Here is a 72,089-nt window from a genome sequence, read left to right as displayed (position 1 = left end):
GCTCAAAAGGTCTTCTGAATCCACCAAGACACCATTTATTGAAATTAGATTTCGAAAACAGCTCAATGTGAAATGTTAGTGGTTTTGTCACAGGCTTTGCAAAGGGACTTATTGAAGTATTTGGCAGCACAAACTATATTCAATTGACATGCAAAGGGAGTTTAATTCTAAGGTTCAGAGAGAGTTTGGAATATGATTATGATGGGAATTACTACTGCTTTAGGTGCAAGAAACTTGACTAACATTATAAATGTAAATAAAAAATACAAATTATGACATGACCTCTTTCAGGGTGTCTGGGTGAAGTTAAAGCCGGCAGGCAGGGTGCGTTTGCAGTATGGTGTCAGCTATGATAAAACTATAAGAAAATACAGTGATCTGGATTTGGCTTGGTGCCTGTTTATAGGGTCCCATCTCTCTGAATCATGTCTGCTGTCCCACAAAAACAAATTTCTTTCAGTAGCTCAGATAGCCAAAAAGGCAGAGACGATAACGGCAGAAAAAAAGAAAGCTAGGGGGGATTAAAACAGAAGAGAACATAAAGAAGGTCAATCATAAAAAGATGCAGCTCTTCCTTCACCAGCTAACACCCATCAGTTCACTTAGCACCCTGTCAGGCGACGCTCGCTCTAATAAATCAGTAGGCAGAATGAACAACCACAGCAAAGACAAACCAACGTGTTCTCAATTAGCCGCCTCCTAAGGAGCAAGAGAGAGGGAAGGAAAATAGTGATGGGTATGAAAGGGGACGTCCTGAAAAGAGAGAGGCTGAACGAGAGGATGTAGAGGTGATACTTTGCCCCAGATGATTTATGGTTAATGGTTTAATTATCTGCTTTTGAAGCTTAACAAAGACCATCTGGAACTAAATGCTCATCCCAGCTAGAGAAAAGCAAGACGGGACATCTGACAAGCTGATCTCTCTCTCTTTCTGTATCGCTGTGCAATTGTCTGCTTGGTGGATCAGTTAAAAACAGGAAGTGGGCCGGTGGCTATATTGTCTGTCGCTCTCACCCGCTGTCTTTCCTCTTTGTCTTTCACAATTCTCTTCTTTCAGCATAATCCACTATTCATCGCTCCATTCAAACCTAAATCCCACACTGCACGGGCATGGACACATAGACACGTGAATATATTAGCACAAACACATCATAGCAGGCCCCAGAAGCCATTGAGATTATGGCCGGCCCCAAGGACACACATTGCACACCTCTATGGGATTCAGCCTTGAAAGAAATTCCTCAACTCTCACATCACCATTCGGTTTGTTTGGTGTGGGGCGCAAAGGGAGTGCAATTCTTTTGTGTATGTGTGTTCTCTGTGTTTTGAATAAAAACTGAGGGCAAACATTACTTGGGCATCTATTTGTGGTCTTTAACCTATAGCAGAGATTCACAGGGGGCTGTGGGTTTGGAGGCTTTGGAATACTGATATTTTAGAGTGTTTTGAAAAACAATTTATTTCCACAAAATTATTAAGCAGCACAATTGTTTTCAACATTGATAATAATAAGAAATATCAGCATATTAGAATGTATAATACATATTCAGTGACTTCTGAAAATTCAGTTAAATATTATTTTAAATTGTAATACCATTTCACAATATTAATGTCACTGTATTTTTGATCAAATAAATGCAGCCTTGAGCATGCACTTCTTTCAAAAGCATGAAAATATATTACCAACCACAAACTTTTGAACAATAGCGTGATTTTCTTGTGATTTTTCTCATTGCTCTGCTAAATGAATAATGAGTTCATTTAGCAGAAGAATGAGGAAAATCATTTGAATGTTTTAAGACTTGAAGAAATGCTCCTTTTCATTGGTTTGCCATAACATTAAAATGACAAAACATTAATTTCTAGTTCATCTGCTGAACAAGAGTATGAAACATTGGGTGTGCACAGGAGGATTTTTCTGTTAAAACTGATTAAATATAGCAAGAATTTTTTTTTACACCATGCCATCTGATCTTGACAGAAAATTCTAGTGCTAGTCAGAGTCTACAAGAGAGAAATGGAGCGCTACCTTAATAAAAGGGATAGTTAACTCACAAATGTTAATGACGTAATCATTGTCATGAACACACACACACACACACACAGTCCTCCTGACTGCTAAACACCTGTTTGTAATAATATGTGTTCTAATATTTACATTAAGTGACAGGGGTTTGGGCTTATTGTGGATTTAATAGTTTGGATTTGGCCTGTTGTCTGGTTTATCTCATTTGTTTTTCACTGGTTCTCTTACTCTGTATTGAGACCAGCTTTGTGCATTAGAGAGATTGTGTAAAGTCAATATCCGGTCAGACAATAGAGTTCCTTAAGGGAATGAGATTTGGCCTTTATTTGAAAATAGTTGGCCACAAAAAACGTGTGAAAGTGTTTTGATTGCTGATAAAAGATTCTTTTTATTGGTTGTTTAAAACGAGCACATTGTTTTTCCTACTCTTATCAAATCAGTTAATTCCTCGAAACAGTCCCGGGTCTGTGTGGCACTATAGGTTGCTTTTTCTCTTTTTATGTTTTTCTGTGCTTTACAGAGGATTTCCTCCATTGTTTTTCATTGTGTTCAACTGAAGGTCAAACTTTTCCAAGAGACGACCAAAATACACTACTGTTCAAACATTTGGGGTCAGTAAGAGTTTTTAGCGTTTTTAAAGTAAGTCTCTTATGCTCACAAAAGCTGCATTTATTTGATTAAAAATACAGTGAAACAGCAATATTGTTAAACATGATTAAAATTTAAAATAACTGTTTTCTATTTTAATATATTTTAAAATGTAATTTATTCCTTTGATGTAAAGCTGAATGTTTAGCAGCCATTACTTAAGTCTTCAGTGTCACGTGATCCTTCATTCTAATCATTCTAATATGTTTATTTGGTGCTCAAGAAAATTTCTCAACATTTCAATGTTGAAAACATTTGTGCTGCTTAATATTTTTGTAGGAACTGGTTTTTTCAGGATTCACTGATGAATAGAAAGTTCATCAAAGAAAAGAACATAATTTATTTGAAATAGAAATAATATTAGAATTTGAAAAGGTTTTCATGAATTACTTCAAATCAAAGATGAGCTAAAAATTTATCACTTGTGTATACATGAGTGTGTGAGCATGTGTGTGGTTCAGGTATACCCTACTATCCCCACAAAGTTGGCAGTATCCAAAATCCTTGTCCTTGTGGACATTTTTTGGTTCCCATGAGGAAAACTATAAATCATACAGAAGTAAGTAAAAAAAAAAACAGAAATAGCAATTTTTGTGTGAGGGGTAGGTTTAGGTATTGGGTTAGGTAAACGGATAGAAAATACAGTTTGTACAATATAAAAATCTTTATGTCTATGTCCCCATTAAACATGGAAATCTGTGTGTGTGAAAGGAGAGAGGCCCCTCACTGGAAACTGCAGTAAAGTTCAGGTCTGCAGGGGTCACCACACCTCAGTTGAAGGTGTCATCATCGGGACAACGGGGAGAACAGAGAATAGGATGACAGATTCACAGAGATGTAACAAGAAAGCTGTGATTGGTGGTTTGGGTTTACAGAGAGCGGGTCACGATGGTCAAACTGACAGGCCATTGAGCACACACTGTCTGATAGGCAACCTGCTGTGGAAACGGTGAAACACTCAGGGAGTGAGAGCTAGTTCATTTAAAGACCGAGCAGAAAAAGAGGACTAAAGGTCGAGGAGGAGAGGAGAAAGGGATGCTTGGGGTCACTCATATGTTTGCCATGTGTGAAGAAAAACAGGAGAAATCCTCACATGAGAAGTGTTGTTTTTTGTGTGTGTTTAAAGGGAAAGTTCACCAAAGATCCAAGATGTAAATTAGTTTTTTTTCTCCATCAAAACAAATTTGGAGAAATCCAGCATTACATCACTTGCTCACCAATGGAGTGAATGGGTGCCATCAGGATGAGAGTCTGAATGAGAGCTGATAAAAACACGATAATCCACAAATAATCTACATGACTTCAGTCATCAATTAATGTCAGAGCATCAGAAGAGAAATATGCACAGATTGAGCACTGTTTACAACCAAAAACAGTCCAAAACAGTTTGGACTGGGGGGGGGAGGGGGGGTACAATGCTGTTTCATGCATTTAGAGTTGTTTGCACTGTTAAAGAGTTGGATTCTCATGCTAAGCATGGACAAAGTTTGAAAAAACAATTTGGACGTATGAAGGTGTATTTCTGTGCCAAAAATCGTGGCTCTTCATGAGTAAACAAGGGTGGAACTCCTTATATGGGCATTTCTCCTGGAAAAACGCGCCCGTGCACGTATTGACCAGAGCAAGAGCGAGATCGCGCCCGTCGTCAACGCGCTTCATCCGGCAGCACTGCACGGGACTCGCTCGGGACGAATGTCTCCAAAGTGTGTTTTTGGTTGTAAGGGAAAGATAGCTTTGTTCAGCTTCCTAAAGAACTCAGCATTATTTAAACAGTGGATGCAGTTTGTTTTTCTGGGGCAGCAACGGAGTTTCACAAGTGTGTTTGTTGACTAAGGTTTTATAAACAAGGCCCAGTCCGACGCTGTATTTGCACATTGTTTGATACTGACAGATGGAGCAGTCCCAGCTATAAAAGATCCCGGTCATGATTCAGAACTGCAGACGGTAAGTGTAACTGCATTAAACGTCTGTGTTTTGTTGGCATTTGGCGCCCAATTTCTCGTCACTCTTTAGCTCCGCCCACGGCACGCCTTCAGGAGCTCGGCTGTTTCCGGAGAGAATGGTAAAGCTGTATCTTTCTTTTATAAATATGATAAAACTAAAGACTTTTAGGAGATATGAAGGATGCAGTTATGTCCCCTTTAAACACATTGTGAGCAAGTGTTGTAATGTTCCAAATCTGTTCCAATAAAGAAACAATCTTGTCTGCGTCTTGGATGGCCTGAGGGTAAACACATTTTTGGCAAATTTTCATTTTTGATTGAACTGAAAATGAGCTATAAATCAATATGAAGTTGACCATTTACTTTATTAATACATGCACCAGTTATTATTATGAATGATTAATCAGTTGTAAGCTTTCATCAAAATGTAATAACTTGCCCCACCTCTGGAATGGCCTTTTAGTTTATCCAATCAGTTCTGCCTTATATATATATATATATTTTTTTTTTGTATATCCTGTTTTTCTCTGAATTACATCGCATTACAGAAGTAAAATGGGGTGCAAATAGCATTTCATTTCACTTCAAGTGAGAGACACTAGTTATTTGTTATAACATTTTTTCTTCTTTCGAATTCGTTTGATTGATCAACTTCTTTACTTATTTTGTTCTCTCTCCCAAACGGTAGAACAGACTGGCCCTGATTATTAAAGGGCTTATTAAAGGGGTCATATGATGCGATTTCAATTTTTGTGTTACAAGCTCTTGGTGCATAAAGACGATCTGTAAAGTTGCAAAGACTAAAGTCTCAAATCCAGAGAGATATTCTTTATAAAAGTTAAGAGTCAAACCACGCTTACCTAAAACGGCTCGTTCTAACACGCCCCCACCTCTACGTCACGATGTGGGAAGATTTGCATAACGCCGCCCAAATGTTCACGCAAAGAAAGAAGGCGTAGCTTTTATTCTCACTGTAGTATTGTTGCCACCGCCATGTCGTGAAGGCGCTGTGTGTTTCGCTGTGAAAGCGAAACTACTTTGTTTGGTCTTCCAAAAGAGGATAATATCCGCTTTGTCATTCCTAGAGCTGATCTGTGCTGGTCACTGAGGGAATACATCAACTTTGCGCTGTGGATCACCGGATCGGCTTTCACCATGGACGAAGGACATTTCACATTTCATGGATATTTCACCTCCGCTCACTCTAGCCCGCAGGCCTCCGCTCAGTGGTTAAGTTGTATTTACAACACTGTTCCAGAACAGTTCAACCCAAATATTCAGATGTGTGCAACACATTTTATGGAGGACTGTTTCCTGATCCTGGTAGAGTAGACTACAATGCTGGCTGTTCTGACTCACAGACTGTAAGTATGTTTTTTATATATAAAGAATTTGCCACTGACGATTCAAACGCGAGTTTTGAGCAGTGTAGAGTAGCGCTTGTTGTTTGTCATTTCTCCGATCACAAATGCAGACATGGTTTTATGTTTACACAGCGCTATGCAACGCATAAAAAGAGAGTATAAGTCCTTATAATCCGTAATTATGTCCCCACTGGATGCAACAAATGCCTCTTTTATAATGTGTTTTAATGTTTTTATCTCGTAGCTCCGGCCGCACAGGGCATCACAGTTTGGCAAGGGGCGTAACATTTCCGTCACACGCTTGAGGTATTCGGCCAATCACAACGCACTGGATAGCTGGCCAATCAGAGCACACCTCGCTTTTCAGACCGATGAGCTTTGTAAAAGTCGACGCGTTTCAGAAAGGCGGGGCATAGAGGAGAAACAATAATGTACAGTATGTGGAAAATAATGTTTTTTTTAACCTTAAACCGCATAAACACATTTCATTACACCAAATACACAAAATAATGTTCTTTTTAGCAACATCATATGACCCCTTTAAAACACTGATTTTTATCTGATAAATAATATTTAAAAGCTGCCAAAGTTAATGTGTTGGAACATGCATTTTATAACAATACTTTATCATCATTTTTTTTTTACTTAAAATTATTTAGTTACACATTTTCTTTATTTTTATTTAAAAAAAATTTGTTTCTTTTTTTTATTTTTATTTTATTATTTATTTTATTTAAATCACATATTTTATTATATGTTTTCAGTGAAAATGTCAGACTTGTTTCTGGTAACACATGCAGGGACTTTCCCAATCATTTAGTCCACTTAAATCCCAGCAAGCTTGTGTTCATCTGCTTTCTTTTTTGAGTACCGTTTGAATTCAAATCAACAACCGATTTGAAGAACCAAGTCCTTGCCCTACATTTTTTTTTTAAATAATCTGTTACACTTTGGTTACATCAAAGTGCTGCAGAAAAGATCTGTCACTACTTCTGTTTCATCTCAACTTTAATGTTAACATGTAACTAAGGACTGACACTGTAATAACCATTTATTTTTAATCATATTTTTTTGGAAATTAATATATTTATGTTCCTTAAAAGTAATGTCCATAAAGATGCTTTTCAAAAGAGATGAGAGTAAAAGAAAAAATAAGTAAGAGTGGTTTATCACTGAAACCTTGTGTGTGTGTGTGTTGTGAGTGTGTGTGTGTGTGTGTGTGAGAGAGACAGATGTGAAGCGGTAAAGGGGTACGGTATGATGGAATGCTCCCTAATGTGTTTATATGAAACTCTGTTCATTTTTCAGGTTGGTTTTACTCGAGTGAGTGATGTGTGTGAACGAGATTGGAGACAGGATGGCTGTGGAATGTGCTGCTCTATCATTGCAGGTACCTCTCCCAGAATGCACTTCTGTTCTTTGTGTGATGTCACGATAACATCAGTCATCCTGTCACCGTGACAATGGCTGTGCTGTTGACCCCACCCCCCAGAACCAAATAATTTTACCGAGCTAGATTGTGATTGGAGGGGTCAGACTAATGGGGCACCCCATTTAAGGAAACCACAGAGATAAACTCATGCCAGACTGAATTACAACACTTACATACACACACTCACTCTATAATTCACAGTTCAGCCTCAGCAAGGCTCCAGTGCAGTCACACAGGACGAGTAATAATTACATGGAAATGAAACCTTTCATTTAACAATGTCATTTGTCCCTTTGCCCTCTTCCGCTCTCTCTCTGTTTCCCCATCATCAAGATGAATTGAGCTGAAATGCTATTCTTTCAAGTGCATGTACCCACCATATGTTCATGTCCCACTGTGAGTGTGTGTGTGTGTGTGACTGATTGACTGTGGTGAAAGCGAGCTGCCAAGCCCCAAACCAAACCAACATAAATCTACACTTAACCACAAAGGCTCCAGCGATTACACAAAAGCTCTGTTTCAATACCTAGTGTGCTGCCTCACTGCCTACTACTCACAGACTGCTGCCTTCTAAGGCAGCATCTTAACCCTCATGAAACCTCTTAAATGACTGATTTAAAACACTCTTCAGTTTACAATTTAGTTTAAAGTCTGCCTTCAGTTTTGAGTACCATCTCAAAATCAAAACAACAACTGCTGTGTAGAACCAAGTCCTCGTACTACATTTATCTTTTTCGATAATCCGTTACACTTTGGTACATCACAGTGCAGAAGAAAAGATCTGCACTTTTATTGAAACTTTAGTTTTAGCATGTAGCTAAGCTAACAACACTGTAATAAGCAGAAATTTGTTGGGTATGTTAGACAATTTTTAATTACACAGAACTAATTTTTACTATTTTTGTAATGAATGAAGCATAATTGTTATGTTTGTCCCCTCATCCATATCTTGGCTTCGATTTTGTTTATTTATTTATTTTGCCACTAAGTATGAAAATGCATTCTAGGATTGCCTTCTCCAGGAGGGATTTATGAGATTTTGCCTTAGAATATGTGTATTTTTCTTGGTATTTTGAATAAAGTTTATTTATTCAAAAGTTTCTACATTTATTTATCAAGAGTATTTTCTCTAAATTGACATTTTGGATTCTGAATTCACCACAGAAACACAGGGGGATGCATGGATACATGGACACAAGAATTTGGCTAAAACATGTCAGGAGTGCGCCTATGATACCTTAAAATGTTGCTTCCATAGGAAGTTCAGGTTTTGAAATTGACCAAAAAAAATGTGCGGAGAAGTTGATGTGAGTTTTTGAAGAGGCTTGAATTTTATGGGTATGAGTATGTGTTGTTGCACCATAATTCAATATTGTGTTATATGAAGTGTGTGTGTGGGTGTTGACAGACATTTCACGCCACATAGGATTGTAAGGAAACAGTGAAATTACTTTCTTATTAGTGAAATTATTTTCTCTCTCTCAGTGTGCAATTATGCATGCATTATTATGATATAAAATGACCTATAATTTTATTAAAATTTTACTAAAATTACTTATAATTACCCACTCTTATCCACCAAATACACTCCTGGGTGCAGTCTGTCTCTGATTTTGTGTGTGCTCTGTTAGCTGGTCAGTGGTTTGATTGAGCGCTTTATGTCTTTGAGAACATGATACAGCCCTAGCTCTAAATAGAGCACATATACAGCATCCTGCTGCTGGTCTGGTATGTGTAAAATATAAAACAATAAGTATCCTGTTTTCCAAAACTGTTTCATATTTTGCTGAATGGATTTCTCTGTCTCTCTGACACAATCATTTTATATATTCACTGATTTGTTTGTTTATGTGAGAAATCACAAGAGAGAGAGAGAAAGGGTCATGAGCAAATAGAAAAAAACTTTTGAGAATAATAAGCACAGAAAATATTGTGGAGGTATTTGGCAGTTGTCTTCAACTGCTTTTGCCACTAAAACCACTAGTATGTGGTATATGGTACTTGTACTGATTGATTTACATGATACTCTAAGGCAGTGGTTCCCAACCACGTTCCTGGAACCCCCTCAACACTGCACATTTTGCATCTCTCTTTTGTCTGACACACCCATTTCAGGTCTTGGAGTTTCTACTAATGAAATGAAGATCTGAATCGGGTGTGTTTGATTAAGGAGACATGGAAAACATGCAGTGTCGGGGGGGGTGGTCTCATGCAGGAATGTGGTTGGGAACCCCTGCTCTAAGGTATTTCAAAATATAAAACCATGTTCTCATTTTTATATTTTCAGTTTTTTATGTTAATATTACTTAGTAATTTTATGTATTTTTTAAATATTTGTATATGGCTTTCATTTATTTTTATTTTAGGTTTACTCATTTTAGCACTTAAACTTATCTCACAGCGGCCAAAGTTTAAATCACAAGATACATGAGCTCTATAACCCAAACCACACTAATGATATGCAATCAACATATTTCTCTACTTTATACTGTTTGAATTCCCGATTTTACACTAAGATCCATCAATCCATCATGGCTAGATGAATAACATTCATATTGATGTTTTAATTTATTAATTTAATTAAGTTGTGGCATAGTTTCGTAAGTGTACTTTGTTACCAAGGAGATGACATGTATTTTGTAAGAAAACACAGAAAAATCAAGGTAAATTCAAGGTATTCCTGTAACTCAATCAGTACAAATGTATTCAAAAAGTGTTAAAATATTATGTTTAATCAGAATACATAAAATGCTCGTTATGAAATTAGCCTGAGAAAGACAAACAGCTGTTGTGTAATCTAAAACTGGAATTAGAATTCAACAATAGTGTTTCATAGATATTTCATCATGTTCCATAGAAGCGAAATAACCCAGAACTAGGGTGTCTAATTCCAGCTCTGGTTTAATCAGAGACGTTGAGATTGAATTTAGTGTGGAAAAAAATCCCCACAGAAAAAAGGATATGGGCCAAAAAGGAAAGTGTGCATGTTATTCAACTAGCCGTGAGATGAACTGTTCTTTCCTATCTTAAATAAAGCTGGGGAGCAGAGGTACAGGCCCAAGGTGAGATGAGATGTTTCTCAAACACAGAGACAGAATTATGAGGCTGTAAGATATTATGTGTTAGCACACGCAGGAGTAAGAATGTGTGTTATACATTCTTTCAGATGTGATTGCTGAAAGGAGGAATTGTGAGGATGGTTGTATGTGTGTGTGTGTGATGATGGTGTGTTTGTCGGCTTTGAGAATGGTGTGCTGAGTGAGTGAGAGTGCTCGTTTGTCATTGAGATTCGTTTAGTTACAGCCTGTCCTTCTCTCCTCATCCCTCCATCCTAAGTAATCTTGAATGAATGATGCATTTGTCATCTTCTTCATGCATCTTCTCCTCCTTTTCTCATGTAAATCCCTCCCTCCATGATGGAGGCTCCGTCTCTCCTTCAACATTCGGCTGACTGACACACGGATTGTGTGTATGTGTATGTGGAGTGTGTGAGATGTTTGAGCACATGCAGTGACTTCTGCAGGGGGTCAGTTAGGGAATTGTGCGTATGTAAGTGTACATACTCATCCGGAACTTGACCATTAACAAAAACAGAAACACAATCGCTAAGTACACACACACATAGACCTTTTTTGCATCTTCCACCCCATCTCTCTCTCTCTTTCTCTCCTACTGTGCGGTTGTGTAAACCCACACATCTGCCTGCCAAATGCTTCTGCAAAACAATTGCACATGACGTTCATGATTACAATACAAACCCAGTAACAGTACGAACACAGATTTAGATTTAGGTGAATCATTCATCATTTTTTTTTCTATTTTCAAATCATAAGCACCAAATCAGCATATTAGAATGATTTCTGAAGGATCATGTGACACTGAAGACTGGAGTAATGGCTGCTGAAAATACAGGACTGCCAGCACAGGAATAAAATATATATAATAGTAATATAATAATTGTAATATTTAAATTATAGTTTTTTTTTTACTGCATTTTTGATCAAATAAATGCAGCCTTGGTAAACATAGGAGTCTCCTATCAAAAACAAAAAACAAATCTTACCCACCTTTTTAGTATAGGCCTATAGTTGTGGAAATTATTTCTTTATTTTCGGTCAGGAGAAAAATCTTAAACCTGGCCAAACCTCACAAGAAATTCTAACAGAAACTGCAGTGAGTTTTGAGCTTCAGTCTCTAAGGGCTGAAGGGATGTCGAATCAGAACATCATGTGTGATTTCCTGTGATTTTTGCTAGTCTGACCGAGGTAAACTCTCCATAGGATCCATGTCTACCACTCTTTACGGACCAGTCCTACTTCTCTTTTTTTTCTTTCCTCTCTTTGTCTGTCATTTCAGGCTAGAGACTGAATTATTCTGGCCTGTAATAAAGGATCAGTGTCTGTGTGGGGTGTGAGAGAGCAAGACAGCGTGAAGGACGCTACAGGGTCCTGTGGGAAATTACAGTTGTGAAATATTGTGTGATATACTCATAAGAAGCCAAACCATCTTGACTGGTAAAAAAAAATTCCATAAAAAAACGGCAGCTGTGGTTGCCGGAATTTTACCGTAAAAAAATACGGTAGCAACGTCTTAGGTTTTATGGTTTTAACTTAAATTTACAGTTAATTACCATAATTTCATTAACTGATATAATGTTAATACACCAACCTATTGAAGTACTGAAATCTGTTTTGTACCTTTGTAATGCACTGATACCCACCAAATGCAGGTGGTGATGAGAAAGTCACATGATGTACCAAAGCCCATCACAAGCAGCTTTTAAATAGTAACATATATAGAAGGTGCACAGTGTCATTCACACAAACACTAAACACCATCATGGTAACACACATGAAACTGAAATAATGCAATAAACATCCATTTAACAACATTAGGTGTAACACACAACCCTAATATACAAAACTGATAAGAAAAAACTAAGAAGAAACATAGTTATTTCAACAAAAAACATCAAATTTGAAATGTAACGCAGGGAATTCTGGGAATGTCAATTTACGGTTATTCACTGTAAATTATACGGTCTTTTTCACTTCCAAAAACGGTGTACTACCATAAAATTAATGTCCAATACAGTTTTTCACTGTATATAGTAGGGGAATTTACTGTAAGAAGTACTGAGATTTTACTGTAGCATTTTTACAGTCTTTTACCGTTAAATTCACGGTCATTTTAGTCTTTGCTGTTGTGTGAATACTGTTTACTTTGTCTTACCCACTCACTCACTCATTCCTCTGTGGGAATGAGGCTGTTATCATGGTGGTGATTTGTGCTGATTATGGTTGTGGAAACAGCACGTTCAGTAGATTACCTCCCTTTGCAACAGCAGAAAATTAGTTCCAGAACATCAGACAAACCTGTGTGTGTGTTGTGAGGGCATTTGAATGTTCCCACAGCATTTTTCCTAGATTATCTTGCTTTGTGGGCTGAGAAACCACACACAAACACACAGTCCCTAGAATGAGGAAGTGATGGTTTGTGTCATCCATCATAAACTAATTCAGCCCTTCCACATAAACGCTTACTCACAGCCTACACTGCCTTTTCTTCGTGTTTTTGTCTTATTGTCCAGTAAAAATATCAAAATGTCATTAAAACAAGATCAAGAAGCAAAACTGTGTAAGGTAGTAAGATGTGTTTTCAGAGAACGTCTTTATCTGAAATTATTTTCCTTACCCCATTGTTATTTTTTTCTTGTTTAAGTGAGTTTTAAAGTCTGACAATGGGGTAAGAAAATACTTAAGTAAATATATGTTTTCAAAGATGTGTAGATATATTAGTGGAAAAGACAAAGAAATGATATATTAAGAAATATGAAAGATATGTAATATAATAATAATAATGAAAAAAAAGAATATAGAGACAAAAAGCAGACAAATGAAGACACCCATGAAGACATTCCTGAAGATTTATGTTATTTTCACAAAACTAAAAAGATCAAGTGAAGATTAATTAAGCCCGATAAGGTAAAATCCTTTTTGACAAAGCAAATCTTCCATCAGCAATAAATATAGAATATGTATAGATTATGATAGCATCCTTCATAATCAAATAAGCTAAGCAAAGATGTTTCTGTGGAGTTTAATATGACCTTATCTGCTAACTCTGCCATTAAATCAGGTTTTGCTTGCGCTCTAGGGAAGTCTTGAAGGCATGGCTTGAACGATGTCCTGAAGTTTGTGTCTTTGTAGAGCTGACAAATAGATTTGTCTTCACAAAGGAGTTGTGTTGTCACGGTACCAAAATTTCAGTATTCGGAACCAATGTCAGTGAAAATCCACGGTTCTTCAGGTACCAAAGCAAAACACAAAAACATGCCAATTAAAAAATTTGACTATACTTTCATTTAATCCGAACTGTGTACGTATTTAATTTGAAAGGGCTGTTGAAAACCTAGAGTTATTTAGCCAAGAATAACAACTAAGTTAGCTAAAAAAAAAAAAAAAAGCCCAGAACTGCTTTTCTGACTGATATGACACAAACAATGTTAACCATTTGTACATTCTCAGTTTTGATATTGTGGCGGGCCGCCACAAATAAATCAATGTATGGGAAACACTGATCTAAACATAAAAAATTAAAATGAAACTTACCTGCTTTTACTCTTTCATTTGATCTGGGTGTCTTTAAAGTGTTTTGTTAGTTTGGTGTGTTTCCTCGTTTTGATGTCGCCATGTCTCAGTGCTTTTATGAAGAGAGCGCATCTGCGCACCTTTCGGATAGCGCATCAAGAACCGGGTTGACCGGGTACTCGGTACCGTATCACCGGTACTTAAAAAAACCTGGTACCGTAACGTTTTCATTTTTTTAGTACCGAAGTACCGGGTCTTTTGACAACACTACAAAGGAGTAAGTTGTTTAAACAGATGAAAGAAAGAGGGCTGAGGCCTCATGTGCACCAACTAGTGTGTGTGTGTGTGTGTGTGTGTGTGTGTGTGAACTGTGAAAAATAAGGGTTTAATATCCTCACAGCTGTACATATGAAGAATGAACTTCATGATGAAAAGTCAAGGTACACAAACTTGAAGATTAATACAGTGTGTTAGATTAGTGTGCATTAGATTAGTGTGTAAGATTAATACTCTATGTGTGTGTGTGCGTCTGTGTGTGTGTGTGTGTGTGTGTGTGTGTGTGTGTGTCAGTCTGCCTGTCTCCTTCACTCAGTATGAGTCTGGGAATTGGTGCATGAGGAAAACTATCCGCAATGTGAAAGTTTAAAGGTCACTGGCTGCCAGGTGAACGCCAATGGTGCTATGCCAACCTCCTGATGATAACTGGTCAGCTGCCAGAAGATTACTGGAATTTTGCTGGGTCATCGTCACTAGCGTTTGTGATTGCTGGGCCATTGCCATGTAAAAGATTGTTTTGATCAATGGCTGCCGATGAAAATGCCAGATTTTGACTGGGTCCACGCCAAAAGTCAAAGTGTGAGTGAATGTGGATGGGCCATATGTGTTGTACATAGGAGGATAAATTGTTTTATTAATATATACAGTACAGCATGTTGCTCACAATGGTAAATTGTCAGCTTTTTTGTAGTGCAATTGATTAATTTGTTCAGCCTTGGCAGTGGAGTTCATTGTCTTGAGTTTTGTGTTTGAAAAATGTACAAACCATCTGCTTCAATATATCACTTTGATAGCACAGGTTTTTGTCTTTCTCTCTTCCTCATCCTTCTCTTTTGCTCACCCTTTGTCCACAGGTAACACAATTCCCCTTTAGGAGGTTATGTGGTTTTAACCTTTGACCCCATGACCCTTGTTAGTGGGTGATAGGTAAGTTGTGAAACAATTGGCTGTTTGTGGTTCTGTAGATTCCGGTGGTGATTGTCATTCAGCAACAGAACCGATATTTTGCTTGTCATCTTTTAAAGCAGCACAAGTGTGTGTTTGGTGTATATTGTGTGTTAGTAATACCACACTCTTGATTTTTTTTTTAAAAACGTCTTTAAAAAAGGTGATTGCTAACAAGTGGCTAAATGAGACTACAGAAGTTGTCAGGGACATTAAACAAGGAAAACTCAAGAAGGAAAACTGATCTACTCACTAGTCCACCTTCACAGCCTCGTTGTGTTCATAATAGTTTTCTTGCAAACTATTCTAGCTCAAACTTTCCAAACTGCAGATTTTCAATAAAGATTAATAGAGTTTTCGTAACCCTATAGTGATTGTGACATTTGTGTGACAGTAGTGTACAGGAGTTTGTTTATAGTCTAACTTTTTACTTCTGGTGTTTACGTTTAGGCTTCAGAATTCATACGTTTTTGTTCATTTTTGAAGTTTATCACAAAACGTATTTTCTGCAGACTGCAATTATCCAAAAGCCAATTAAAAATCTATTGGCTTTGCAGCCAAATTCCAGTCTGAATTGTATTGCTCTCTTTAAGTCAAACGCATTCGACAATAATCAAAGTGAATAAAATATAAAAATAAATGAAGGAGGAGGTGGTCTGGGATTCTGGTAACTGGGTTTGGCAGCTAGAGCAGTAGGTGGGGCAGATCCAACGTTTGGATCATTATCAAGGGTCTTGTGGGGCGGTTTAGAGGTTCTTTGGGGGCAAATGGGCTCCTTTAGTGGAGGTTTGGGAGTCAAACACTTATCTAAAATAAATCTCAGTGTTTTAAATAGAGGGAGGCAGAGAGAAAGGTATTTGTATGAAATAAAGCAGGATTAAGGTGAGGTCTGGCCTTCATTGGGTTCAGACAGAGTAGCAGAGCCTCATAAAACCTTTTAAGCTTACCTCTATAAGCTTTCTAACACCCTCATTTCCTCACACATAGATCGACAAACACAAGCACATACACAAACATTCTCTTCATGATCTCCAAATGTTTATTCAGTGTGCTCAAATTAAAATACCATAGCCCAGCTTTGTTCAATTGCTATGCTGTGTACATCCGTACACTGAGGCATATATCACCATTTTATGTGGCATTCCCATGAGCACACCCACAAACGCACCCAAAAATCCTCTCGTTGGATATCCGCAATGGCTTTTAGTAGCATTATAAATCAATGTGATTCATTCGTTATGTTGCTGAACTTTGTGTGTGGGGGAATTAAGTTAGTAAATGAATTGGACACACATGAAATTCACATGCGCGCATATTGATCTTGTGTTTTTATTTAGAGCGTTTTAATATCTGTGCTTTATCAAATTGTTAAAGGGATATTTAACCCCAAAAATAAAAAATATGTCATCATATACTCACCCTCATGCCATTTCAAACCTACTTTCTCCTTTGAAATACAAAACAAGATATTTTATAGAATATTGTTAACCAGACAATTTTGGTGACCACTGATTTCCAATTTCTAAAAAAAAAATCTTCTTTTCCACAGAAGAAAGAAAGTCATATTTGGAATGATGAATGATGACAATTTTTATATTGTTTGGGTGAACTATCCCTTAAATGACTATTTTGGTCTGTTTGTTACACAATGCTATCATATGACTTCAGAAGACTTTGAATATAATGCATGACTGTTATGGACCACATTTATGACACTTTTATGGCACTTTTGTGTCTGTTTCGGATACTCAAGTCCCCATTTATTGTAACTGCATGGTAAACAGTCTTCAATTTTTCTTCTTTTCTGTTCTGTGGATGGAAGTCATACGGGTTTAGAGGGTTAACATGAGGGAGATATTCTGTTAAACGGCTACTAAAACCTTTTCCAGACAAACTTTAGCTGTGTTAACAGTTAAGACCGCAGAATTGCTGATGCTGATACAGACTCCAGAGGCCCCAAAAAGCCAAAACACAGCAACCAGATCAACCACAAAACAGCACTGAAATAAAGCCGGGGAAAGATGGGGGGAAATAGAGGAAGGAAATAGGCTGGGGAGCAGGCAGAGCAAATCGTTTCATCCTTTCATTCACTAATTTCTGTTCAAACTGAGCAGCTGGCTCTGGATTCTGTTCTGTGCATGGTAATAGCAGAGGACAGGGAAAAAAGAAAAACAGAATGAAGGATGAAAAGAGGGAAAAGGTTCAGCTCTCATAAGTTTAGAAGCATGAGCACACATACAGTATATACACACAACAATTTAAAAGTTTGGAATTTTTTATTGTTGTTAATTTTTGAAAGAAACCTCTTACACTATAATATTATTTCACTTTTAAAAATATATATATTTTCAAATTCTATTTATTCCTGTGATGGCAAAGCTGAATTTTATTACTCCAGACTTCAGTGTCTCATGATCCTTTAGAAATCAGTTTAATATGTTTATTTGGTGCTCAAGAAACATTTATTATTATGATGATGATGATTATTATTATTATTATTATCAGTGTTAAAAAAACAGTTGTGCTGCTTGATATTTTTGTTGAAACTCTGATAAATTTTAATGAATAGAAAGTTCAAAAGAACAGTATTTATTTGAAGCAGAAACATTTTGTAACATTATAAATGTCTTTACTGTCACTTTTGATCTTTAATGTGTCCTTGCTATATAAAAGTATTAATTTCTCAAAAAAACAAAAATGTATTGGCCCCAAACCTTTGAACGGTAGTTTGCATAATCTTTAAATAAGTTTGTATCTATAAATACTTAATCTATAAATAAATAATTATATGTTATACAAATTAAAACAATTAATGTGATAATTTATAATTCCTTTATAAAAAAAATCACAATTATTTAAAATATATAAATATTTGAATGCAGAATATTGTTTGACCAGTCAGTATCAATTAATTCTCAGAGCTGTGTAATAGGAATAAGTATTTTATCATTTATTTGACTTAAAAATTGTTGTTCAGAGTTTAATTTTATAGATTACTGAAGCTCAGAAAGAGGAGGGTGAGAGACATTTTCTAGTTTTGACATCTAGGAATCTAGATGTGAGAGACATTTTAGTCTTGAGGACAATTAGCATATTCACAAGTATGTTCAGCTACAACTGGTGTGTGTGTGTGTGTGTGCATGTGCTAAACACAATGGGCATTGATGTGCACAAACCTAAATATTTATGCTAAACCATTTTTTTCTCTGAAATATACATTCACACACCTGCAAACATACAGACTGACAGGTCACTCAAAGCCACACAATTACCTCTAAACCCACACACACAAACGCACACTGTTGTGACAGTTATGATTTATGAGCACTGGGGTTTTGATGGTAAACAAATAAATGAAATCTGAATGCACAGGTGGTCAAAGGTCACGAGTCACGGTCAATGACAATGTCACTATGATCATCTGTGTCAGGATCATAACCCTAACATACTTGACCAATTGCTGCAAAGCATCACACCCTCTCCAGACCGCAAACTGGGGCATGTTATCAGAACTTCATGAGTAATCACATTTATACAAAACCCTTATCAGTTTCAGGTTATCCAATTTCCTCCTCAAATTCAGAGAAGATATAGACAGACCCATAACCAGCCCAAACCCAACGATGCATTCCACATAGTGGCTTGAGCGTGAATATATTCAGAACTATAATCCAGGATGCAGAATTTAGGGTGTAATTGTACTGTAGTTTTGGGTTCAGATCTGTTCATCAATCTACCTATTGGCCAGGGAAGGTTGAAGTTGTTGTGTATTTGGCCATATGCCATAACTACACACTATTCTGGAGACTTCCTCTGATAATCTATTATCAAGTCCCACACTTAGATACACATGAATACAAAGCCCCTAAGCTCTGAGATGTCATTTCCTATAAATACATGCACCATCATCTCTCAATTTCTTTTAGCAAGCTGGAAGTGAATTTGTGTATAAGTATATGCTTCCATCATTGTCGCAACTGTTATCAGTCTGAGAGAAATAGCTTGAAAAGAGGAAAGGGTGGGATGACTAGTACACTGTAATATCCTCAAAAGGAAAATAAGACTAATGAGAAAAAGAGCAAAGGAAGAGAGGAGAATGAGCTTTGTGTCAGAGGTCACAGTACAATCAAGACTTTCTATAACTGATCTCTTTCCTCTTCATGGGGTCAAAGGTCAAGCCCCAGCAGGGATTTGTGGTTACCTCACATTTCATATGTCTAGCAGGTGGTTCACACACGCTCTTTGATGAAGCAACTTGTCACTTTTCTAGTATTTTCATTTTAGTTTTCTCTCTTCTCTTTCTCTGGTCTGAAATCATCCAACCTTTAAAGGGATAGTTCACCCAAAAATGAAAATTGCTTCAGGAGGCCTTTATTAACCCCCCGGAGCCATGTCGAACACTTTTTTTTATGATGGATGGACACACTTTATTGGACTTCTATTGGACTACTGAATATCAACACCCATTCACTGCCATTATAAAGCTTGGAAGAGCTAGGACATTTTTTTATATGACTCTGATTGTATTCGTCTGAAAGAGGAAAGTCATATACACCTAGGATGGCTTGAGGGTGAGTAAATCATGGGGTAATTTTCATTTTTGGGTGAACTATCCCTTTAAGTAAGTTAAAAGATAAGAAGGTATTTGAGAGAAGCAACATTGTTCATCAGTTTATCATCACATTTATCAGTTTATCTTCATGTTTATCAAAAACATTTTGCATTAATTTTGCTTTAGCTTTAGTGATTTAAATGGTAACATATAATTGATTTACTCCATTTAACTTTATAATTGTCCAAACTGTGAAAAGCTCTGTACAAAAGGATCACTGAATAATTTATCTGCTGTCTCCCATTAGATGTCAATAAAATAATAGTTTTTTGGGGACAAAAAAGCTATACTGTGTAGAAAGTATAAATGATAAAAAAAAATTGCTTGCATACAGAATCATTATTAATGTACGCTACTAAAACATGGAGATGAGGCTAAGAAAGATTTGGAGGAGCTCAACCCATAGAAACACACACACACCATCTCAAAGTTGTTCTCTCAGCCCACCAACATACTGGCTGTCAGTTTAAATCATTGCCTGAATCCTTCTGTATATTTAGACGTGAGCTGCTGTGTTTGGACATGGAATGACTGAGTACTCTTTGCAGACTTTAACTACAAAATGTCCTAGACAATAAACTAAAAGTCTGTTAAAACAGGTTCTAGTACTCCAGACAGTTTGCGCTTGGCAAACAGTCATACTGTGTCTGAAATCTTTCCCTATATAATACACATTCTTTCTCTCTCTCCTTTTCCCTGGTCATTTCTAATCACCCGTTGCTATGACAGTAACAGCTTTGGAAGTGGTATGCTGACATCATGCACCAATGACGTCTGCATTTTTCTCCGTTTGATTGTCCTGATCAAAAGATCCTGCAGCGTCTAAACGCTCTGAGTATCAGGACCTCTTTTGACCCCCCTGGCAGAAAAACGTGTTTTGAAAAAGACTCTTTTTGAAACTACCTCCCCAATGCAACCCTTGAGTTAATTACTGAATCCTTCTGTATATTTAGACGTGAGCTGCTGTGTTTGGACATGGAATGACTGAGTACTCTTTGCAGACTTTAACTACAAAATGTCCTAGACAATAAACTAAAAGTCTGTTAAAACAGGTTCTAGTACTCCAGACAGTTTGCGCTTGGCAAACAGTCATACTGTGTCTGAAATCTTTCCCTATATAATACACATTCTTTCTCTCTCTCCTTTTCCCTGGTCATTTCTAATCACCCGTTGCTATGACAGTAACAGCTTTGGAAGTGGTATGCTGACATCATGCACCAATGACGTCTGCATTTTTCTCCATTTGATTGTCCTGATCAAAAGATCCTGCAGCGTCTAAACGCTCTGAGTGTCAGGACCTCTTTTGACCCCCCTGGCAGAAAAACGTGTTTTGAAAAAGACTCTTTTTGAAACTACCTCCCCAATGCAACCCTTGAGTTAATTCAAATCAGCAAGCCGCAACAATAGCACCAATTGGCAGATCAAGGGAGAGATGGAATGTGTCCTTAGGTTATATGTTCTGGAGTCAAAATAATCAGAATAGAGTCTTGCAAAACATCCAATCACAAACATTTATAAGCAGACCGAATGTGTGCACAGACCAACGACAAATGAAACTGTGGTTACTGCAAGAAAGGTAAAATACTTTTTATTTCATTTTTATGGTGAAAATGTCTAAAATACTAGAGAGACGTACTCAGTGTAAATATATTGAAACAATATTTATTGTAATTTCTATGTCACAATGCTTTAAACAATTAGGCACTGCATTTTACTTGAACATATTTTGAGGTACAGTGAAACAGTGATTTTATGTTTTTAGTAAATATGTTTAAATAATAACAAATCTTAAAGATTTTAATAAAAAAATGAGCTTTGTTTTCTGTGAAATGTTTAAGAAGAATAATTTCAAATCAGCTTAAAATGGATTGTCTTTGTCAGTTTGGTATACCAGTTTATCTATGTGATCCATCATCAAGACCAGTTTGAACCAGGCAATGGCCTTAAATGACCAGCATGGTCCTGCTAGAAACCATGTAAAACCAGCTACAATGCAGGGTAACATATGTGATTTCATGCTAATATCTAGGCTAACTATGTTATGGTTTATATAAGAATATGGTGATTTGAATGATCACAACCCATCCAGTCTTTCTTATGCATTTAAGTAGCTTTAAACAGCATTAAGCCAGTATGATTTATGAATGGATATAAACTATTTCCAGTATAGGCTACATAATAATTCAAAGTCAGTGTTTTGTGTTCCTCCCAGTGGTGTTCCTCTACACATGAAATCCTTTTGATTAACTTGTTTGGAAAACTGCCATTGATAGTGTATGAATTATTTAATAGCTTTCAGGATCGAGTCCTGTCAGTATTTTTAAGGTGCAGTATAATCATTTGAGTTTTGTCTCGTGCCGCCGAATGGAAAGCGCTCGCGCTGCCTTCTGTCGCTATGGTTACCTCCTCAAGCGAACGCGACTGTTCGCGGGAGTCATTTTGGTGCTTTAATTAACTTTACTTAAATGTTGTTTGGAAATGCTTTTGAAGTAGGCTATAACTTATATGTAAAAATATAAATATTTCCGAGAACCAGTCACTCGCACCCTTGATACTGATACTACGAAGCGCAATGACAGGAACTGAACGCGAGTGACAGGCGAGTACCGGGGAGCCGTTTAGCTCGCGAGGCGCTGAGAAGGCGGGCAGGGTGTTTCTCAGGACTGAGCGAACGGACTACAGGAGAGAGCGAGGGAACGACAAACATATAGACAGAGAGAGAGCGAGGGAGAGACAGAAAGACAGAGAGAGAGAGAGAGAGAGAGAGAGAGAGACGTGCGCACTTGAGCTGGAGCAGTGTGGGAAAATAGCGCACAGGGGCACAGGCGAGCGACTCGAGCTTAACCTGAGACCTGGGATCTCACCACTCGGGTCCAGCTGTGGATGTCCAACATCTTTTGCGCCTGGAGTTCGTTCAAACTTATATGAGGGGACTCAGCCCTGAGAGAAGTATTTATTCCCGTTAGTGTAAAAGTCCAGCTGTGGATGTCCAACATCTTTTGCGCCTGGAGTTCGTTCAAACTTATATGAGGGGACTCAGCCCTGAGAGAAGTATTTATTCCCGTTAGTGTAATAAAGGTTAATTGAAAGTGGTCCATTCAACATGGAATTACCGGTTCTGGTTTTAGTGGCGGTGGTCCTATCGTTCGGCACCAGCACTAAACTGAACGTGCCGCGCCTTCGACTGTCATACAAAGGTAAATTACATCACATTTATCTGAATGAGTTTAACTTTTAATGATTCTTTTTTTTTTCATTTTTAAAATGGAACACAAAAGCCAAAGATCTAATGAACAGATGTAAAAGGACCTGATTCAGCTTGATCCCGCTACTGTGAGGAGAGAACACGGTCCAGTGCTTTAAGTAGATTAATGCTTATTTATTTTCACTGTTTGAGTGTTAAGGTTAATGCTGCCATCCCTCGGTTCATCGTGTGTGTGAATTAGTCTACACCATTTACAGGTGCATGTGGTGACAAAATGCAAAGGCACCTTTATTGGTGATCAGTTAGAAAATGTTAATTGCTAACAGAAGCTGGACTCAAATATAACAGCTACAGGATAGTACAAATCGCAGACATTTACAGAACGTACATATGAACTGTTATGTACTATGGAGAAAAGTACAGGTAATATGAATAAATAGACATTTGAATTGCGCATATTATATTGCACAGTGACATTGATTAAAGGTAATAATGCACTGCACTGTTTGTTAATTTATTTTTTCACAATGTCTACTTGTATATGTAAACTCGATTTTCTTCTTCAGTATGAAGTGGTCGACAAAAGTGCAGTGAATGAAGTGTATTTTTACAGTGTATGAAGAAGAGACCAATTTTCGCATATTGCTTTCCACACATCCTGCGCTTTGCATATTGAGCAAAGCTTTGCGCAAAGTCCCTCGGTGACCTTATCAGATTGAAATCTGAGCGCCCGGTTCAACACGACAGTGTCGTTTCCGTCATTGCATGGCAGGAAGTTTCTCTGGAGATGTTGTGGCGGGTCTTTTTTTAAACTGTGGGAAAAAGCTACGTCAGGACTCCAGGCTACCGTTTCAGCTGTTATCCAAAATCCCGGGATCCTCATGCCTCGAGCTCGCCCTGGCGCGCGCTCACCTCCCCGCGGTGCGCGATAAAGTTATTGCTCTTTATCGCACCATGCCTGTTTATTACCGGATTTATAGAGTGCAAGGAGAATGTTGCAGTGGCCTGAAGGAGTTTGAGATGTTTTACTTGTTGTAATACGCTACTACTTTGATATTAAAGAAAAAGTTCATCCAAAAATGAAACAACTGTCTTCATTAACTCACCCTCATGTAGGCTAGTTCCAAGCCCGCGTCTCACGCTTGAGGTATTCGGCCAATCACAACGCACTGGATAGCTGGCCAATCACAGCACACCTCGCTTTTTCAGACCGATGAGTTTTGTAAAAATCGACATGTTTCAAAAAGGCGGGGCATATATGTACAGTATGTGGAAAATAATGTGTTTTTTTTTTACTTTAAACCGCATAAACACATTTCGTTACACCAAATACACAAAATAATGTTCTTTTTAGCAACATCATATGACCCCTTTAATGAAATGCTAAGCTGCGATTTCATTTACCGTTGTTCAGCCAATCATTTCAATAGCAATCCGTTTTTGAATTTGTGTGAGTGCGAAAAATTTCCCCACGCAGATTTCGGTCACGTGGATTCACTGCGTTGACCAACAGAAAGCTGCTTGGTTTGAAAGTGACTTGTGTGTTGCTGTAGGCAACCTGTGCTTCATACATCGCTACAATATTGACAATAGACAAGACACCTTTTTTGCTTCAAAATTTAGCTGGTATTATAGCACCTTTAGAATGACAGTTTCAATGACCATTCAGTTTAATTTTATGGAAAAAAGGATCCAATGAAAGTGAATGATGACTGAGGCTATCAGTCCTTAAAAATGGGTTAAAGGTGGAGTTGGAGGTCTTGGAAAATGCTATCTTTAGCCTGATAGCACTGAAAGCAAACGTCCCACCCTCTCTGCAATCGCCGTCCAAAGCCACGCCCCCGGAACGCAAATACGCTCGCTCACAGACCAGAATACCAGAGACAACATTACAATAGGCTACATCAGCGGTTCCCAATTCCAGCCCATGTTCCGAAATGAAGTAAACTTCTACGGATTTCCCCTGCTCAGGGAGTAGGGAGCAATGAACACTGTGTAGGGATCATACCTAACAAAAAATATTTCTGAAGACAATCACCTATTGCACCTTTAAGTTTTAATTCTTAATATTACATAAGGAATGTTGCAACAGTCTCTGCCAGACTATAGCGACTGAATTAGACATGCTCTCTCTTACCAAAATCCCACCCTACAAATGTACAGTTGTGCCACTGAGAATATTGTAATCAGAGATGAAGCAGGAGAGCAACGGCATGTAGCAAAATACAATTCTTGCACCACAAACTGACAGCTGCTTTTAACAACTGCTATGAAGCTGAATATGGCATTTAGCTTGAACAATCCTCTTCTCAGATGCTCTCTACTTCCTGCATCCCATATATGGGCTGCTCTGTGAATGTGCAAAAGCATTGACCTGCCGAAAGTGCTTCAAAGTCATTTGCTTGGCAAAACAAAGTATCTGTGTGACTTTTCCCCCCCGGTTTACAGATATTTCAGGACCTAATTCAGTCAAATCTGTCCAAAAGGGGGTTTTCACAGTGATGCCAGAGAAAAAAGTTCTGGTTCCCCAAAGAACAGTTCTTAAGAGAACCATTTATTCTTTGTGTAAAGAACATTTCTACAATATTCTATTCCTTTTGTTCTATTCCAAGTGGAGTACAGAGAATATATGGAGTGTGAATGGGGAACAAATAGGTGGATAAAACCGAGACTTATTGAGGAAATGAATTTCAGGCTGAAAGTTTTGCACAAATACATATACAGTTCATACAGGTACAGTATAGGTACAGTACATACAAACAGGAGACAAGAATACTTTGTTTGTACCATGCAAAATGGATGCAGGTGGAATTTTAATGAAAACACAAATTCCCTCCATCCTTGTGGCGTCAGTCAAGAGTTTACAGTGTAACGTAGCAGAACAATGCAGCATTGTGGCGGTTTACTCCTGGGTTGAGGGGAGTTTGCAGGTTACTGCAATTAGGTCACAAGCCCTGGACGTGATCAGACGCACTGATAACGACCACAACAGCTGCTGGTCACTTAAACTATCATTTGATTTTTTTAACCCCTGAGCTGATGACTGTCCTGGGAGCTGGGAACTTGGGAACACATGCACACACTTAATTGCAGCTGTAATGGTCTCTAGTACACTGCACAAATACAGCTGCCCTCTATACACACACGCTAACATATGGAAACATGGCTGCTAAAAGGGATCAGGGTAATAAAGGAGAAAGGAGAGGTGTCAGAGAAAGCAAAGAATGAATGGAGGAATGGTGTGGACAGAATGAATTTCACCCACTGACATATAAATTATTTGTGTGAGAAAGAAACTTTCTTTATTTCTTTATTTCTTGTTAAATGTGTAAACAAGTCTGTGTGTAGCCATAACAAGGCATTTTGTCTAGCTGCTGGAGTCTGATTGTGTGTGCGTGTGTGTACAGAGGGGAAGGCACTGACTCTCATGGCTGCTGTCCAGAGGGGTTTATCTAAACCCTCACGTTCTGATACTTGCTTTGGGGAGAGAGGGGATCAGGAGAGGCCAGGGAGCAAGAAGCAGAAGACAGAGGGACTGAAAGAATGAGACTGACAAAAAGGAAGGCTGAGAAAATAAGCTAGAAAAAGTAGGTTTGAGGGGCTTTTATGAGTTTACCAGTAAGAGCTGGTGTAGCCGGATTTGCCCTGAAGTAACGTGAGTGTGTGTGACAAATGAAGACAGACAGGCAGAGACAGAGTGAGAGAATTAGAGGAAACAGAGCAGATACCATGATACTAGAGAATTAGTTATGTGAACATGTACATGCTATCAGTGAAATGTTTGGACTCATGTACTCATTCTTTATTATTACTATTCCCCACGTTTTTGAATAATAGTGAAATCATCAAAACTAGTATTCACATAAATGGAAGTCTGGGGATTGAAAAGAGGGATTACATTTAATCAAAACTCGCCATCTTTTGTCTAGATTCCAGATCTGCACACTCCTACTTCATGAGGTGCATCTTGGGATGCTGTAGAGATCTTATTTATGCTGGGTACTTTTGCTTTTTTGTCCCTTCGCTGTATGGTATAACTTATCTAAAAAAAAAAGAGAAAGAAAGAAAAGTATATACATTACTATTTTATATTTTTAATATTAATATTTTAATATATATTTTGTATACTTTCATTGTTTAGATATAGATATCATCTGTCCACAAAATTAATTGTCTTTATATATACAAAATATTACAGAAATATAGAAATAAAAATAACCAGCATATAAGCCTAAGCATTTAAATTCAGTCAGTTGTGTCCAAACTTTCACTGTTAGTGTACACTACTGTTCAAAAGTTTGGGGTCAGTAAGATTTATTATTATTATTTTTTTCAAAAGAAATTACTTTTATTCATTAAGGATGCCTTAAATTAATCTAAAGTGACAGTAAAGACATTAGTAATGTTACAAAATATTTCTACATTCAAAATATTGTTACATTCTATTGAATGTTCTATTTATCATGAATCCTGATTTCTTTCTATTCATAATGAATCTTGGAAAAAATGATCACAGTTTCCACAAAAAATATTAAGCAGCACAACCGTTTTGAACAGCGATAATATGAAATGTTTCTTGAGAGCTAAATCTGCATATTAGAATGATTTCTGAAGGATCTTGTGACACTGAAAACTCGAGTAATGGCTGCTGAAAATCCAGCTTTGCATTCAATGGAATAAATTACATTTTAAACTGTAGAAAACAGTTAATTTAAATTGTAATATTATATAAATGCAGCCTTGGTGAGTATAAGATTTCCCCCAAATTTTTTTTTTAAAATATTTACAAAAATGTACCGACTCCAAACATTTGAACAGTAGTATATTGTTAAACAGAGTGGTGTAGGAGTGTTTTTTGTATGTTAATGAAGGTATTCAATACATTTTAGATGTCTTGAATTGTTTAAGTCTTAACCTGCTGTGAAATGTTGATGTAGTCTAATTAAATTTGTTATTTGAGAAGGGCAGTTTCTGACATTTGTGTGTGTGTGTGTGTGTGTGTGTTTGTGCGCACTTCTTAACGTTGTGTATTTTCAGTGCCTAGGGAAGACACCATGAGATCTTCCTGTTGACGTTTAACTCTGTGAACGGTCTCCCCTGCTGCTCTCTGCACCAGCCAGTAATCAATTAGTTCCACCACGCAACTGCTGACAGAATCAGCCCGAAGCCTCCAAAAGATCAACCTGATACTGAAATCACACACACACAGATGCATGATAAAGTTCATGCAAGTTATATATTAATATATCTGTCTACACCAGAGCGGAGAACATGATCAACTTCCTATGTGGACATGTTTCCTCCTGAGGGTTATGTATTCATATATTACATATTCATACTTCCTTTCTTACTTTCTTTCTTTTTATCTCTCTCTTTCTCTGTCTCTTAATCGCATACAGACACACAACCCTTTAGACAAAAAATGGGAATAAATGCAATCCTTAAGGCAAACAGCCCAGTCGGCTCAAACGCAAGACCTCTCCCTTCTTCCATTTATAATCACTTCATTACCAGTAAGTGAAAATCTAAAAGGTAGGCCAGATGCCAACAAGCATGTGTGTGTTATTAACGGTTGTTTAGAAAGTTGGTGGGTTGCAACTGTGTAGAAAGCCTTCTGATGTAAGAAAGCGAGTTTAGGAGAAAGAGAGGAAGGGTATACATTTTCTGTGCTGTATCTACAGCATAATGCCACTGCAATTCCGCCTCACTCTGTAAATTCTGGTTTTCATTTATTTAGTCTTTCTCATCTCTTCATTGTCCTCTTTTTCTCATTGATCTCACACATGACAGATGTGATTTAGAAGCTAATTGATTTAAATATCATAGGGTTTGTAGGAAACATGCATCAGATGAGCAGACCTGTATTTTTTATCAGGAGTGTCTCTGTGTTATATAACAAAGGAAGCCTATACTACCTGGAGTTAGGATTCCCATTCATCTTACTGAGAGATGAAGTTACGCCATCTTATAACTGTCCTGTGCTAACCAGGCAAACCCTAAGCACTTGCTTGTAACTAGGTAATTTATTCTGACACTACATTTTTTATTATTTTCCAAAGTGTTACTCATCTACTGGCACACATACAGCCTCTTACTGTCGCACTGTAGGTGTGTGTTTGTGTTATAGAGAGCGTGCTTGCCAACTCAGACCTCTGTGTAGTCTCAGGTTGTCATTTTATTACGTTTAATGTCATTAAACTGGTGATTGTGAACTGTTATTTTAAGTGAGCAGATTAATTACATAGTGGGATGAAGCGAGCGCCACTGATAACTTTGGGGGAGGGAAAAAGTAACGTGAGTCCATGAGGATATAAGAAAATGATGGCTTACTCGCACAGCACTCTCGTGCAGGGTGTAATTTATTTACAGTGCCAATGAATAAGACAGTCCACAGTAAAGTATATATACAGGCAGAGTCATAATCACCATAGACATTGAGGGGGACAAGTCCCCCCCAATAATTAGAAATGGCCAAACTCTCCCCCTCCAATATTTGAAAAATACTCTGATAGCATTTCTATTGCTACTGTCAACCTGTGACCAAACAAATACAGAGCAAATGACTTGATGAGTCATTTCTTATTAATGAATCAAAAACATACAGTGCAAAACAGGAACAGTTTCTCTAACGAAAGACTTTGTAAATGAAAACCATACAGCATAGTCCAAACAAGTCCTGAACAAATGACTCTTATGAGCTGGCTTAGTGAATCAGTATAGTTACAGACTGAGTGATTGTTCACATGACAACATGTAATTAAAGATTCACATTATGAGTTTGGCAGTAATATTGTTTTCAGTTTTTGATGTTTTCAAAATCAAAATAATCTTATTTGACAATGGAACTGCATTTACTTTTTCTGAAAATTTCTTTCCCAGTTGTAGGCCTACCAAAAAAAATGTGTATGATAATTTTAATAAACCATGAAGGAACTAGAATGATTAGTGGGAATTAAAACTGTAATTATTCCTTATGATTCCCATCTCTTCTAAGACATATTATAAGATTAAAAGGGAAAAGAATGTGAGGTTAAATTTCTTCAAATGTATATGTCTCTGTTTAATTGCCTTCATATGCGTGTGTTTATGGAGGACTCAGGGTTGATTCATGACTTACTGAGATCATCTGCCACCATTGTGCTCTTGAGTAGAGCACTAAACCACAGATTACCTCAGGGGTTCATTGCAATTATTGTTCCTATATGTACCCGCTGGATGAAATGCATCCGATAAATGACAAATAGCAGGGATCTGTGACTGTATATGTATGCTTTTTATGTATGTAAGAAAGAGAGTGTCCACATCAGTATTTCACTGTTTGTGGAGTCTGTGTTCTGGAAAGAAAACCCTTAAAAGTTTTTTTTAATCATTGTGGAACTTGCACGCAAGATCACTCTAATAAAGAAAGAACAAAACTCTTTCTCTTTTGTTCAGCTTGTGAGTTTATTTGAGGTTTATATAAAAAACCTCACACAATGTGAAACCCCAGAACTGTGTTTGAATATATTTTGACCTCTTTGCCAATGATTGTTAAAATTCAAGTCTTTTGTTAAACTCCTTAAATGGCCCGAGAAAGAGTTTTAATGGATTTATATAGAGGAGTGGATTGTGAATGTTGCTGTTGCATGTGTGTGTGTTTTTATAATTGTGGTTTAACATTTGGCTTCGTTGTTTGGCTTCCGTTTGTGCTCTTTTCATCGGCGCCCTATTAGCGGCTTTAGACACGTGCCACCCTCTCAACGAGGCCTCATTTCTCCTTCAGCTGCTCTTTCTCCACTCCTCTTTTCTCTCCAACCGCACATTATTATATGAGGGGAATGTGGAGGGAGTGTGGAGCTGTACTTCAGGATACTAGAGAAAGATAACAAGAGAATGTTTGTGGGTGTGTGTTCAGTACTTATCTAGTTTTAAGTGGGCAAAATATGATAAAAACTTGGGGGGCATTCTCATCTGGAAAACTGATTTAAAAAAAAAAAAATTAAATAAAAATTAATTAATAAATGATTAAAAAAATAATTATTTTATTGAATTCTGAAAGTTTTCTTTCAGGGTTTCGGTTAATCTGTAGTAATTATAATTAGCTTTTTATAAAAACTGTAGAAGGCTATGGTATGTCTTCATTTAGATTTAGTTTATAGTTCTTTAATTTCTTTTTAAAAATGTGATTCTAAGAGGGTTCTGTACTCCTCTCTCTCTCACACACACACACACATATATAATCACTGTATCTTGAGCTCACTTTAGGGTCAAAGATCAAAGTCTAATTTCCACTCTTGTTTTTTTTTTGTTTTTTGTCTTGTGTGTGTGTTATATGCCGTCATACCCTTAAGATGCGGTCATATTAGCAAAATGGCACAGGCAAAATAGGTTCATTTTCATTAACTTTCAATAATAAAGCTCGGCTCACACAGAAGTCATTTTCATCTGGCGATTTCATGTGACCAACTTAAACTCAATGCAAAATCTTCATGGGGAAACCTTTCACCCTTGTGCAAAATTTTCAGTTGTGAGAATTCCTATTGAAATGGATTTTGGCCACAAAACTTTGCAGAACAATTGCAAATGTGACCGCACATTTGCAAGGGGAATACACTACCATAACAGTGTGTACCCTAACCAGGTACAACATAAACTACAGTTTCTCTTCAATGTAATTCTGCACAGAATAGCCCCGACAAATGACTGAAGCCTCATTGGTTCAAAATCCTACTCCGCATTATGTATAGTAAACATCAGATATGTTCTGACTGCCTTGTTTGGTGATACAACATTGTTGCTTTCATGCGATGCAACATTCTTGCTTTCACTGTGGACAAATTACTTTGTAGAAATGTATCAGCTAGTTATTACTCGGTGTTTAAAATTGAGACGTTAACAAGTTGAACAGAAAGCAAAATATTGCCACGTTTGGTTAAAATGCCTCTGTTGGAAAAAGGGTCATATTAGCAAAATGGCACAGGCAAAATAGGTTCATTTTCATTAACTTTCAATAATAAAGCTCGGCTCACACAGAAGTCATTTTCATCTGGCGATTTCATGTGACCAACTTAAATTCAATGCAAAATCTTCATGGGGAAACCTTTCACCCTTGCGCAAAATTTTCAGTTGTGAGAATTCCTATTGAAATGGATTTTGGCCACAAAACTTTGCAGAACAATTGCAAATGTGACCGCATCATTTGCAAGGGGAATACACTACCATAACAGTGTGTACCCTAACCAGGTACAACATAAACTACAGTTTCTCTTCAATGTAATTCTGCACAGAATAGCCCCGACAAATGACTGAAGCCTCATTGGTTCAAAATCCTACTCCGCATTATGCATAGTAAACATCAGATATGTTCTGACTGCCTTGTTTGGTGATACAACATTGTTGCTTTCATGCGATGCAACATTCTTGCTTTCACTGTGGACAAATTACTTTGTAGAAATGTATCAGCTAGTTATTACTCTGTGTTTAAAATTGAGATGTTAACAAGTTGAACAGAAAGCAAAATATTGCCACGTTTGGTTAAAATGCCTCTGTTGGAAAAATAACTGACGTAAACTTACAATCAGTAATATTTTGACTTGCAGCAGTGAACAAATAGTCATGCCAATAAAGCACAATTAAATTGAATTGACAACAAGAGAAACAGATAAAGAGTGGTTTAAGTTCTCAGAGAACTCCCATCAGTCACATTCCACAAACTTCTCCTGCTGTTCTGGATTTAAGATGAGCGTCCTCTTTCAGCACCTCATCACCATTTTCTCCTCATAAATCTGCTTTGACTAGTAGAGACAGATTTATTGTCATTTTTCAGTTAAAATGTGGTGTTCATTGTCGTGTCATTCATATTTCATGCCTCTTTCTCTCTCTCCCTTTCCCACAGATCTGTTGGCCACAAACCGTACCTCCATTTTCAATGGTTTTCATGGAGATCTGCACTTGTCAGCTGTGTTTTTGGATGAATATCATGACAGGCTTTTCCTGGGAGGGAAGGATGTTCTCTACTCATTGAGACTGGATCACAAACATGATGCTAAAGAGGTAAGACATACTATCACTGCGATATGGTTAAGATAATAAGCTACCCACGGAGAACACAGGTGTGAAAGCCCAGAAAAAGGGGCGTGTAAAGGCCGGTTCACATACATTCTTGTGTTTAAAAAAAAACAGATGAAGCACAACAGAATGGAAAAAAGTTAAAGCTGAATTGTTTTAACTTGACAAGGTGTTTTTGAAAGGGACATCAGATACAAAATTCACATGGCAAAGTTATTGCAGACATTTCATGAAGACCCTAAAGAATAATACCAACTTGTGGAAAATGGGCATCCAATGTCCCCTTTAAAACGGCAAGCTACATCCCACTAGTCAAATACAGTGGGGGAAAAAAAGTATTTAGTCAGCCACCAATTGTGCAGGTGTTCATTTTCGTGTCATTCATATTTCATGCCTCTTTCTCTCTCTCCCTTTCCCACAGATCTGTTGGCCACAAACCGTACCTCCATTTTCAATGGTTTTCATGGAGATCTGCACTTGTCAGCTGTGTTTTTGGATGAATATCATGACAGGCTTTTCCTGGGAGGGAAGGATGTTCTCTACTCATTGAGACTGGATCACAAACATGATGCTAAAGAGGTAAGACATACTATCACTGCGATATGGTTAAGATAATAAGCTACCCACGGAGAACACAGGTGTGAAAGCCCAGAAAAAGGGGCGTGTAAAGGCCGGTTCACATACATTCTTGTGTTTAAAAAAAACAGATGAAGCACAACAGAATGGAAAAAAGTCTTAACTTTGTTTTAACTTGACAAGGTGTTTTTGAAAGGGACATCAGATACAAAATTCACATGGTGTTTGTTTGCATATAAATGTGTCTTAGCAGTGTGTGTACACAACCACCCTACAATGATAAAAATACATTCACTCCTTTTTTTTTAATCCCCAAAAATAAAAATAAAAGCCATTTTGACCTGAAACGGGTCGCTGTGAACAGAGCTGTTTTTGACAAGGTAAAAAGGGTGTTGTTTTACGCGACCATTGAGAAATTTTAACCAAAGTATTTTGCAGACATTTCATGAAGACCCTAAAGAATAATACCAACTTGTGGAAAATGCAATGTCCCCTTTAAAACGGCAAGCTACATCCCACTAGTCAAATACATCCATCTAGCATTGGTTTACATTAACAAATATTTGAAAACAGTGTAGACAGACTCAAGACACTCATTTATTTATTTATATTATGCATTAAATATGATAAAACTTGTAAAAATGTCATAATATTAATAAAATATTTGTAGTATTTTAAATATTATTTAAATCATAACTATTTAAAATAATATTTATAATTGTATAATATTACAACTATTATAAAACCATCATTGTGAAACCGTCTTTATACTAACATAATATTTAGAGTATTATACATAAAAAAGTTTATTAAAAACTCCAAAGCAAATTTTAGAGCTCAGGTTTTCTGTCACAGGCAGTAGGCCAAATATGTTATTAAAAATGTTTACTAAAAATCACACAAAAACAGCTGTTCACAACACATTAAAGTCATGTAAATTGACCGCCTTTGTGACAAAGACTTGTTTAGACCTCACTTAAGACATATAAACACATAAATGGTCTTGCTTGATTTTACGAGTTCAATGTTTGCTGCCCTTTTTCCTGTTATTGTCTCAGTTTTGTGGTGTAGTTTATAAAATAAAGTTGTGAGTTATGAGAAGACCCACAGTGTATAAATAGGCACTGGGCTAAATGGACTGTAAACGCAGAAGTGCTTTGGTACTATTTGTCTAGAGGGTTTGGCATTTTGTTCCCTGTGCAGTTAACTTTCTATATGTGCGTGGCTGAGCTTAATTAAAGCCTCTGTTCATGTGAATATGTTTTGACTCAAGTCACTGGAGCCTCTACCAGTGTGGTTGTTTTCATATGTAGTCTCCAAAGTATTTATCATTGTGTGTGGCCTTGTTAAAGGATATGAACAGGAAGAGGAGGTGCATTGCCATGGTGACAGACACGTGGGAGTGGCTGCAACATCTGAGGTTATGACCCCGTGACCTTTGGCTCAAGGACAGACGTTTTCTGCCTTGTTAGACCCTTGTACATTCTGTAAGGCCGCCGTACTACCACTGGCCACAGTTTTCAAATATACTACCTTCTGTACTGAGAATTTCATGACAAAAATTAAGCTACAACTGAAATGTTTTTTTCAGTAACAATGTGCAGGAAAAGTTTTTCACCTTTTTTTAGCCAGAAAACAAAATGAGGATGTTTGGATGTGTGAATTTACGTGTGCAAGATTGTTTTGTAGATGCTATCAGTAAAGCTTCCCAGCCGAAGGGGAGGGTGCCACAGAAATCAAGCAGTGATTCATGATGTTGTTCTTTAAGCGGAAAAATTACTCAACCCTGATCAGACTTCCCTTTCCCTCTTGGGCATGTATTTACTGCAAATCTCCATCACCTGTTGCCTTCATCTCAGCTGATCTCAGTTCAGTGAGAGGAATCATTTACTCATTCTTTTCAGAGGACTGTCAGGTCCAGGATTCACCATGCAGTGTTTCTCCCATGGTTAATAGAGGTTGGTTAATCTTAAACATGGTGCATCTGGAGCAAATGAAAAAGCTGAATGAGTGAGCCAGGGCCCTTTCTTTCACACCATGGATTTATAGTATACTATAGTGTTTTTCATTAATAATGACCTTTTATGTCAGTACAACCCAACGACAGCCACATTTGGACTATTTTTAGTCCAAGTGTCCTGAAGAATAAAGGTGATCGCTAATTAAGGAAAGAAGAAATGCTTTCATGCACAGGAAGGATGCTGGGTAACAGCTGATTACAGGTTCCGGATTTAGACAATGTCAAAATGTGTAAGAGCTTGAAAGGGTAAATAAAAGCTAATGACTCACTAATGATTTAATAATATGAAGGCTGGAACTGATTGAAACTAACAGTTTTTTTAATGATATCTGACATTTTACAAGCAGTAGAAGGATTTGTAAATGTCATGTGATGTAAAGAGGTTGATTAGTCAACAAATGAACAATTTCCCTGGGAACTGAACCTGTGACCTTGGCATTGATCCAGGTTTGAGCTATAGGAACACTATTTAACTTTAGACTATTTTATTTAAATATATTTTTTGTTGGAAATATAATCTTTAATGGGTGTCTGATAGGCCTATATCTAATCACACAAATAAAAATTTATAATTGTGTTATATTCTGTTCGCGTTTGCTGAAGAGGACTATATAACTTATGAAATTAAGCTTGCATATGTTTGCAGATCTGTATAAACAAACCCAAAAGTCTCTTTGAGGTCTGAACGTGACAGCGGTTTTGTTCCAGACTGTTCTGTGACACATGAGAAATTAATGCGTCAGGATGTGCAGCTTGTTGTTTGTCATTTCTCCGATCACAAATGCAGACATGGTTTTATGTTTACGTGGCGCAATGCAACGCAACGCGTAAAAAGACAGTATAAGTCATTATAATCCATAATTATGTCCCCACTGGATGCAACGAATGCCTTGTTTATAATGGGTTTTCATGTTTTTGAATCATCGCTCCGGCCTGACAGGGCATCATCACAATGTGGTAGGGGCGTAACATTTCCGTCACACGCTTGAAGTATTCGGCCAATCACAACGCTCTGGATATATGGCCAATCACAGCACACCTCGCTTTTTCAGACCGATGAGCTTTGTAAAAGGTGGGGCATAGAGGAGAAACAATAATGTAATGTGTTTTTTTAACCTTAAACCGCATAAACACATTTCATTACACCAAATACACAAAATACTGTTCTTTTTAGTAGCATCATATGGCCCCTTTAAATCTTTCCTGTCCTCTGTCCCTAATGGTGGAGGGTCTTACACACACACACACACACACACACACTAGTACAGAGATACACTCTGCATCTGTTAGTGTTTAGCATGTTTTGCTCGTAAGTTGGAAATGTGAGGTGTCGCCATGTTTACACGCTCTGGTGACTGTCCCGGCAGTATTGTTTGATGTGACAGGTGAGTGCGATTTCACAGCGGTGTTTTAATGACTCTGTTCAGTGTGTGAGTATGTGTTAGGGAGTTGAACAGGATATTTGTTTTTCATTTAAATTTTAGCTTGGGTAACACTGAAACAACACACAGATATGAACTCAGAAGAGTTTTATGTACCACATAACAGCTCACACAAAAATGACTGGTGACACTTTCCATGAATAGGTGACATTTTAGGGTTACACTTTTGTTTGTAGAATATCTAAAGTGGACTATGAAAATAAAGTTTTGCCAATTTTAGTGTATTTATTTATTTATTTTAGATTTAGAGGCACAAATCCCTTTTTTGTGACAACCAATCAAAACTTTAGATAAACTACTAAACAAAACCTAGCATGAAAATATATAGTTTTAAATACATCAGACCTCAAAAGTGGTATTCAATTATTTATAAATACAGCTATTTTAATTAATTTTAATTTAATTTTAATTTTAATTAATTACATTTTAATGACCAAAACTATTAATTTATTTATTTTTCACAATTTAATTTATTTGAATATGTACATTTAATAGAATATTTATTACTAAAATAAAACTACACAAATCAGGGTTTTATCACAAATAAGGTTTGTCCCAAATTTTGATTGCATGTCAGCAAAAATTCCACAACTCATAGAAAATGATTGGAAAATTAAACAGCTTAATATAAAGTTTGACCTCCTGAGACTGACAAACAGCATTTTATCATTTGTGACCCTGGACCACAAAACCAGTCTTAAGTCGCTGGGGTATATTTGTAGCAATAGCCAAAAATACATTGTATGGGTCAAAATTATTGATTTTTCTTTTATGCCAAAAATCATTAGGATATTAAGTAAAGATCATGCTCCATGAAGATATTGTGTACATTTTTTTGATAAATATATCAAAACTTAATTTTTGATTAGTAATATGCATTGCTAAGAACTTCATTTGGACAACTTTAAAGGTGATTTTCTCAATATTATTATTATTTTTTTGCACCCTCAGATTCCAGATATTCAAATAGTCGTATCTCGGCCAAGACTGGTACATTGCTGCTTTGGATCTCTCTCACTCTCTCAGTCCTGCTGGTTAACATCTGGCAGCAGTTTGAGCATCTGCCTGCATCTTTTATGACCCTTGACCTTTTGCTCATTTATGCTCCACTGATTTTGACCCTACACAGTCAATGAAGCTGCATACAGGTGGCCATAGTTAGAGTGTGTACATGTTGATAGTGTGTGTGTAAGACGTCTTCCTCTTTCTGAACCTTTCAGTAAATGGACCATAAGAGCTTCTTTCCCATGTTAAAAGCTCTGATTGGTGAGTGGGGATCATTTTCTTGCTCTTTTTCTCTGATCCATTAAAATGTTAATGATTCCTGTAACTCTCCATTCAGACACTCCAGAGAAATATTGGTCACACTCACACATGCCAAAATTACTCATGATCATGAACTGCATTTGATGAGTTTAACCTCGCTGTCCAATGTAAAATACATGTATTTGTATGTTTGTGTAAGTAATTGTGCTGTAATTATCAAGATTGTACCCTCATTTGCCGCCAAAACACCCAACACTTTAATATGAACTCTTTCTATGTGTGTTTGGTGCAGACAGAGTGTGCAAACTTTGTGCGGTTGTTGCAGCCATTTAACCGCACTCATCTACTGGCCTGTGGAACTGGAGCTTTCCAACCTGTGTGTGCATATGTGAATGTTGGACAGCGCGGAGAGGTAACACACACAAACACTCCCTCCCACTGCTTCACACCTAGTGTGTTTGTGTATGCACATCAGGAGGATCTAATTTACTTATGTATATCAAAGACCTAATTGTTTTAAGGTCAGAGGTCACCCACCAACAGGCCGGCCCTTAAGGTCAAGACTAGATCATGAGAGGAGATGCAAAGCAAAAGCACACAAACACAGAGCAGAGGATAGAAAAAGAGAAATAATGTATGTCTATTCTGAATAGAATGTCTATTCTGGCATTGGAGAGCTGTTCTTTACTTCCTTTGAGGTGTTTTAACTGGTGTGTCACCACCCAGGGCGCCACAGATGTCTGACAAATAGACAATACTACATTGTGAAACTGAACTGGCACCAGAGGTTTAATCTCTCTTTGGCACCACTGGACACACCCATACAGTGTCTGACATCAATGACAGTAAAAACTACTGAACTACTATAATTACATTTTAGATTTCTGATATGGTACAGCCTTGAAACTCAAAGTCAGACGAGACTATGTAAATGGATAGCTCACCCCCAAACTTTTATGAGTTTCTTTCTTCTGTTGAATATAAAAGAAAAGAAAAAACTATGTTAGTCAATGGCTACCAGCAACTGTTTTATTACCAACATTCTTCAAAATATTTTAAGCTATATTCAACAGAAGAACAATTTTATATCCCTTTGATTGTATAATCATTTTGTACTGATCTGACGTTGATGATAAATACAACCAATAACACTAGTTAACTAAAGTAATCAGTGGATAATTTATTTGAATTGGTTAAATGTAAACCCAAACAAACAATTTCACTAAAATGTTTTGAATTTCCCAGTGCTGCATACAGTATAAGAGAAAAGGGATCGTGTATGAGAGCACAGTCATTGCCTCAGCTCTTCTGGCTGTAAAGCTATGTGTATAATAGACCGTGACAAGAAAAACAATGATGTAGTGTTGTGTAATGCTACTCTGGTACTTGTTGGGAAAATCAGTTCAAGAGTTACGCTATTATGAAAACAGTTGAAGTACATTGATGCTACTGATAATTGTAGCAAGTAAAAGTTAGTAGTGTTGCTAAATTTAGTTAGTCTAACCCCATTTAGTTTAACCCCATCACTATTATTTCTCTTTGGGGTCAGTTTGACGCAAATTACAATGAGCAAATCACAATAAACTGGTTGAAACTACCAAATCAAAAGTTTGGGGTCAGTAAGCAATCAATACTTTAATTTGATCTGAATTGACAGCAAAGACTTATTGTTACAATAAATAATTTTTCAAGTAAATGCTGTTTTTTTTACTTTCTATTTATCAAATAATCCTGAAAAAGTATGATGGTTTTCACAAAAATATTATGCAGCAATATTATTATGTGGTCTCAAAGATCCCAAACTAATGCATTGTGACATTTTTAAGCTATTAGTTTTGTTTATAATCAGTTCTCATAAGGTGAGGAAAAGTCAGGAAGTATTAAACTGAGCTATAATAATAAATGTATCTTTAGAAATATTTAGTGGGGCTTGGGGTCTCTTAAGACCTCAAACTGAACATGATTAATAGTATATCCCAGTATTGTAAAAATAAATAATACATTTCTTCACAAGCAAAAGAAATTCAGACATTTGTGAGCTCAAGTTTATTTTTGAGTTGTTAAACTGGTGTGAATTTTCTGACTTGTTGGCAGCATGTGTTCAGTTTGGATCGCACCACGGTACAGAATGGGAGGGGGAAATGTCCCCATGACCCCAAACTACCCTTTGCAAGCACCTTCACAGGTACATTTCAGTGTGTTAAGTTTCAGCATCAATATTCATGCCACTGCATGCTTGTGTTGTGTGTTTATAAGTATGTCAGAGCACGTTTGTGTGTGTGTGTGTTCTGGCTCTCGTGTGTGTTGGGTGGAGGTTTCTGCTTGTCAGTTGTCACTGAGATTATGGCCTGTTGTAGATTGACTGCTCTGATGGGAGAAATTTGAGGTGTTCTTCAGTCCAGGTTTAGTGTTGCGGGGGTCTTCTTTATGTATGTTCATGGGTGTGTTACAGTCTTCTGGGGCACAGACACATCTCCCAGTGTGTATGTGTGTCTTTACAACACTGCACAATCTTGGCTCCCCTCGCTGGACATTTTGCCAGATGCAATACTTTTCGGGACAGATTTTTAAGATTGCATGTTAGTGAACTCGGAGATACTTTCACACAGACACACTGTACACATGAGTTTCTGTCAGATAATTGATGGGCAACAGAGGCAACATGTGTTCTAGTAGGTTTTTAACGTTTTTTTAAAATTATAAACGGTTTAATTATAATTAAAAAACAGTAAAATGGTATGATCTTATTTTAGATGATGAAGTGTGTGTGACTTTGAAAAACTTTTGACTGTATATCGGGTCTCTCCTGATTTATACAGTAGGTGTGTATGAGTGTGTTTTCAAGCTGATAACATGATTTAATGAAAAATTTTACAATGGGGCTCCTTACATAAAATTGTTTACTTTTCCTTCCTCTCATGTAAGAGATTGAGTTCTCTGCACTGACCTCCAATGCTCTCTGTTTCTCTCTCAGGTGGAGAGCTGTACACCGGTCTGACTGCAGATTTTTTGGGGAGAGACTCTGTGATTTTGAGAGGTTTAGGGACTCGCTCGCCAATGAGAACAGAGACGGATCAGAGAATCCTACACGGTACAAAGTGACTTAATTTTGATATTAATAAAAATTTTCAGTCTTATTTCTTATGTGTTTTATAACATTTTATAGTGGAAAGGTTGGTGACATTAATACATTTTACTCATAGCAAAACTGTAGTTGAAATCAGTGTTATTACTATTAACTAAAACTTGAAAAAAACATTTTGTTAATTGAAATTAAAAACTTAAACATAAAAAACTTAAACGAAAATTAGAAATGTTACTTCTGCTACTAACTGAAATATAAAAGTTAAAGTTAAATTAAAGCAAAAAAATATTAGATGGCAAAATGGCAAAAGCACAACAAAATAACTATAACTTGGACTAAAATGAAAATAAAAGCTAAAATAAAAATGAAATGTGATACAAGATTTTAATATATAAATAATACTAAAAAAACATTGGTGAAATTAGCAATTTTAGTATTATTTATAATTTGTGTACAATTTTTGTCATTTTCACACAATAAATGTTACAATAGTTATTTATTCTTTATTTATAATTAAAATATAATTTATAATGTTTTATAATGTATTTCCATATTTTAAATCCTGGGACAAAAGTGCTCATTATTGATGGAACACCCAATTAGTAATGATTTCTCAAAATCATTAGTCAAACTGAATTGATAGACTACATGCTTCCAACTATCAGATGTGCATTATAATAGTGTGTGTTTGTCTGTGTTTGTGCATGTACAGAGCCCAGGTTTATTGCGGCCCACCTCATTCCTGACAGTGCAGACAGAGATGATGATAAAATGTATTTCTTCTTCACTGAAAGAGCAACAGAGACTGCAGAGCGAGACGATGAAGGAGCCATACACACACGCATTGGACGATTGTGTGTGGTGAGACAAACTTCAACAAATACCACATACATACAGTACATCCAGGCACAAGTAGGCCAGTATACTGGAATGCTTCAGCCCTTTTTCAACCAAATGTGCACAGCTGCTGGATGGTTTGCATGCCTCTGAATCACACACACACTCACCAATTAGCCTAGTTACCAAACACACACATACACACTAATACACAAGGCTCTGTAGAGTAAGGGGAGCAGTACAAATCTCCCTCTGTCATTCAGAGGTCAGTGTTCAAAGAGCCAGGGTCAATCGCACATTACTGTCACTTTGACTTCTATTCATTGTTCAACTTCAGCACATTCCCAAATCACACACACACTCTCTTACACTGCAGAGAAGGTGATTATCTCCACATATACTGATTACACAGATTTAGGATCCTTTACGCCACCCATGTGTCTTCGACACGGTAAACCCAGCTGCATTGCTTTTTGGGAATCTGTTACAGAATTTCCCTTATGGTGCCATAATCTCCATAACTGACCTGAGATATTTTGTGATATTGAACCATTCTTGTTCCCATGGGAACAGTTACAACTGAATGTTTATGTATAAACAGGGTTCAGATTACAGGGGTTTGGGGTGTGTGACCCCCCTTAATTAAACCACTTCAGATGAAAAGGTCAAATGAGTAGGTCACAAACTCCGTTGTACTAGGGATTGTGGGAAATATTTGCTCAAAAGCATGTCTGGATGTACTGTGGCACTTTTTGTATACTAGTTTCAATGCACTATGATTTGGAATGCACTAATTCTAATATTGCATACTACTTAGGACGGATAGTATACAAATTGAGACGCAGGGATAGTTTGTTTTACCCAGAGTTCATTGTGTGTGGTCTGGGGTAAATGATACTGGGATTTGACTTTTTGCCGATCTGTTGTCCAGAAGTGAATTCAACGCTTCATGATTTATTGTTTATGTGGTTTCAGAATGATGTGGGTGGGCAGAGGGTTCTGGTGAATAAGTGGAGCACATTTATTAAAGCCCGACTGGTGTGTTCGGTTCCTGGACCTCATGGCATCCAAACACACTTTCACCAGCTGGGTGAGACAGTAAACACACACACACACCTTTTTATGCACAATGTTATATAAACTTGAGATAATTTTGATCTCTAAACGCCCCTTGTGTGATCTTTGACTGTATGTGTTTGTCATGCAGAGGATGTGTTTCTGTTAAGGACCAAAGACGAAACCAATCCAGAGATCTACGCAATATTCAGCACCATCAGGTCAGTCTCAAATGCGACTGAAAGCACATCTGTTTATCTGTCCATTTCCTCTGTAAAGCACTGTGCTGTGTTTCAACTCATATCGATTGCACTATTATTTCATTCAGTTTGTCTTTGTCTTTGTCTTTTGTTTTAATCCGTTTTAGATTAAACTTGTTTTATGTATTTTTATGCCTTTTTTTCTTATTTTTTATGTTCTTAATATTTAAAAATTTTGAATTTTTGTATTTTATTTTATTTTTTCCTCTCTTCCTTAGTTATGCTATTGTAAAGCACTTTAAATTGCCATTGTGTATGAAATGTATAATTAAACTTGCATTGCCTTGTCATTTTTGTCTTTGTCTTTGTCTTTTGTTTTAATCCGTTTTAGATTAAACTTGTTTTACGTATTTTTATGCCTTTTTTCTTATTTTTTATGTTCTTTATATTTAAAAATTTTGAATTTTTGTATTTTATTTTATTTTTTCCTCTCTTCCTTAGTTATGCTATTGTAAAGCACTTTAAATTGCCATTGTGTATGAAATGTATAATTAAACTTGCATTGCCTTGTCATTTTTAAAAGAATAGTTCAACCAAAAATGAAAATTAGCTGAAAATGTACTCACCCTCAGGCTATCCAAGATGTAGATGGGTTTCTTTGTCAGATTAATGGGATGCTTTTATCAGCTGTTTAAACTCTCATTCTGATGGCACCCATTCACTGCAGATGATCCATTGGTGAGCAAGTGATATAATACTAAATTTCTCCAGATCTGTTACGATAATGAAACAAACTGATCTACATCTTGAATGGCCTGAGGACGAGAACATTTTCAGCAAATTTAGATTTTTGGGTGAACTGTTTCATGAATAAGGGGTGTGTGAGTTTCACAGAATATTTTCTCTCTCTAGTAATGTGTTTCAGGGCTATGCAGTGTGTGTGTATAGTATGGCTGATATCCGTGAAGCATTTAATGGGCCATTTGCTCATAAAGAAAGGCCAGACTATCAGTGGGGACCTTATGAAGGACGGGTCCCTTACCCGAGACCAGGAGTGTGCCCTAGTAAGATCACGGCCCAGCCTGGTCGTGCCTTCCGTAGTACACTGGAGTTTCCAGATGCTGTTCTGCAATTTGCACGAACACACCCACTAATGTGGCGTCCCATTTACCCATCACAACGGCAACCACTGCTGCTCCGCACCGGCGCCCCATACAGGCTCACTCACATCACTGTAGACCGCACACAGGCTGAGGACGGATACTATGATGTCATGTTCATCGGCACTGGTAAGACAGATTGTCATCACTTCAGTAAACACTCAAGTATGTTTATAACCCTTGGTGACTGATTGAATAACTGTAACCTTTGACCTCTTCAGATATTGGGACTGTGCTAAAGGTTATCGTACTTGGAAACAGTAACTCTCTGGCCAACGAGGAGATCACCCTGGAGGAAATGCAGGTGTTCAAGGTCTGTGAGCTCAAAAGTGTGTGTATGTGTAATGATGTGTGCATTTATTTGTCTGTTCATGAGAATAGCTGAATTTTCATCCATTATACCATAGCAGCACCCCTGCTCAAGAAACATTTCTTGTCATTATTAATGTTGAAAACAGTTGTGCTGCTTAATATTTTTTGTGAAATTGTGATTCTTTTTTTTTTCAGGATTCTTTGATAAAATTTCAAAAGAACAGCATTTATTTGCAATAGCATTCTTTTGCTACATTATAAAAGAATTTACTGTTACAAAAAAATCTTACTGGCCCCCAATCTTTTTAACAGTAGTGTATATGTGTATGTACGCATACCTTAAGTTCTGTTTCTCATGATATTTATCTCTGCAGGTACCCACTCCCATAACCTCCATGGACATATCTGTGAAAAGGGTAAGTTCATGCTTCGTGCACTCTCGCTATATTATTCCAGCAAATTAATGTAAGCTTAGTAACATAAGCAGCACCATAAAATAATTTTCCACAAAATTCCCAAGGAGGCTTTTACTGTGTGCACAGAAATGGGACTCCACTTTGTGTGTATAGGCTTTTTGACTCCAAAGCAATAAAACATTAATGCAAAACAACCAGTTGCTTAGTTATTCATCATGAAGCAGGCGCTTTATATCCAAACCGAATGAGAGTTCACTTACTTCATAGACAGTCCTGGAGCCACAGGAGTTAAAGCATCAGTTCATACACAAATAAAAATGGTCATCATTTACATCATTTAGTTACAAATCATTCCAAACTCATGATGTTTTTTGAAAGGAATCCTCATTCAAACATACACACAGTTCCTCAATACTCATTGCACCAGGCATGATAGTGTTGGTTGATTTTTTTCTTCTTAAATTTGTATTAAATAATGACAAATTTTGGTCATATAGACCACTTTTATAGTGCTTTTTTGTGCCTTTTTAGAACTTGACAACACCAGTCCTCATTCACTTTTATATGGAAAAGAGCAGCCAGGGCATTCTCCTAAACATCTCCTTTTGTGTAAAGGTGTTTGGAATGATATGACATTTGACTAAATAATGTAGAATTTAGTTTTTTGGGTGAACTATCTCTGTTTTTCTCAAGCGAACAGTGGAAAACGGAACCAAAACTGTTATTTCTCTGTCTCTTCCAGCAAACTCTGTTCGTAGGTTCACAGACAGGTGTTGTCCAGGTGCCTCTGCACCGTTGCAGTATGTACGGTAAAGCTTGTGCCGAGTGCTGCCTGGCTCGAGATCCATACTGTGCCTGGGACGGACACACCTGCACACGCTACCTGCCAAACACAAAACGGCGTTACCGAAGACAGGACATCAAACATGCAAACCCAGCACTGCAGTGCATGGACCAAAACCTCAGCGGTAAGAAAGGAGGAAAGAAATGACAGCCTTCTTAACTGAGTGCAGCCATGCTGCCTGAATGTCAATACACCAGCGGCCTCCTCTGAGAACTTCAAATGCATTTACATGTCAAAGAGCTCACTGATGTGAAAGTGCAGGAGAAGAGCAATTCCTTCATAGATTTGAATTTAAATTGTTTAATCATTAGCATTAGAAACTTTAGTACACCTTTGAGCTTGTCTGATAGGAAGATTAATAGGGTTTGAAGGGCAATCTCACTCCACTGGGACAAACTCTCTGTTCGGTGTGAAATACAGGAACTGATAGAGTGATAGGTGAACAGGCAGATCACTCTCTATCTCTCATCACATAAAAGAGAGAATGAGAGGAAAGAACAAAAGAGGTGTGAGTGATGAGCGCTTGAGTGTTTGCATGCCAAAGATTAGAATGTTGGTGATGAAAAGGGATTATATATGTATGTGCACACTTATATAAACACATATGCCGTGGAAAATCCTGGACTGACCTTACAATGAACCATGTTGTGTGACTGTGTAAAAGTGTCTGTATTAACCATCATGTGGTCCTCTCTGAAGTGGAGGATCTGGAGCTGACTGAAGAACGAGTCGTTTATGGCACCGAGAACAACAGCACCTTCCTGGAGTGCATCCCTCGATCGCCACAGGCCACTGTCACATGGCACATTCAGAGAGATGACTACATAGAGGAGGTGTTTTGTTGATTTAATTATTAAAAAATATATATATGGTGTTTAAAACGTGGATACATTCTGGCTGGAAAACTTGAACATGTCCATAGTTCTCTAAGACACTTTCAGAAAATAATCTTGGGCGCAGTTGGTGTAAAGTCACTGCAAAGAAAAGAAAAGTTTGCAATCTCTGTTGGAATATCCCATTTTGTTTGATTATGAAATGCATTATTTTAATTGTGTTTTATTTGAGAAAGACCTGTTTTTTCCAAATGTCCTCTGTTTAGGTGGTACTAGATGAACATATCACTAAGACAGACGATGGTTTGTTGTTCCGCCGTGTGCTCCGTCAGGATGAAGGCATCTATGTGTGTCGATCTCGGGAACACGGATTCACACAAACCCTCTCACGCTTCTGGTTGGACGTCTTACACACTGACACCCTTTCAGACCTCCTGTCACGTGACAGCAAATATAAAGTATGGTCACCGTGCCCTGCCAACACAGCCTCTACCAATCGTGGCCCAGCCAGGACGTGGTTCAAGGACATCTTGCAGCTGATTGGTCCTTCGAACTTGCCGCAGGTGGAGCAGTACTGTGAACGTGTTTGGTGTAATGAGAAGCTGAGACGCAAACACAAAAGCATGATGAACAAATATCGGCAAGTGCAGGACTCTGCACGGCGAGCACGAGTCCAAAAGAGCACAGGAGAATCCCGAATCCGCTCTCCACGGGACCTCCACTCACAAGAGTAAAATACAGAGCCACATGAAGCAATATGGACTTCCAAAGGAAAGTGGACGTGATTTTTAGATGCTCTCATACACACACATAAACATACTTGTTTTTGTTTGTGGTGATGTAAAATATTATAGGTTGCGTGTTTAACAGTCCAAGATCTCTCCCTGTGAATTAGGACATTCTTGAGGATTCATCCTTTCTAAAAGTTCCTGTGACCATGGCAGCCGGCCCTCATCATCTCACAGTAGACCATGGCTGATGTCTTAAGAGCTCAGCAGCTGCAAAATCTTTTTACTGGAACAAATGAGGGTAGACAGGATGGAACTAGTAGATTGGAGCGCAGACCCTGCTATAACAGGTGCCCAAAAAAAAACAAAAAAACATTTAAGATACATCTGGCTGTGATACAACTGAGTGTAACACTCAGACTTTTCCTCAACTGAGAACTATGGCAGAGTTCAACAAAACATTAAACAGTAAAGAAATAAAAGTTTGGACTAATTACTGTGACCATGGCAGCCGGCCCTCATCATCTCACAGTAGACCATGGGTGATGTCTTAAGAGCTCAGCAGCTGCAAAACCTTTTTACTGGAACAAATGAGGGTAGACAGGATGGAACTAGTAGATTGGAGCGCAGACCCTGCTATAACAGGTGCCCAAAAAAAACAAAAAAACATTTAAGATACATCTGGCTGTGATACAACTGAGTGTAACACTCAGACTTTTCCTCAACTGAGAACTATGGCAGAGTTCAACAAAACATTAAACAGTAAAGAAATAAAAGTTTGGACTAATTGGACTATTTTCTGGTAACTGAATCATAGGTTGACGACCATTGAGACTTCAACAGAACGGACTTTGTTCTTAATCAGCTTGAAACACCACATCGCCATCATGAGCTTCAGAACTTTGTACAGGGTTCGTTTTCTTTTCATTTTTTGCAATGTAAAGTTTTGGTAACACTTTACAGTAAAGTCAGATTTATTAGTTAAATGCATCAGCTAACATGAAATAATTCATTTTACAGCATTTATCAATCTTGTTTTTTATTTTTTTTACATTGTATAAAATAACGTTAATTTATTATGAATGTGAATTATTATAATAAATTATCAGTGAACAATAGTATATTTATAAATTAACATTAACCTAAACTTATAAATGCTGTAAAAATTGTTCAATGTTAGTTCATGTTATTACGTGGCTCTTTGGAATACACAACTCTGATTGGTCAATCGCAGCATTCTGTCGTCCATGACAATGCTGCAACTAAAACTAGCGCTATGTACCACATAGTTACACTTTCTTTTTTCACAGAAACGCAAATGGTGCCATTTTGCGTGTCAGTTTTCTATCGTAGTGAAAATTACCTCAGAGAACTTAATATTACTGCAATATAACTGCCGTGTCATGTGCACTTATTTATTTCTTTGGTGAATTCTTGATACGAACATCTGTGTCCTGTCTCGCTGTTCACTTACTCTAGTTTACTGGTTTCTTTGTACACCTAGACTAAAAACTCCTGCATCACTTGAACCATTTATTTATAGTTAGAAAGGTCTGGCAAAAAATACTGCTTTCTCTAAAAAACGTTTCTACAAATCTTTCCTGGAGAGCAACCGTTTGGCTGCAAACTTTCTCCAGTGTCTTTTCAGAACTTCAGGGAAAAATCAAACCGCTGGAGCAAATCGAGCAAAAGAAACAAGCTCACTTACAATTTTCTGTTCAATGCCCTGACATGACTGACTGCATTGACTAGCTGCACTGAAACTGCTTTTTGTGAATGGGTACAGCATCACTGCTCTGATTTGAACTGCATGTGTCATTATTATTATTATTATTATTTTAAATACAATATTAAAACAATCTGAAAGGAGTTCTGTACCTCCAATAACATCAACAGCACAATTCCTCCTTTCCAATTCCTTCTTTAAATCAGTTGTATTGACTTTAGCTCATTTTCTCTGTAGATAAAATACACAGGACAAATGCATTGTTTTAGCTAGTGTGTCTGATATATTTGTTATTTAAATGTGATTCTTGCATGCAGAAAACTCCGACCTGTGTTTGGTTCAGTGATACATAAATAAAAACATTTTACAGAGAGTTTTATGGGTTTGCGTTTCACATCACGTCCTTGGAAAGCGATTAGGTCAGCTCAGAGCGACCCCCTCTTAGAGGGACCCAGGGGTTGGGTGTGACCGTTCAGCGTTACAGATGTTGCTTTTATGTTCTCCAACGTGTGCTGGTTTATCATGCTGAACTGAAAAGGCCCTTTTCTCCTGAGATTGTCTTTGTCAGTGCTCAATTTATAAATGACTCCATTCAGTCAATAGTGTCATTAGTCAGTACGAGGCTCGACATTAAGAACAAGCACCTGTGCTGTGATAGAGATATATATATAGCTGCTGGAGAACAGCACAGTAAAAGAGCTATAAAAATCAGTAAAGATGTTCATAAACCAGACCCAGCCAGAACCGAAACACCAGCTAAATGAGGCTCTAATGTGTGTTTATGTGATGTAGTTAGCAGGTGGATACGGTTGCATCATATAACTGTCAAATTATGCCATGGTTTTGCTCTCAGTGTTAAAAAGCTAATTGCTAAGTCAAACATGAATGTTTTTATTGCCATTTGTTCTAGACCCCTGACCTGAAGTAGTAAACTTTGTCATATACATATAGCTCACCTTACCGTTGATGCAACAGACATGAATCACTCAGAAAACATTAGCAACTCTCTGGCAACCACCCACAATAGCCTAGGACTGTGGTTCTGTACCAGGAGACCGGAGCCCACTACACAGCAAAATCCCCAGTGTTAAATCAACTCTGCTAAGAGTACATATTGTCCCAATCTACAGAGTATTAAAGTAACACTGAAGCAGAGTTACCACTGTTGAAGATTGTGATATGTTTTCATGTCTAAAAGCCTTAGCAGTAGTTGTTCATCTTCAACATTGTTAACAGCGGGTTTTCTTTACTAATGCTCACTCAGTTAAGTAATTGCTTAATGAACCCATTAACTTTAACTCGGCTTCAGTGTTACTTTAAAGGGGTCATATGATGCAATTTCAATTTTTCCTTTCTCTTTGGAGTGTTACAAGCTCTTGGTGCATAAAGAAGATCTGTAAAGTTGCAAAGACTAAAGTCTCAAACCCAAAGAGATATTTTTTTATAAAAGTTAAGAGTCAACCACGCTTACCTAAAACGGCTCGTTTTAACACGCCCCCACATACCTACGTCACGATGTGGGAAGATTTGCATAACACCGCCCAAATGGCAAAGAAAGAAGGCGTAACTTTTATTCTCATTGTAGTATTGTTGACGCTGCAGCCATGTCATGGAGACACTGTGTGCTTCTTTGTGAAAGCGAAACTACTTTGTTTGGTCTTCCAAAAGAGGACGATATCCGCTTTGTCATGCCTAGAGCTGATCTGTGCTGGTCGCTGAGAAAATATATCAACTTTCACCGTGGACGAAGCGGAGTCCAGCCCGCCTCAGCTCACGCTAGGCCGCTGTGTTTTTCGTTGCCACTGATGATTCAAACGCGAGTTTTGGGCAGTGTAGAGTGGTGCTTGTTGTTTGACATTTCTCTGATCACAAATGCAGACATGGTTTTATGTTTACGCGGCGCGATGCAACGCGTAAAAAGACAGTATAAGTCATTATAATCAGTAATTATGTCCCCACTGGATGCAACAAATGCCTCGTTTATAATGGGTTTTCATGTTTATGTCTTGTCGCTCCTTGGCCGGACAGGGCATCACAGTATGGTAGGGGCGTAACATTTCCGTCTCACGCTTGAGGTATTCGGCCAATCACAACGCATTGGATAGCTGGCCAATCACAGCACACCTCGCTTTTCAGACCGATGAGTTTTGTAAAAATTGATGCGTTTCAGAAAGGTGGGGCATAGAGGAGAAACAATAATGTATAGTATGTGGAAAATAATGTTTTTTGAACTTTAAACAGCATAAACACATTTCATTACACCAAATACACAAAATAATGTTCTTTTTAGCAACATCATATGACCCCTTTAACACTCTGTAGATTGGGACAATATGTACTCTGAGCAGAGTTGATTTAACTCTGGGGATTTTACTGTGTAGGGGGCCCAGGATAATTTAATTATTTAAAATAACAAAAAGCATTAAAAAGAACCAAAAAGCAAAAGCTAAAAATTGCAAATCTTGGAAAATCTGCATATATACACACACACACACACCTTTTTAGCAACATCATATGACCCCTTTAACACTCTGTAGATTGGGACAATATGTACTCTGAGCAGAGTTGATTTAACTCTGGGGATTTTACTGTGTAGGGGGCCCAGGATAATTTAATTATTTAAAATAACAAAAAGCATTAAAAAGAACCAAAAAGCAAAAGCTAAAAATCAAGATTTTTTATTTTATTTACCTCAACTTTTTTTTTTCTCCTTTCAAAAACCAAGATTCCCACAGTCTTGGAAAATCTGCATATATACACACACACACACGAGGAAAGCCCATTTTATTTGATTAATAATGCCAAGCTCTAAAATATTTTATTGGCTGGAAATTGAGATTCATTCTTAACCTTTATAATCCTTATCATGAAAGACGACATGCAAATGCATTGGTAAAAGAGTGGAACATTCTGCATTTAAACATTCTGGAATTCTGAAAAGTTATTATTTTAGTGACTTGACTTAAATTACAAGTGCCCATAGATACAAAAAAAAGTAGTTCATTTGTGTCGATGTATTTTCACCTTCTGCTGCGTGGATTTTGAGTGGAACCACTGGTGTTTGAGTGCATGGGAATCATTTGACTTTGGCCGTAGCATAGTGAAAAGTTATTTCATGTGTTTGAAACAGCCAGTTTGTTACAATAACCTTTTAAGGATTCTTTCAACTTCAGAAGGGAGGGAGTCCATCAGGGAGATCAGGGAGAATGAATATCTAGCGCATGAGCACAGAGAGATTTGAGAGTGCACAGGACAGTTTGAGTGAGAGGAGAGACACGTTTTAAGTGCGCGCACTCTCCCCGGGCGAGAGCAGCGTGTATCTGAGCGCGCGTGTCCGGTTTTGTGCGAGAGCAAAAGAGATTCGCGCTCGAGCATTATATGAATGTGCTTTCGCGCTACAATAATGCGCTCTCGACATTTGTCATTAAAATAACGCCATACTCGAGTGACATCGAAAGAAAGACAGAAAAGAAACAAAGAATGAAAATGAGTGCAAGAATCTATAGGTGAGTCAGTGAGACGATCTGTCGACCCTGCTTAAGTCAACACCTCTAACAAGAGTCTGAGAGGTTAAGGAGTCTAATGAAGGGTTCATTAGCACTAATTGGCATCATTAATCACTACAGCTGTCACAGAAAGATACATTACCAGTTAGTAGGCAGAATGGAAAATGTGTAGCAAGTGGTCATGTTTTATATTGTCTTTATAAGCATATTCAATAATGCAACTACTAAAAAATAAATAGAATTTCATAATTATTTCACGTTGTTTTATTTTTCTGGGCAATAATGTGGAGATGTTCAACACATTTCCTTCACTCCTTTATAATTTGTTTGCTACATTTTTTTAATAAATTACTTTTTAAATTCTATTTTTATTTTTGTTCTTTACTTAAAAAATAATCGTGCCATATGAAATATTCTGTTAGAAGCGTGACTAGTGTGAAACACAGCATGCACAGCAGCGCACTCGAGTGGTGAGATTGCGCTACTGCATACACTTAAAAAAAAAAAATTCTTAAATTCTCACTCCTTGCTTTATAACAAATACAAATTGAGGAGTTATTCTTTTAAGTAACTGTATTTTATTGTGTTAATCATTTACAGTCTGATGCAACAATCCACAGAGAAAATACTCCGGGAATAATACAGTGTTCACGTCAACTTTGGCCTTCGACCTTTGACTTGTCCACAAAATGCAACTCACACTTTCCCCCAATGTACAGAAATCCTAATATTTAATGGCACAAACACACAGAGCCTCTCTCACATTGAGACACATACACCCGCTCTTTTCTTACACTCTCTCTCTAAAGATAAGAAGCGTCACAAATACTACAAAAAAAATCAGATGAGTTTGAAATGCTGTTTGAATAGTCTTTTAAATTACCCGAATAGTTACTTTCGAATTGTGTTAGGTTAGGTCTTTAAATGTGTATTCAAAAGAAGGAGAAGGATTTCAAAATATACACACAAGGATGTTCTCATATTCTCCTCTATCAAAATGGACAATACACGTAGGTCAGTTTCATCACAAACCACCACAACACATTAGCTTATCGAGCCATAAATATATGTTGAAAACACCAGATGATCTTGCAAGACAGTTTTAAAACATGGTCTTCCCATTGTATAAAAAAAACGCTCAAGACGTTTTAAGTCATGCAAAAAAATAACCATTAAGTACAACTTTTAGAAAACGGATATAAATACTACCACATGATAATCCGCCAGTTCTGCTCAAAACATTCTTACATCCATTTAAAAATGAATCAGAATTGATTATTTTACAATGCCACATTTCTCTCATCCCCGTCACAGCAGAAACCACAAATACCCACAGACACCAGATGAGGGCCCTCAGACCGAGACAGCACGAGCCCAAGAGCCCACCTATCCACCTTGCTAACCACCGTGTCCAAAATAACTTCTTTTTTTGTGGTGGCGGATAAGTTACCACAGTTTTAAAGTAGCAACCATGACTAAAGTAGCCTAACCATAGAAATGTATAGGCTATGCATATATGTACATATCTATGAGCCTAACTATGGTATTTTTGTGTAAACTGTTACCATGGTAAATTTATAGAATTTGTCTGACTCGCTCCCATATCGCTTTTGCGCTATTTTCAAAAGACAGAATGTGTCAATGAAAAATTGGCTATAATCGTTAAATGTGTTATATTAAATATTTATCTGAATTGTAAGAGTGAGAGCTAAAGACAATTTTTTGTAGCTACTTTTTCTTGTTTCTTCCCTTCAGAAAGGACTTCGGATCTGCGTTTTCTGATTTAACCCATTATGTACTTATAATGCAAACATAATAATACATTAGCCGTGGTCTTCCAGTATATGATGCTCACAGAAGGCTCATTTTTTTTAAACGGTGAACATACGTATATGGTAGAGTTGTATAAAAAGCAGGAAAATCTTTCTTAGACACATATGCATAGCTATTCAGATTTTTGAATTCAAGAGGTTAGTTGTTAGTTTAGACCTAAAAGTGTCTAATCTAAAAAGGTTTCTCTGTATATTTCCTCACCTGGTCTCAGAACATACTACCCATTATGCCCCGTACATTAATGCTGTGCCCATCTCAGTCTCATTCAACACATAATCAGAACACCTGAAACATAACTTAGTAACTCAAAATAGTTCACCTTTGTTACTTTACAGAACGGCCAGAAATGTAAAGCTCAGTGAAGCTTTAAGCTTGCAAGGTATATAATTACCGTCACATGAAAAAAACATTTACTTAAACACTCTTACTGTAGCTACAACCTTACCAGATCACAAATGTACAGTTTTTTTCTCCTTTTTTTGTCTTTTGTTTGCTTGAAATGTTGTGTTTTATGTCTTCAAGCAGTGAAAGAAGAGTAATGATGTTCATCTGGTGCTGGTGAGTCAAGGGTCTGTGAGGTCTCTGTTTCAGGGCCAAAGTGAGAGAAGAATCTAATATACAGAACACATGTTGCACAAACAACCAGATGAAAACAAGAGTATGCATGTATTTACTCAATGTGTGTCCACAAGAGCCTGTGTTTACGCAGTGCATGCACGTCTTTGTGTCCTCAATTTCCGATCAAAGCTTTTCCTGTTACAATTCAAAGGGATTTTTGGGATTTTAGGACCTCTTGAGTTTGTGTTAGTATTTAGATGAATTGGATGGAGTGTGGGTTTCTGGATAAACATCAGGAGTAATAGATGCTGGCGGGAGTGGGATTGGGGTCATGGGGGCACTAGATTGAGTCTTCAGACTGGAGATGAGGGCAATAGAGTATATAGAGACTGATAACAGGCAGTGGAGTGTCGTCACAGGGGTAATAAGAAGCAGAACAGGTGATAAACAGTCATTGAATTAGATGCTGTATGAGAAGCTGTCCACCTCCAGTGGTTTTTGCTCTATCTTTCTGTCTCTCAGTCTCTTTTTCACTCCGTCTCTCATCCCTCGCTACTCTCCCGCGCTCCGCGGCGCTCTGGGGGCAGGTCTCCCATCATGCGTTCTGCGATTTCGCCCTTTCCTCACTTCCTTCAGGTGCTTCCACTTTTTAGAGTGCAGCGGGTCGTGAACCGGTGCCTCATTGGCTGTATCTGGAGTGCTCTTCCCTGAAAGACTGTGCTTGCGTGACCAAACTTGCTCGCAGATCTGGTCGACCGTGTTTAAGTTTGGGTGATCCACCAACTGCATGAAGTCCCTGTACCACAGCTTTTGATTGGTAGACTGCCCGTGATTGGCGTGGGAGTGGGCGGGGCTGCGAGGGATAGGAGCTGAAGGGGCGGAGCCAGCCAAAGGCAAAATCTCCAACGTGATCACGAGGATGGTCTGGGTGAATCCGTGTTCCATTGCGTGACACTGATACACACCGCTGTCTCTACGCACGGCTCGCCTTAGCAACAGGCCTCGCTCAGTCTGCAAAACACGGTCATCTAAACGAACCTGTAATTACACACACACACACACACACACACAATAAATGCATCAAGTATCAGTTATAACCGCACTGATAGGAGAGAGAGAATGAAAGTCATTAATTCAAACAAAGACACACGTTTATCATCTCTTATCAATGCTGTCTATATCTGTCTTTCTCATAATAACCCCACATACAGTATCTGCCCCAGCCTGCAGTAGCCCCTCACTGCAGAACAAAGATCCAGGGGGCGGGGTTGGATCCACATCTAGGAGGTGGAGATGGAAGGTTTAGGGGTGTAGATGGGTGGATTTAGGGATCAGGGGGTGGAGACGGGTAGGTTTAGGTATATATAAGGTGGGAGGAGTTGGATCTGGATTCAACCTCGCCCCCTGGATCTGCAGTGAGGACCATCTCCCAGCCTGCCTCGCTCCTCTCTCTCACCTCCTCCCGTGAGTTTTCCGGGTGCCTCTGATAGGTCCATGTAATCTGGGCCTGTAATGATTTCGGGTTGCATTCCAGGAAGGAGCTGCTTCCATCCACAGCATACAGCCTCTTCTCCAGAACACGCTGCTTCTGATGGTCTGCAAAACATTGCAATGTATAAGAAATTTAGATAAGGCATTAGACAATCTGGTTACTCATATTAGACTGAAGACTGAAATGTATTAACTTCATAGACTCAATAATGTGTATAATGCACTGATATAAAAATTCTGGTCAATAGCAATAAGACAATAATTATTTTAATGTTATATTGGCAATATTAAAGGTGCATACAAATTTTCTGTAGAATACACCATAAAATCGTTTTAAATGCTTCAAGTGAATTTATACAACAAAATATTATATGTACAGTGTGACCAACCTTGTAATTTTTGGGTGTTTTTGCATTTGAAGCTGACTTTAATAAAGTCTGGGTTGTTTTTTCTTTTACTTTTTTGGATGAGATGATATCATACAACCCTATGTTGGCTTTTGCATTTAGCTTTTTGTCAGGATTCTCTGATACATAGAAACTTCAAAATAACAGCATTTAAGTATGTCACTTTTGATCAATTTAATGTCTTTTCTGATTTTTTCAAATCTGGCCCAGACTTTTGAATTGTAGTGGATTTTATCTCTGATACTCGTGAGCTGATTTGTGACCCACCAGTTAAGAATCACCTCTTAAATTCACATTGTGACTGAACAACTGTGCAGTAGTGAGAACAGAGAAATGGCTCTTCCAAGAGGCTGACAGAGGTACTGCAGTATTACCTCCTGAGCAGAGTGCATTAGGATCCCCATTCCTCACATCCTGACGCCGGAACCTCCTACACACATGAATACACATACACACAAACATATTAAAAAGTCTTAGCATGACATACTTCTTCAGGTTTGAGTGTGAAATCATTTCCCAGGTTTACTATGTGGTCACAGAATTTTAGACTCCACTGTAAATGTGTATGAATAAAGCCATGTAATGGCAAGTATGACTGAAGCTGTACCGTTTTGTGTTTGGCAGGTAGCGTGTGCAGGTGTGTCCGTCCCAGGCACAGTATGGATCTCTAGCCAGGCAGCACTCGGCACAAGCTTTACCGTACATACTGCAGCGGTGCAGAGGCACCTGGACAACACCTGTGTCTGAGCCAACATACAGCTGTTGCTGTAGAGAGAGAGAGATAGAAAATAATCACGTGATTCACTAATACGCTGCTTTCATGTGTTTCTGTAATACTGTTTAAAAATAACAGATGTATATTTTTAAACAAAGACACATTCTCACCCGTTTAGAGGAAATCTGCATACTGATAATAGATGAAGAATCCTGCAACAAGAACACAAGAGCTGGTTTAACTGATGTTTAATTTGAATTTTATGCTATTTTCTTTAAATGTAAAGTGAATCATTATTGCTACAGACTAACTTAAAAAATGAAACTTTCAACAACAAAAAAACGCAATTTTATGGAAACACAAACACACACTCCTCTCACCTTAAAGACCTGAAGCTCCTCTAGCAGAAGCTCTGTGTTACTCCAGCTTCCCTTGGGCACAGAGATCACCTTCAGCACAGAGCCGATATCTGCAGAGAGACACAGAGATGCTTTAACCAGAGCCACAACCAGCAAAGACAGTTTAGTCTCGAGAGTTTCTATATAGTCGTCAATATTCTACCTGTGCCGATGAACATTACATCGTAGTGTGCATCAGCTGCGCTGACCCGGTCTACAGTAATCTGAGTGAAGGTGTATGGTATTCCAGTGCGCAGGAACAGTTTCAGCACAGAGCCGATATCTGCAGAGAGACACAGAGATGCTTTAACCAGAGCCACAACCAGCAAAGACAGTTTAGTCTCGAGAGTTTCGCCAATACTCAGTCAATATTCTACCTGTGCCGATGAACATTACATCGTAGTGTGCATCAGCTGCGCTGACCCGGTCTACAGTAATCTGAGTGAAGGTGTATGGTATTCCAGTGCGCAGGAACAGCGGCCGGCCTCCCAGTGGAGTGACTGGATTAAACATTAATGGATGGTGCCTTGCAAACTGGATTACGTTATCAGGGAAACCTTTAGTGGACTCAAAACTCCCGAAGGTTTTACTGGGACACTGAGGAAGAGAGAAAGAGATATCTGTAGAATCCAGAGACACAATCCGTCTACACAGGTCAGCAAGTCCAGACCTATAAACAGTTAATGACTAATCTTCATCTACTTTTGCTTTTCTAACATTAACACAAACAAATTTATATTCCCACACACTTGTTTTGAAATGGCATTGATGCTATTTATTTACACTACAGTTCATTAAGAAAAATGTATCATGGATTCAACAACAACAACAACAAAATTATAATAGTTTATAATGTGAGATATAAGGAAACTGTCCTTACCATGCCTGGCCGTGGATACGGCACTTTACCCTGGAATGGAACCCATTGATAATTGGGTCCCTCTTTATGGGCAAAAGGTCCTAAAAATGCCCGGCGAATGTCATTCATGGTGTAGAGACACACTGCAGAACCTTGAAATACGCTGCTGTAAGACACAAACACACGTTACAGTACAGGGAGATAAAATAGTCACACAAATGCTGAGTTCAAGTATTTTGGCCTATCTTTTATTATTGAAATTCTCAATTTACCTGGGAACTGTTTTAATTGAAATGAAAATTCTGCCATCATGCCTTTTTATATGACTTACTTTCTTCTGTGGAACAAAAAAGGAGCTATTTTGAAGAATTGCTTTTGTTCATATGAAAGTCACTAGGGTCCAAAACAACACTGGACCCCAATGACTTTGGAGAAAGTTCAATGAAGGAAAAAAAAAACATTTGGCCAAATATTACATTTTGTGTTCTACAAAAGAAATATAGTTATATAGGTTTGGAACGACATGAGGATTAATAAACAATTACAGAATTTAACTTTTTGGGGTGAGCTAAGCCTTTAAACCACATCCTTTGATGAACTCTGACCTTGAGGTGGTAAAGACGGTGTAGATCAGCGGGTTCTTTCGGTCACGGGTCTGCAGCAGGAACACATCCCCTAAAGGTCCGGACAAAGGTCAGACAGCAATGAAATGCAGTTGTCAGTTAAAACAGCATAATTTAAGCCTAGTGTCTGTGAGAGAGAGTTCTTACTAAGTTCATCAAAATGTGTTTCAGTGCCATCGTTGCCTGGTACAGAACACACAAGACGAGCCTTTAGAAATGTCGTCCACTTATTTACTAGGCTGCGCTGTCCTCCCATATCGTTCTGTCAAAATTTTTTTTTAATTTAAGCCAAAATGATAAACAGCAGTCAACGGCCATTAGGCATAAACACATATAAAACAGCACTGATAAATCCTGCTCCTAACCCTGCACAGCTGACCAATCCGGGAATATGTAACCTTCCCAAATCCCTGAGCTTCTACAGCAGTTTCTCTGAAGAAGAAGAATACTTTATCATCATCAGGATTCTCACTCTCTGGAACACCAACTGCCGCTATAAACTTGGGCTCTGAAAAACAGCATTATCATAGGGCTCATTGTTATTAAACAAAAAACAAAAAAAAATCATCATTTGCTTATCCTTTCTGAAATAATTTCTAGTTTTGTTTTTTTCTGCATGTTGGTTAAACCACATGATGTTAATTTGGCTAAACATTTATAATATTGCGAATAATAATAGAAGATTAAGATAAACAATTTAATGCTTTCTTTTCAAGAATTTCGTTCTTTTAATGAGTTTTTTTTCTTTGTCATGATATCAGGACTAGTTGTATCACCCTGATTTTTAAGATGCTCTCTCATACATATACGCACCATTGAGCCAGCGAGAATCATGCTGTTCTGTTCGTATGGAGGGCCTTCGTCCCATGCTGCGAAAGATTGTAAAGTCCCGCCCCATTAAATCAGTGGCCACGCCTGCATAAAGCTCATCACCTATATGATGATGTAGAAATGGCTACTGTTTAGACATGATATAACAGCATCTAAACGTAAGACAGAAAGCTGAACAGTGGCAGCTAACCAATTAGAACAGATGCTGATGTGTGGCGTGGGTCATACGGACTCTTTCCTTTTCCATCTTCTACCATAGAGGGGTCGATTTTAAACACATGATCCTATAGAGACAAAGGAAAATAAAGCAGTGCATCTGGTCAACTGAAAGTCAAACTGGGACTGTATACCACACACACACACACGTCCAAATGCTCACACACTTACCTCTATTTTCTGTCCCACCTCCACATAAGCACAGGTGGGGTGGAAAGCCCCTGTCCCACAGGCGTACAAGTGAGTCCGATTGTAGTGATGTAGCACTTTCACATAGTTTACGCAGTCCATCTGCAACACATACACATGCACACATCAGTTTTATAAAGGACATATTTGACATACTTTCACCAGTTCATCTGTCAGACAGGGAAACTGTCAACATCTAGATTGACTATTAGTAGCTCAGAGCCAAAGGCAGACACAAAAATATACACATATTTTTATATTCAGGGACCGCGTATGGGGCAGATCAGAAATGAAACGTCATTGTTTTACGTATATCCTTGACGACAGTCTGACAGTCAGCTCTGACCTTTCCCTGCTCGCTGTGATCCCGGAACTCTCTGTAATCTCTTGCTCTGTCTCTTTCACACATAAAAACAAAGACACGTTGACTGTTCAACTGTCACTCATGGACACATATAATCTCTGTTTCTCATTTCCTTTGTGAATGCGCACGCTGGAGCATGCCAAATTTCCCAGAGTGCCTGGAATCACTACGATAACATGAGGGAGCGGGAGGACCAGAGAAAAGACGAGATGAAACAAGACTAAAAGGCCAAAGACGAGACCAGAGAAGACTTAAGTCAAGAAGAGACAACCATAGACAAGATGACCAAAGACAACAAGAGAAAAGACTAGACGAGATGACTAGAGAAACAAGAAAAGAATACCAAAGTGAGACAAGAAGAAGAGAGGAGAAGAGACGACTTGAGACAAGAAGAGAAAATATAACCAGAGAAGATTTGAGACAAGATGAGACAAGGAAAGACAGCAACAAAGAAGAGATTAGACGAGAGAACTAGTGAAGAGACAAGACGAGATGAAAGAAGAAGAGAAGGCTGATGACAAAATCAGTGAAGATCATGAAGAGACCACCAGAGACAAGATGACCAAAGACAACAAGAAAAGAGACTAGAGGAGATGACTAGAGAAGAGGAGTGACAAGACAAAACAAGAAGACACGAGAAGAGAATAGATGAGAGATGAGATTACTAGAGAAGAAGACTCAAGACAAGAGAGAAGAGAAGAGAAGAGAAGAGAAGAGAAGAGAAGAGAAGAGAAGAGAAGAGAAGAGAAGAGAAGAGAAGAGAAGAGGGTCTCCTCTCAGGGTCTCTTCAGTTTCAGTAGCAGATTTTCTTGCTGCTTGGACTGTAATTATGCCTCACTCCATCTTCTCTCACTGACTAACAGTGGGCTTTCAGCAGCAGAATGAACCCTGAACTGAACATCTGTGCTCAAGGAACACACACACACACACACGTCTGGTTTGCTATCCTTGTGGGGACTCTCCATAGGCGTAATGGTTTTTATACTCTACAGACCGTATATTCTATTGCCCTACACCTAAACCTACCCCTCACAGGAAACTTTGTGCATTTTTAGATTTTCAAAAAACTTCATTCTGTGTGATTTATTAGCTTGTTTACCCGTGGGGACCTCAATTTAGGTCCCCCACTGTGACTGTGGTCCCCATGAGTCTGTGTGTATTCAGGTTTAAGTCCCCACCAGAATAGAAACACAGGTACACACACACACACACACACACACACACACACAGAACTTCAAATATTAGACACTTCTCCTTTGGGTTCCAGGGGACAGTGTGACACTGTAATTCACACAATGTATCTATAATAAGACCAAACAGTACAGACAGAAATGTAAGTAAAATTGGCAGTTTTACTTAAATTTCTGTCTATGCTGTTTGTTATTGAAAGCAATATATTTATAATCTGAATTTCATCCAACATATTGGATTTTACTCATCGTTGCAATGCATTTATGGAATATGGCAAAAACAAGGTATCTAAGCAGGCAGCATAATCATGCTAGATTAAAAGGTGTGTGTGTGTTGTGTGTGTTTTGTGTAACCTCTTCACTACCTTTACAGAAAGATGTGATTGACATGTGCCCTCCTGCCATGCTTAAACCCTGCACACAAACTCACACAGACACACACATACAGGGCTTGTGGAGAACAAAGGCCTCTCTTTGAGCTTAACACACCCTGTGAAGAGTGTGTGTGTTGTACGGTGGGGGTGGCGGGATAGAATCATCGAAGACCAATTAAGTTGCTGACAAACTGTGTTTATACAGAAAGGGGTCTCTCCCTTTCTCTCTACCTCTCGTATACACACACACTAGGGCTTCTGTTTCGAGAGCTTTACAGCCCTCAATAAGGGAAGGACATGTTAGGGAGTGTGTGTGAGCATGTGTGTGTGTGTGCTGATGGGCTCTTTGAAGTGAGCCCACGAGACAAAGAAAAAAGAAAGAAAGATAGACTGAGAGGAAAAAAGAGACAGAGCACACAACAAAAGAAAAAGAGCTTTAAAATGAACAATGTCTCTCAGGAGGAATAAGCCATATATGTGTGAGTGAATTTTCTGCTGAGACGCGTGCGGTGAACTTTCAACTTTGACCTTTCATGAGCCTGATCATTGGATCCCTGTGGATCCTATTGGAATTAAAATGAATATGTTGATAAGGGGAATTCAGTCAGAAATGATTTTATTGGAATTGAACTATTCACAAATAATCCTCCCCTCCAGTTAGCTGTTGACTTGAGAACTACTAGGGGATCATTGAGTCAGTTCACTGAGTTGAACCTGAGAATCAAATTGTATGAATCATGTTGATCCTGTTAATCTATTTTACAAATCTGACCAAGTGATTCGATCACGATTCGGACTGATCTGAACTCAATGACTACTTGCAGAGCTAACTTAAACTGCAATCAGTTCATTATATGAAGATGTTGTATGGCTTCAGAAGACTTGTAATATAAAGCACAAGTAATATGGACTACTTTTTTGATACTTTTATGATGTTTCTTGTCCTCCCCCCCCCCCCCCCCCCCCCCCCCCCATTATGGAGCTTAACAGATGTGGGCACTATGAGCTGTGGTTGTATGCCAGAGACTGAAACACAGGGACTGAGAAAGACGTTGGACATAAAGACACTGAAAGACAGAGACCGAGATGCAGAGAAGTGAGTAAATTGAAAGCAATACTGAGTGAGAAATCAGGAGTTTAGACTGAGAGACTGAACAAAGGAGAGACAGCATGAGAAAGTGAAAGGTCAGTGGGAGAATCACAGGGAAAATCTAAAGTCTTTATTCATGGAGGTCTGGTTCTGTCCCTGCCGTCCTGTACACACCTACATGTAATGAGGGTCAACTCACAGGTCAGCGCACTGAACAAAGTCTGTGTTTGTGTCAGTTCTCATTGTCAGCTGACCTCAGTCAGTTACCCACCGCAGAATGAAGCCCAACACACATTTTGAAGTAACACAACTTTACACAGCCTTTACAAAAAAGAGAGCATTCAGACAGACACAGTGTCCAAAACATCCCACACATATACGCTTAACACCCCAGATAAAATACATACACACTAAAAACATGAATTATGACCTTTTCACAAACATGTTCAACATGTTACAACACGTGCATGTTTTTGGACATATTTCCATGATAATACATGTCATTTTTTAAATGTCTCTTATGCTCACCAAGGCTGCATTCATGTGATCAAACAATACAGTACAACAGGAATATTGTGAAATATTATTACAATTTAAAAGAACTGTTTTCTATTTTAATCAATTTTAAAATGTAATTTATTCCTGAGATGGCAAAGCTGAATATTCAGCAGCAATTACTCCAGGCTTCAGTGTCACTTGATCCTTCAGAAATCATTCTAATATGCTGATTTGGTGGCCAAGAAATATTTCTTATTATTATCAACGTTGAAAACAGTTGTTATGCTTAATATATTTGTGAAAACCATGCTACACTTTTTTTCAGGATTATTTTATGAATAGAAAGCTCAAAACAACAGCATTTATTTGAAATTGAAAACTTTTGTAATATTATAAATGTCTTTACTGTCACTTTTAATCAATTTAAAGCATCCTTGCTGAATAAAAATATTCTTAATTCTAATTCTATATTTTCTATAATTCTTAATTATACATTTGTTCTATTCTAAATCACTCTATGCCAGGAATTTTTAACCTTTATAGACCTAGACTCTTAACCAACCTTTGGACCCTGAATAAATATAAAAACATAAGATTTTAATCAGTAACACCTTATTATAACGTTCATCAAAAAACTAACTAAAACTATTATTACAATATATAATGCTTATCAGATAAGCAAATGTTCACCAATATTATGAAATGTTTAAAAGCGCATTCTATATGTTTTGTAAATCTTCTTTGTGGGTTCCCTGAATTATTTTCATGGACACCACAGACCCCTGATTGAAAACCTTGGCTCTACACTGATTTATGTCTGTTAATGTTGGAGCCGTTTGGAAGAGATGTTTGTGATAGCAGTGCTAATTGCTTAAGTGTATGTGTTTGTGTGTAAACAGCTCATATGAGAGATGGTACTGATAGATGTGTAAACTGGGCGTGTTGGTGACCGCAAGATCTGATTATTGCAGACACTTACATTGATGTCTTTCCCAGCCCAGTTGCACTCTTCTCTCCAATCAACAGGCGCTGGCCAGTAGATCTGAGAGAGAGAGAGAGAGAGTCCAGAAGTGAGGAAGAGTTTTGGCTAAAGGTTAGGACCTTTGCAGGGTTAGACGTGGTTCAGTAGCTTGAGGGACATTCTCGCTGAACCCCATCAGAGACACAGTTAAAACATGTCCAGGGGCGATGCACAAATGCACACACATCCCGGGCATATTCTCCCTTAACCACACCTGTGAGTGCTTGCGTGAGCCTGAAGCCAGCACACAGTGACCGACAACTCTCACTCATCATTCCTTCTTTTTCCTTCCTAAAGAAATAAAAATCCATCATTCTGTCATCAGCATGTTGGTTCGGACTACCATAAATCAACTGGCATGACTTTAAAGGCTGATTTGAATAAATAAATGCTAAAGCTTCCTGACTGGATCTCTATAGCATAAATGCACACACAATCTAATCACATGTGGGGGGCACAAAATGCAAGTGTAAACAGGCTATAAAAAATCCAATCACTTCATTGTAATCACTTAATTTGTTAAAACCAGGTATAAACACTGGACTGCTTCATTAAAATAAATGTATGCACAGGAGTTAAATAAGCAAACATTTTTGAGAATAAAAATACGAATATTTTCTTCTCATTCCAATTTAAGAATAAAGCTAAGTATATTTTGTATTCCAGAAAAGGCACAAAAAAGAAGAAGAAAATAAGAAATTGAAATGTAACAATTATTATTATTATTATGTTATAATTATGTTATTATATACATAATTAGATTGTAGGGTGTTTGAAATGAGTAGAACCTAGTATTCAATCAGTCATTTTATTCTTCAAATATTTGTGATCACCTGAAGAACTTTTCAAGAATCGCATTTAATACAATTCTTACAAACTTAATTTTTCTTCTGAGGAATATTTTTGTGAATCTGTCCCCAGGTGCTTATGCTGTATATCAGTGAGTTATGATTGACAGGGTTACACCTTTGTTTAAAACTTAATCAACTGATGAGAGAGAGACAGTACAGAAGGGAAGACTGTTTCCTATCACACTTACATTATGGATGAAGTAAGGGGTAAGGAGTGTGCTGTACCTTCTGTTCCTGTTTGCTGATGTTGTCGAGACTGAGAGATAACAGAAAGTTACGAGCTCCAACAAATAGCCGCCCCCTCTCCTCATCTAAAAGGAGAGCTCCAAAAGAACACGAATGCTCCAAGTCAAACCGCTTAATGCCGTTAAACTGCTGGAGATCTGGAAAAAAACATGAAACCACAAAGAGTTAAACACAGAAACCTTAACACGTATGCAGATACAACTATATATATATATATATATATATATATATGTGATACAAGCCAGTTTCATCACCTTTATAAGACAGCTTCATCCGGGGTGAGGAAGATGAAATTCCACTGGATGAAGCACTGACGCCAATAAGCCCAAGCAGGACCAGCGAGCTGCACATCATCATCATCATAGTCATCATCATCTGAGGAAGACCAGAACTTCTTATCAGTTATAAACCGCAGACCGCTGCCACACAGATTCTTGAATGGGATGCTGGTTGTCGTGGCAGCTGTTGCCGTGACGTCCTGCTTGTTGTTACAGTGATGCTGTGGATGTGGAGTTTCCGCTCTACACTGAACACTGGACACCAGAACAACAACAAAAAAAGTGTTAGGAGTTTTCATCTTCTTTTCATAGCCTCTAGTCAGTCCTTGCTGACGCCTTGCTCACCCACTCCTACAACACACCAGTCCGATAATAGCCATGCTATTTCAGATATGCAGGCACACACACTCACATGCTTTATTTCAGTAGCAGATGGTCTAAATCTACTGTCCTGTCTAAGATGAGAAAGGAGAAATCTGATCTCATATTACACACACACATACATATATACGCTCACTCATACAGAACTGGATGTCAAAGCAATCGGTCTTGAGCCTTTCATTTGGTCTTTTTATGGTTCTGGTCCAGGTTCACTGCATGCCCAAACTGAAAGCCAAGATCCACTCGGTCAGAACACCATCCAGCTCTCATTTCAGACCAACAACATCTAATTTCTGCTGTGTGTATATGCTTGCTTACTGCACTAGGTCATATTCAGCATGTGGAGGGTAATGAAATGATAAATTAGAGGAGAGAACAGGAAAGGAGTTGATTCTATACTGTATCATTTTAAAACATATCATTCAGACTTCTATTGAAATAAACTGCTGAGATCCTCAAGCTAAAACAGGAACCTCTTCGTCAAAACAGATAACTGAACACACTTTGATGTATTTACACACTTTTGGTTTTAATATTCTCACTTTATCTCATGAGTGTAAGACTGTCTGAGTGTGTGTGTGTGTGTGTGTGTATGTGCATGAGTTCAGTATGTCAGACACTTTAAGAGGAATCTGTATAGTTATTTTATAGTTCTTTTTCTATTCAGCCATCCAACCCCTTCTGCCAAAATGAAACCGAGCATCTTTCAGTTTCTTTCTCCACGTCTTTCTGATTTTTAGGTGCTAGTAAAAGACAGACATTGCTGTATTAATGTACGTATTGTTAGGATCATATTTTTACAAATCAAATTTTTATTTTTACACAGGATTAAGGATCAATATCAGTATGCATTTAAATTTTGAATAGTTTCATTTGTGTAACATCATTTTGTTTTGTGGGCCATATGTAAACATATTATGTGAAATAGCTTTTTCAGGGAAGTACTAAAAAATATATATGCAAACGTATAATTACAACTGCACAAGTGTGTAAGTTTCCTTGGCCATACTAAAATGTCCCCAGAACAAAATGTTGGTTATTTTAAAACAATAGAAATCTATTAGATATTTAAGTAAATGTGTGTGATTTCTTTGTCCTACATTGTGGGGACAAGCCAACCGTCCTCACAATGAAAATGGCCTAAAACATCATGTGTCAATGAAAATGGAAACATGCAGAAAGGTTTGTGTTAGGCTTAAGTTTAGAGTTAGACAACAGAAAATATCATTAAGCTTGGTACCAAATAAGTTCAAGGAAAGTCCCATTATGTCAAAACAATGTTGAGAAATGAAGAGAAAGAGAATGATAAGTGTTATAAGAGGAAGATAAAACAGAGAGGGATACATTTCAATTTTTTAACATTTGTTACATCTCCTAAAGCCCTTTAGCAACACAAACACCAATACTTTACATACCCATTTGCTGCAGTGTTGAATTTTAATAAGTGTTAGTGAGCATCACCAGTAAGATGAGAGGAGACCTACTGACTCCACTGAATATAGATTTTACCCACACACACACTTGCACAGTTTTACTGCACTGCTAAAATGTACAGAATCCTGAAAAACTAGACTATCCTCCAGCGTGTTGATTTTTGTATTTATTTTAAACAGAGTAAGAAATATAGCAGCATCCTAAACCAAATATAAAAGTGCTTTGTTCTTTCTTCCTCTCTTTCTGTTTCTATTGCTGTGAATAATGGAACTATTCACACAGGCAGACAGCAGAAGTCTCATAATAAAACACACTCACACACACACACACCCACACACACACACACACACAGTCCCTCTGTCTGAAGCGCTGTCACACTGATTAGCTGTGCTAATTTACTATAAACACAGTTAATATGAGCTACTGCAGGACCGTGTGTGTGTGAGAGAGACACACACATTCAAGTACATCCAGCAAGGTTCACACCCCCCATCCTGGGAGATTTACTGTATACAAGAGTAGAGCAGAAAAGTGCATCCCAGCGCCCTTCACATCTCTTTAAGCAAAGAGGCTGTGCCAACGCAGCAAATCGTACATCATCATTACAGCCAAGGCTGGAGCAGGACATGCTCACACACACATACACACACAGATGTATCCTCTTCCACAGGAACCAGGCCTTAAAACCAGACTAAATGCTGCTAAGTCCAAAATAAACCAACAATAATTAACCTTAAGAACACAATGACAACACCAGACAAAACAAGCCAAACGAGAGAGAGAGTGAAAGAAAGAAAGAAGAAAGAAGGAGGTAACTGTGTCATAAGCCTCTCGGTTCATGATGCTCGGTGCGAGCGAGATCCTGAAGAGAGAGAGAACGAGTGAGAGAGAGTGAAAGAGAAGAGGAGAAAGGAGTCGATTGTTCTGCTGAGCGGCTCCTCTGGACTGAGACCAACTGTCAGAACCTCCAGTAAGGGAGTGAAAGAGAAAAGAAAGATTGAAACGCGTGAGGAAAGGCCTTTGCTCACATGCAGGGGGAAATAAAGGGATAGTTCACACAAAAAACGAATTCTACCATCAATATTTCACCCTCATGCTGTTCAAATCTGTACGACCTCATGAGAGTTCATGAGAAAAGTAGAGATCTCGGATTTATATATTGATCTTCTGAATCAGATCTTTTCACTGAATCAGATGATTCTGTCTACAAAACCAGTCTACATGGCTGATTCGTTCAGATTAATTTGTGAATTAATGACTTTCAATGACTTTTAATGATTTCTGGTCTGTTCTCTCATTAAATTATTGTATGGCCTCAGAGGACTTGGAATATAGTGAACAAGCTGTATGAACTACTTTCATGATACTTATATGGTGCTTCTAAGTCCTTAGCTTGAAAGCTCCAGTATTGCAGAGTAATTGCTTGGAAAAAAGTGTAAAGTAAAACATTACTCAAAATTTCAGCTTTTGGGTTTTGAGAAAGAAAGAAAGCCATGCGGTTTGTAATGACAGTGTGAGTAAACAATGACAGACTTTTTGTGTTCGGGTGAATTATCCCTTTAAGAAACTGCAGGTAACCAAAAGTTGTTCTTCTTTAGGAGAGACAGAAGAGAAATGTCATTCTTTGTTAAGCGTTTTCGGTCTTTGTACTGAAAAGAAACAACCCACCTTGCTGACTTTTCTTCTGTGTTTCAGGCTTTATAGGTCCAACAAGGGCACGCTGGCACAATAACATGAGTTACTCTCCCCTCTGTGGTCTTTCACTGTGGCTCTCTCTCTCTCAGGCACATAGATGCGAACATAAAACTGCTCCAAACTCTCTTGCTTTAGATCAACCACTACTCTCCGAGATAAAACTTTGTATACACACAACAAAGACAGACACAAATCCCTTCAAAGAATGAATTTGGTGGCTCTTAGCCCTAACAGAAGTGAAACGGCAAGTTTCAGCATGTGTGTGTGTGTGTGTGTGTGACTGCAGTGATCTCCCAGGTCAGCCACAAGCCCTCAGTCCATTTAGAATAATACACACAAGTACAAAGCTCTCTCACACAGGCACTCTGTCAGAATGATAGATAGAATGAACTTTAAATTAGACAAAAAAAAGAGTAAAGTAAGATACAGAAAGAGAGTTTAGTAGAGAAAGGGGTTAAAAATGTATTGTACCAGGTCTTCTTCATGCTGAATGTGAGACTAGCATGCATCACTATTAGTATTGGTCACACTTAGGATTAGTTAGATTTGAACAAACCAGTAACCATTAGCATTACACTTCGGTATGTAACTTTGCCTTAGAAACCACCTAGAAAAGCTCTTGCACCCATGTAGAACACCTTAGCAACTGCACAGAATCACTCTAATGCCCTACTGAGAGAAGCTTGGCAACTGCATAACACTCCAAACACTTTAGTAACTGCATAGCAACACCCTGGCAGCCTCCCAAAACACTCAAGATACTATCTAAAAGAAAACTTGAGAAAACTAAAAGAAACTTGCATGCAATTGCATAAAAACCATCCACAACACTCTAGCAACCACTTAGAAATGCCGTTGCATTGCAAGCAACCCACTACAAACCCACTCACAACACTTTAGTAACTACATAGCAACACCCTGACAACCATCCAACCCCCCCCTTTTTTTTTATAGAAAATGTCAACAAATCTATTTAGGATCACTATTATAAACCTTATACAGAGCTTCACTATTCAAAGGATAATTGTAATGTTTTGTATGATACCATAATACCAATGCCAAACACACACACACACAAAATAATAATTAAAAAAAGTGTGTGTGTGTGTGTGTGTGTGTGTGTGTGTGTGTTTGGCAAGGATCCATGGTTGCGGGGCTCTGTCCAAACACTTCTGAAGGGTTGAGGACTTAAAGAACAAAAAAGAGGTATTCTCTCTTTTTCTCTCTCTGTGTCCCAGATAATAGCGCTCCTTAACCCCAGTCTGGTTTTCTGATTACCATGGTAACACTGGTTATTTGATGTGTGTGTTGCTGTATAATCTTTCAAGTCTATTAAACCCTTTAAACCCCTCGAGTTCAAGAGGTACTCTGATAATGTACTCAAAGACAGATGTGTGTGTTAGAATAGGTGTGGACACATACAATGTACTGTTAATGTGTTGTTTCTGGTGT

General features: G+C 37.9%; 2 protein-coding genes across 2 annotated transcripts in view; one reads left to right on the top strand and one right to left on the bottom strand.

Moving 5' to 3' along the window:
* The first annotated feature begins 22,824 nt into the window (after positions 1–22,824).
* Positions 22,825–48,343, top strand: LOC107591844 (semaphorin-3G-like). Its single transcript, XM_016281123.1, has 15 exons — positions 22,825–23,033; positions 32,916–33,073; positions 33,510–33,567; positions 38,614–38,804; positions 40,487–40,577; positions 41,367–41,483; positions 42,190–42,338; positions 43,290–43,404; positions 43,522–43,591; positions 44,483–44,859; positions 44,952–45,043; positions 45,417–45,458; positions 46,201–46,426; positions 47,002–47,135; positions 47,402–48,343. Exons 1-15 carry the CDS (start codon positions 22,940–22,942, stop codon positions 47,867–47,869), a joined length of 2,382 nt encoding a protein of 793 aa, XP_016136609.1. The 5' UTR covers positions 22,825–22,939; the 3' UTR covers positions 47,870–48,343.
* A 5,357-nt stretch (positions 48,344–53,700) lies between these two features.
* LOC107591772 (semaphorin-3B-like) overlaps positions 53,701–72,089 on the bottom strand; it is a 36,436-nt gene continuing 18,047 nt past the window's right edge. The window contains exons 2-18 of the mRNA XM_016281012.1: positions 67,104–67,224; positions 66,829–66,986; positions 65,711–65,773; positions 61,198–61,317; positions 61,001–61,094; positions 60,793–60,912; positions 60,345–60,487; positions 60,127–60,241; positions 59,962–60,031; positions 59,378–59,522; positions 58,875–59,094; positions 58,480–58,568; positions 58,270–58,311; positions 57,992–58,149; positions 57,759–57,814; positions 56,943–57,082; positions 53,701–56,524 (exon numbers count right to left, since the gene is read on the bottom strand). Coding sequence (XP_016136498.1) covers positions 56,039–56,524; positions 56,943–57,082; positions 57,759–57,814; positions 57,992–58,149; positions 58,270–58,311; positions 58,480–58,568; positions 58,875–59,094; positions 59,378–59,522; positions 59,962–60,031; positions 60,127–60,241; positions 60,345–60,487; positions 60,793–60,912; positions 61,001–61,094; positions 61,198–61,317; positions 65,711–65,773; positions 66,829–66,986; positions 67,104–67,224 — 2,340 coding nt within the window. The 3' untranslated portion in view covers positions 53,701–56,038. The remainder of the gene's footprint in view (positions 56,525–56,942; positions 57,083–57,758; positions 57,815–57,991; positions 58,150–58,269; positions 58,312–58,479; positions 58,569–58,874; positions 59,095–59,377; positions 59,523–59,961; positions 60,032–60,126; positions 60,242–60,344; positions 60,488–60,792; positions 60,913–61,000; positions 61,095–61,197; positions 61,318–65,710; positions 65,774–66,828; positions 66,987–67,103; positions 67,225–72,089) is intronic.

The sequence above is a fragment of the Sinocyclocheilus grahami genome, unplaced genomic scaffold (genome assembly GCF_001515645.1).
Source record: "Sinocyclocheilus grahami isolate Dianchi unplaced genomic scaffold, SAMN03320097.WGS_v1.1 scaffold146.1, whole genome shotgun sequence".
NCBI classification, from domain to species: Eukaryota; Metazoa; Chordata; class Actinopteri; order Cypriniformes; family Cyprinidae; genus Sinocyclocheilus; species Sinocyclocheilus grahami.
Note: the sequence above shows the minus strand (reverse complement) of the source record. Positions and strands in the feature narration are given on the sequence as shown.

What these genes read in the sequence shown, in the direction of transcription:
- LOC107591844 (XM_016281123.1), top strand. Translation starts at nt 22,940, where the DNA reads ATGGAATTACCGGTTCTGGTTTTAGTGGCGGTGGTCCTATCGTTCGGC. An exon ending in CTTTGCAAGCACCTTCACAG is followed by an intron (nt 40,578 to 41,366) that starts GTACATTTCAGT and finishes TTTCTCTCTCAG; the next exon opens with GTGGAGAGCTGTACACCGGT. An exon ending in GGATCAGAGAATCCTACACG is followed by an intron (nt 41,484 to 42,189) that starts GTACAAAGTGAC and finishes GTGCATGTACAG; the next exon opens with AGCCCAGGTTTATTGCGGCC.